The 60,948-nt window shown below is 35.2% G+C and overlaps 6 protein-coding genes across 8 annotated transcripts; 1 reads left to right on the top strand and 5 right to left on the bottom strand.

Annotated features, from left to right (window-relative positions):
* Positions 1-2,506: 2,506 nt before the first annotated feature.
* On the top strand, positions 2,507-10,187 carry LOC143917934 (uncharacterized). 2 transcript variants are annotated; one of them, XM_077439566.1, is made up of 11 exons: positions 2,507-2,809; positions 4,314-4,460; positions 4,542-4,988; positions 5,066-5,190; positions 5,266-5,376; positions 7,026-7,115; positions 7,187-7,363; positions 7,430-7,622; positions 7,701-7,856; positions 7,937-8,063; positions 9,020-10,187. In XM_077439566.1, exons 1-10 carry the CDS (start codon positions 2,663-2,665, stop codon positions 8,054-8,056), a joined length of 1,713 nt encoding a protein of 570 aa, XP_077295692.1. In that variant the 5' UTR covers positions 2,507-2,662; the 3' UTR covers positions 8,057-8,063; positions 9,020-10,187. The 2 variants fall into 2 exon arrangements, with proteins under 2 accessions (XP_077295692.1, XP_077295693.1); XM_077439567.1 differs by having other exon boundaries at positions 2,510-2,809; positions 7,937-8,072; positions 9,020-10,186.
* A 518-nt stretch (positions 10,188-10,705) lies between these two features.
* LOC143917935 (zinc finger protein 639-like) lies at positions 10,706-15,121 on the bottom strand. Of its 2 annotated transcripts, XM_077439568.1 has the most exons (11): positions 14,818-15,121; positions 14,401-14,547; positions 13,870-14,328; positions 13,671-13,795; positions 12,876-12,986; positions 12,717-12,809; positions 12,477-12,650; positions 12,037-12,226; positions 11,837-11,960; positions 11,346-11,722; positions 10,706-11,077 (listed from the first exon to the last, which is right to left on the bottom strand). In XM_077439568.1, the coding sequence occupies exons 1-10, from the start codon at positions 14,962-14,964 to the stop codon at positions 11,631-11,633; spliced, it is 1,662 nt and encodes a 553-aa protein (XP_077295694.1). In that variant the 5' UTR covers positions 14,965-15,121; the 3' UTR covers positions 10,706-11,077; positions 11,346-11,630. The 2 variants fall into 2 exon arrangements, with proteins under 2 accessions (XP_077295694.1, XP_077295696.1); XM_077439570.1 differs by lacking the exon at positions 11,346-11,722 and having other exon boundaries at positions 10,707-10,941.
* A 1,732-nt stretch (positions 15,122-16,853) lies between these two features.
* LOC143917740 (uncharacterized) lies at positions 16,854-21,064 on the bottom strand. The gene is made up of 10 exons (XM_077439321.1): positions 20,786-21,064; positions 20,533-20,697; positions 20,378-20,461; positions 19,832-20,305; positions 19,627-19,751; positions 19,446-19,556; positions 18,071-18,163; positions 17,826-17,999; positions 17,566-17,755; positions 16,854-17,494 (listed from the first exon to the last, which is right to left on the bottom strand). The coding sequence occupies exons 1-10, from the start codon at positions 21,062-21,064 to the stop codon at positions 17,339-17,341; spliced, it is 1,851 nt and encodes a 616-aa protein (XP_077295447.1). The 3' UTR covers positions 16,854-17,338.
* Positions 21,065-23,708: 2,644 nt separating this feature from the next.
* Positions 23,709-28,877, bottom strand: LOC143917775 (uncharacterized). The gene is made up of 9 exons (XM_077439356.1): positions 28,616-28,877; positions 27,737-27,901; positions 26,254-26,766; positions 26,052-26,176; positions 25,869-25,979; positions 24,779-24,871; positions 24,534-24,707; positions 24,273-24,462; positions 23,709-24,192 (listed from the first exon to the last, which is right to left on the bottom strand). Exons 1-9 carry the CDS (start codon positions 28,748-28,750, stop codon positions 24,031-24,033), a joined length of 1,668 nt encoding a protein of 555 aa, XP_077295482.1. The 5' UTR covers positions 28,751-28,877; the 3' UTR covers positions 23,709-24,030.
* Positions 28,878-32,098: 3,221 nt separating this feature from the next.
* Positions 32,099-32,827, bottom strand: LOC143917931 (general odorant-binding protein 83a-like). The gene is made up of 5 exons (XM_077439564.1): positions 32,752-32,827; positions 32,610-32,685; positions 32,432-32,520; positions 32,260-32,362; positions 32,099-32,187 (listed from the first exon to the last, which is right to left on the bottom strand). Exons 1-5 carry the CDS (start codon positions 32,809-32,811, stop codon positions 32,099-32,101), a joined length of 417 nt encoding a protein of 138 aa, XP_077295690.1. The 5' UTR covers positions 32,812-32,827.
* A 15,635-nt stretch (positions 32,828-48,462) lies between these two features.
* Positions 48,463-49,093, bottom strand: LOC143917739 (zinc finger BED domain-containing protein 5-like). The gene is made up of 3 exons (XM_077439320.1): positions 48,821-49,093; positions 48,685-48,738; positions 48,463-48,642 (listed from the first exon to the last, which is right to left on the bottom strand). Exons 1-3 carry the CDS (start codon positions 49,091-49,093, stop codon positions 48,463-48,465), a joined length of 507 nt encoding a protein of 168 aa, XP_077295446.1.
* Positions 49,094-60,948: the final 11,855 nt, after the last annotated feature.

The following is a 60,948-nucleotide window of genomic DNA, read 5'->3' as shown; positions in this document are numbered from 1 at the left end:
TTTTATCTTTCGACTTAACATCTTTCGATTTTCGATCTTTGCCTTCCGATATTTGGTTTTCGGGCGTTTCACATTCGGGCCCGTGAGGTAACCTCCTTCTCACCGATAAAACACATTTTGAAATTAAAAATAAGATCATCGATAATAGAATTCGACAAACTACTCAAATCCGCCATGCATATTTTGCACTCAAAAGGAATAAAATCTAAAGTAAGCAGTTAATGAGAATTGATTAATAGCCGAAAAATGTATTTTCTTCAAGATAATTTCAATGATAGTGGAAAACCGCACAAAAAAAACAACCGACTATTGAAAGTAGAAGAATGATTGTTGACACTGGTTTAACTCTTATCTTTAATATTATATTATATACCAAATGCAATGCTCCAATCTGCTCTTCTCTTTTTATTATAAGAACTCGTCCAGAAGTCACGTAAAGGCTGATCTTTGTATTTTTGTTTCAAATCGGAGTCACTAATTAAATCAATTAGATTTTCAGTCACTTGCGATTAAGGTTTTTCTGTCACGGAAAATAGATTCCGTTACAGAAAAACCATTCTCCCTATACATTGAAAAGTCTCATGTGTAAGAAAATAATTTAAAATTTATTATGTACAGCTTTATAAAATATTCATTGTCATAAATAATATTCATTACCTTGATCATACCAAAAGTTGGCAGTATTGTTTTGCTCATATTGTTTTGCCCATACCCATATTGTTTTGCTTCCACAATATATACCAATAGCTCACTGTACGTTTTTTTTGGTCCACTTCCACTTCCACTAAGATAAGGTGACCAGACGTCCTCCTAGAGAACTACTCCAGAGGATAGTCCTCTTTTTGGAAACCTTATCCTCCTCAAAATGTGTGTCCTCCTCTAGGGAAAAGTGTCCTCAATCGAATCAAATTTGATAATCAATGATATCTGGACAAACGAAAAATTTAGACTAGCAGTTGAAACATTGGCAGAAATGATTATAGTTAAATGAAATATAAATGTAGATTGCATATCGTTCCTGAATTTGTTGAAGAGAAATGAAGGTTTACTTAAAAAAAATACAAAGAAACAATATTTATATTGTTGATTTGAGTTAGTTACATCAAGTAACCAATTAAAATTTCAGTAGTTTTCAAAAGGTTTTTGAACTTTGAACTGTTTTTTTGGTAAAGTAACATCATTAACATTGTCATAAATCAACGATATGATCAATAAAGAATGTTACTAAACGATTTTATTTTATATCCATTTTTACCAGTGTCCTCCTTTGACATTTTCAAAACCTGGTCACCTTAACTAAGTGCTTCCGAATTTTTGGTATCATGGGAATGATTATTACGGCGAGAAGATTTTAATTAAAAATTATATTAAATCATGTTGATGAACTATTTTTACTTTATCTATGTACGTAGTAACAATAAATGAAGTTTTGTGAGCATGCGCTGACCCTATAGCTATAAAACACGCGCCCCGAAAACAGATCAACACACGTGTACCTAATGGACGTGCCTCGAAAACACACGGATAAGAACGTGTCCTGGAAACGAAGACAAAGCATCTGCACACGGCACACTTCAAGCCAGAACGTATATAAACCGACGCAGCAGCTCTAGACACTAGAGTGAACCTCTGGAGTTCAACCAGCTCACTTCTCCGAAGCTCAACCTCTTCGTACATACAATAACCATTGTAACAATTGAAAAAAAATAAACGATCCTCTTTCAAACTCAACTGAGTTTCCATAGGCCGGGAAACGGTCAAAACCTTTAACCCACCCTATAAGATAATCCTTGAAACCAATTATAATGGTCACACAGTCTCTGGGATGCTACTCGTCCCGATGCGGCGCAAGCGCCAGACAGACTGAACCACAGATTAACGACACGTGTACCTTATGCGTGCGCACTGCTCGCACTTGCACTAATCGAAATCTACCCGAAGTCCCGACATACCTACCCTGTATACGTTCTGTGCTTCTGATACTTTAGTTCCGAATTTTGCCTTATTAAACTCGCCAGAAAGATCCAACTCAATTTTAATAATTGCATCTGTGCACATCGAAAGGTTACTCGTCATCTGATGTGCAATCTATAATTCGTGAAGTCGAGAATTGCGTTTAAAGCAGCGATCCAGTTAATCTGTGGTTCAGTCTGTCTGGCGCTTGTCGATCGTTTGCACCAAACCCTACTCGGCCTAATCCGATTGCACTTACTCGGCGGTGTACGTAACAGTATGATAGTTATCGGCTGCCAGATGTTCCGTTATAGAGATTTTAGTAACTTTTGGGGGGAGCGCTTTGTGACCAATGATCACCGAACCAAAGTTATATTACAAATTAGCCGAGTGAAGTCGGGTAAAACCACTAGTATTAAATAAAATGTGGTTCAAAATTGTAGCCTTTTAATTCGCATACCGAATAACAAATAAATAAACATCCATCTTTGTACAATTGGTAAGTAGTGTCTGAATGTCAAGATTTATCCATAGTGAATATGGTCGCAAAATAGACTATTAAGATCTCTCAACTGTCAGTTACAGACGTAGGCTACAGCTGTTTGCTATTTATCACATTGATTAAAATTGGCATTGCTGACAAATTAGATGTTTGGAAATCTGGCAGACATCATTTGATGAGGCTTGTGATTGCAACAATTGCCACACGATGAGTGATGTCTCCGATCAAATCTGTAGAATGATATCCGGCGATGGAAAGACTCCATGCCGGCTATGTCTTCGTTGTCAGCCCCGTATTACAGACGCCTCTCATAATCATCTGCGTGTCATCATCCACACCCTCTTTTCATTTTGGGTTATTACCCTCTGCGTTTATATCTATAGTAATACCTCGCTATTCTTGTGAATTGTGTCCTTAAAAAACCACACTACCTCATTAATATATATATATTGAAGCGATGGCTTTTAAAGGGTAAACACCAAGAATAGGGTCGCTTGGAATTTATATATACAAAACGTTGAGTATGTAATTCACTATCATTTGGATCCATAAAGTAGTCTTGGTGAATCATAAACGAATGCACTTATTGCTAATAAATATTAGGTTCAAACATGATATTTCATTAAACATAAATATGCACTTGAATAGTTTATATTGAAAATACAACAGTTCAAACTCACAATGTTTAATACATTTGTTAGCATATATGAATAATTGCTTTTATATATAGAATATTTCTGATTTAGAAATATATATACGAGTGTACCAAAATGTATTTTGAATTATATATATATATATATATATATATAATTTTCCTCGCTTCTCATAGTCGTCTCTGTGTGATCATCCCCGTCCTCTTTTCGTTCTGGGTTATTTTCTGAGTAATATCTCGCCATTCTAGTGAATTGTTTCCTTAAAAAACTATGCTACCTGATAAATGTATATTGAAGAGATGGTTTTTTTTAAGTATTAAGTTCAAACATGAAATTTCATTAAATATAATAGGAAAATACAACAGTTATAGAAAGACAATATTGAACAATATTGTCACAATATTGAATACATTTGTTAGTTATATATGAAGAAATACATTTATTAGGGGGACCGAAAAGTAATCAAAAAAATATTCCCAAATTCCCTATCTGCAATTTTCCTATGTGACGAAGATGCTCCTGAACTATATAGACCATGGACAGCCAATCTTCAACGATAATTCCTCGATGGCTTCACGAGGATCTGATTCCACCATTGACGTCAGGATATCATCTTTTCGTGCAATCTCCTTGATGTCCCTATTACTATTTTTAAATTCTTTATACCACTGATGACACTTCTTAGGTTTCAGAATATCCCCCAAGTATCGTTGATTGTTTTCACTGCTTCGTTTGCTTTCATTACTTGGTCTAACATAAACGGGCATAAAATGACGCAAGTGCCCTTCCTCTATTATTGGTCTCAACATCCTTCCTCTAGGGAGGATGTTGGAAGGTAGAAATTCTTCTTTTTTAACAGAAACAATAAATTTACAACAATAACTTCAACATAATAACAAAACTTAAGTGTTTACTGGACCGTATCTCAACATAAATTTCCTACGAAAGAGCTCTCGTTGAAAAATTTTGATTACTTGTCGGTCCCCCTAATATAAATAGAATGGCTCTTTCCGATAATACTTCTGATTTTAAAAAAGATATATGAGTATACCAAATGTATTTTGATTTATATACATATTATTTTTCACGTGTAATTAGAATTTATAGGATTCAAACACTACTCTGAATAGCAAGGCATTACATTACTATAATAGTTTAGAAAGGTCATATAGTTTATGAAATGTTTTATTAAAAAATATTCACAGGTTGAATCCGACGACAAATATAAAGTCATCTGTGTTGAATGTTTAAACACTGTTTCGAGTTTTTATTCTTTCTATAAAAAAGTTCTAAGTATACAAAAAGAATTTGCAGAATCTATTATTGACAAAAATGATACAAATATTGCCGATGTATGTTTTCTCCATACTTATTTTACACATTTACGTACTGAATTTTTTTAAATTGTCATTATAATGCTTTTATATACCTAGGATAGTACATCTGTCTGTGAAATAAAACCGGCTAATGAGGTAAAAGTTGAACCTGTTGACTTTGAAAATAGCGATGCTGAAGTTGATAGCGAAATTCCATTCGATCCGATTACTCCGAAAGAAGAATGTATGTCATCAGATGAAATCGAAGACTTGCAAAAGCCGAATGTTTCAAACAGCGATAATGATCTATGCGACTCTAAAAATTCTCCACTCAATTTGAGTGAAGATAATTACAGACATGATAAACATGTTACGTCAACTACCACACAGGAAAGCGGCTTAGTAAGCAATCCGAAGAATCCCGATTGTAAATTCCCCACTGAATTAGTAAGAAATGGAAGATTGTTATTCAAAGGACAAACTCTAGATAATTATATCAACAAGTTCTACGACCTGGGGTGCGAAATTTGTAAACCCAAAGTGCAATTCACTGAATTGAAAGATGTAATTGAAATATATGTAGTGTGTTTAAAATAGATGTGAAGCTATTTACCATTGAGAATTTTATTTTTGATTTACAGCTATTCAATCATTACAAACTGGAGCACAAAACTAGGGGCTACGTTCATTGTTGTAATTCCAAATTGTTTAATAAGACACCAATCAGTATGCATATGGCACGACATTTACAACCCGCAGCTTTTGAGTAAGAAAATATATTACACATACATATGTTTATGTACATTTGTATTTATTTTAAATCATTTTCAATGCATTTTAGGTGTCACATTTGTAAAATGTCAGTCGCACGCCCGGGAACACTTAAGCTACATATCCAAACTCATTTTCCACACTCGGAAAAATTATTTCAATGTGATCAATGCGATAAAGGGTACATTTTTTTTTTGTTTTTATTTTAATTAAAAAAAATGTTTTTGAATATAGTTGATTTTAAATTGATGTAAAATTATATCAATCTGCAACGAGATATAAGTATATATGCGATTGCAAATTTCATATAAGTTTTCCTTGATTTTATTATTGATGAACGTCTAAACTACCCAGGACATGGAGCGTTTGAATGATGCAAATTACACATTGTGTGTGAATATACATACATCATCATTGCTAGTTTTAGGTGGGGGCTGGGTCGCTCATACATTTAAATATAAAAGTTAGGGCGCCGCTCGATGCGCCAAAGGCGCTTTAAAATTTAAAATTAGGGCGTCAAAGGATTTTTTTAAATCAGCATAATTTAGAAGTATTATCCGAACATTTCGGTTGCTATGCAAATTTGCTGACACTGCCTGAAACTGTAGCAAGTGGTGAACATAATTTTTCGAAACGAATCTCCGGTCTACATTGTCACAAAATACACTTTCCAGTTTTGGAACTCTATCTATTGAAGATGATATCGTTGAAAATCTCGATTTTTCAGTTTGAAATATCATTTTATTTATTTGTTTATTTGTCTATTTTTAACTTCACCTGGGGTTGGTTAACCACTTTTTTTTTGTTTTTTTTTTTTTATGACAACACATACCAGGAAAGCATTACAGGCAACCCCAATGCGCCTTCCTGGCCAATTACAAACATTGCAGAATTTTTCATTATATAAGCAACTGAATTGCGAGACACTGAAAAACTCGCAAATCAATGAGACATCTATCAAATCGTACACAAACTTATTTATTGCACATCAATCATACTTCAAATAGTGGTGACATAGTAGGTAGGAAGGATTTTGGCCAATTTTTACCGGGAACCGTTTCAACAATGAAATCAGAGAAAATTGGCAAACTCTGATAGGAAACGATCACGAATCCAGGTCTAATCAGCAGCACACTCGAGGCCCGGCCCTGGGATCGAACCCGGCACCTCACGACGCTAAGCAGCAGCTTAACAACCGAGCTATGCTGCTGGCTAAGTTCTTGCCAGTTCCAAGCCCGGAAAAGCGCCTAGAAAAAATTGCCTGAGGGCACCATAGGATGTAAGGCCGGGACTGTATATCACATATATATAATATCGCTATTATGTGTGTCTGTCTTTCTGAGATAACGCTCGCCATACTATAATAGTTGTTTTGATTCGACACACATATGTATGTCACAGCTAAACCACTGCCAAAACGTATACGAATATAATAACAAAAGAAAAAAACTTCTATATATACTGTTTGCTAACAATGTTTCCTCTAGACAAATAGACGGTGCTAAGTCTCTGAGCGTTTACCGTCATCTATTGAAAACTTATTTAATTAATTAATTTTTCCATTGGCTTTTTATAGTGTTTATATGTAGGTAGGTAGGTAGTTATTACTATATTTTTTTTATATGAAACATTTAAATATAAATATTAAATTAAATATATTTAAACCGTATTTGAAAAAAATACGACCGTGTGCGGATCAAACACAGGACTGATACATTTCATTTAATATTTTTTTAATTAATACCTTAATATGCCATAACCCATGCGATGATATTCCATCGGGCACAACACTATTATGTATTATATATAAATTTACCAATTATATTTCAGTTTCGGCAGCCACAGTATTTTGAAGCGGCACAAAGAGCAACATAGCGAATCTCCATTGGTGTCTCGCTATTGCGAAATTTGTGATAAGTCGTTAGTACAATCTCCACGATGTAATGTATATAAAATGAATCCTATATTTATTGAAATATAAAATCTTTCAGCTTCAAAAATAGTGCCTCATTAAATGTTCATAAATCGAATGAACATAAAAATAATTTACAATTTTTGTGCTCCGAATGCGGTAAAAAGTTCAAAACAAACTGTAATTACTTGCGACATTTGGAAACCCACGATCCCAGCGGTAAAAATAGAGTACCGTGTGATCAATGCAATTTTGTGTGAGTCATTTTTAAACTATATTTTCATTGGTTTGTCATCACTTTGTACTGATTATGTTTATTCAGGAGCAAGAACAAAGCATCACTGCGATATCATATGATGCAACATAATGGGAAACGCTACAGTTGCGATTTATGCGATTTCACCACTATTAAAAAGTTTTATGTTAAGCGACACATTGAAGTCAAACATACGGATAACAAACCTTATGCTTGTATTGTGTGTAGCAAAAGATTTAAGATAAATAAGAATTTACGTGTATGTTATACAATAGATTTTTCGTATGTATCACTGTTTTTATCGTCGTGCTTTAAACTATTTTAATGTATTATATAGGATCATATGTCACAACATACGGGTGAATATCGAAGTTGTCCATATTGTCCCAAGAAATTTTTATCGCCCGGAAACTGTTATTCGCACAAAAGGAGAATGCACGGCGATTTACTTGAAAAAGAACTGTTGAAAAAGGACTTGGAACGCGTACAATATGTAAATAAGTAATTTGCTTTGGACGTTCATTTGTGAATTGAATTTCAATAGTTTAATTTTTGATTTTATTATGTACATAGGTGGAGAAATGTAAACCAGACATGACAAAACGCAAAGAAATTGAAACTTTTATTCAAGAACGAACTAGAGAAGAACTTGAAAAATTTAAGAGTGGCCATTCAAATCTAAATCCTCAATAAAATCCATGTATAATATGTATATAATAATAAAAAATATGTATATAATATATAAAACATATGACGGGCTGAAAACCAGGCTGGTACAAGTGACATTTTTAAAAAAGCTGGTTTAAGTGCTAAAATTTCTTATTCAATAAAATTTTTAAGTGCATTTCATATTTGCTATTATTTTAGCACTTAAACCAGATTTTTTTAAAAATGTCACTTGTACCAGTCTGGTTTTCAGCCCGTCATATGTAGTTGAACATTTTGTGCCCTCGATCGTGATTCTGATGGATAGCAATATCAATTGGTATTAATGTATTATTTGAATCCAAGTTACCAATAACTAATGTATTCCTTATTACATATTCTTGATAATTGAATTAAATAATGCTGCAAGCACAATTTTTTTTGTTAGTATATAATTTTCTTTCAAAAACTCGTATTAAAATAACAAATTTAACCCTTTGTCAAAACGCCGATCGGCATTTTGCCAATAAGTCTATGAGCCTGAAATGCCTTTTTTAAGTATGTAAAAAATAAACAAGAATACTACCTGCCAGTGCCGGTTTTAGGGGGGGGGCTGGGTCGGGCCAAATAAGTTAGGGCGCCGAACGATGCGCCAAAAGCCATTCAAAATTTTAGATTAGAGCGCCAAAGGCGAAAGTTCTTTCTAAGGGTGTTTAGAAAAAATTGCCCGAGGGCGTCATTGGGTGTAAGGCCGGCTCTGCTACCCGCTAAGCCTTTCCAGGTAGCATTAAAAAATATATACGTCACAACATACGGGTGAATTTCGAAGTTGTCCGTATTGCCCTAAAGAATTTTTATCGCCCGAAAATTCGTATTCTCACAGAAAGAGAATGCACGGCGATTTACTTAAAAAAGGATTTGTAGCGCGCACAATTTGGGAATGAGCAGTTTGTATTTTAAGTTAATTTTTTTAATTAAGTTTTAATAAATTAAATTTTGATATTATCATAGGTGGAGAAATGTAAACCAGACTTACAACAGACGAAACGCAAAGAAATTGAAACTTCCATGCAAGAACGAGCTAGAGAAGAACTTGAAAGGTTTAACAGTGGTCAATCAATTCTAAATTGTTGATGAAACATCAGACAGTTGTAAAATCATGACTTATTATAAATTTACACGATGCATATAGAAAACTTTCTATATTCTTAGTGGTGTTTTTCTACACTAATAACTGCTAAGATTAAGCACTTATTCATAATTTATATATACATAATACGGCAACACTAAGAAAAGGTTCAAAAAGGCGTCTGACAAGGATGCATACTGTCTCCTGATCTTTTTAATGCATATGGGAAATACATAATGAGAAGAGTACTCTATGGATGGGAAGGTGGAATAACAATAGGCGGCAGGAAGTTTTCTAACATAAGATTCGCAGACGATACGACGTTAATGACCAGCAATGAGAATGAAATGGCTGAACTACTTTGTAGAATAAAGATAGAGAGTAGACATCTGGATCTAGAGATAAACGAAAATCCTATTCGTTGACAGATTTGAGACTCTCTTAAAGTCTAAGGCTCTAAAAGACTACTAAGAAGTCGACGAATTTATTTACCTAGGGCCTTGATCTCGAGGAAAGGAGGATGCCAATCAGAAATTCGCAGAAGAACAGGAATGGCGAAAACGGCTATGATAAATCTGGTAAAAATATGGAAGAACCGCTTTATTATGAAAAGAAAGAAAACCCAATCGAGACATGGACCACGAAAAAGAGAAAAAGGGATATTTTAGATGCATTTAAAATGTTGTGTTGGAAACGGATGCTGCGTATACCATGTATTGCAAGACTGGCAGTCTCACAATATGTAGGAAAAGGGTTCTTTCATACTATGGCCAGGAAGAATGTAGAGTCTGAAGAGGCTGGTAGTCACTGGAACGCTAGAAGGAAGGCGAGCGAGAGGCAGGTATCCCAAGAAATGGTCTGATCAAATAAAGGAACTGGCAGGATCATCCCTTAATGCTGCCTTTAACTTGGCACAGAACCTGGAAGAGTGGAGGCGGATCTTCAATCGTATCCAAGATGATATCAATGACCAGGACGCTCAGCTTTGAGGAAGCGAGAAAAAAGTAAATAAATCTGTATCAAAATAAAACATGTATATTCTAATTATCAAAAAGGACTTTTATTTCTGTAGTAAATAGTATGTGATGACCCTGATTCTAGTCCGTGCGTGTAGTAGTAGTGTTAACGTGTATGTTTAGTTATGGAAAGTGTAAGTGCATTAGTTTCTGACACAAGTAATTTGTTCAAGAAGGCACTTCTATTATTATTAAATTTCTCTGGGCAAACTTGTACATTGATACTAAACACGTTCTATGTCTGACAAAATCGAATTTGCGAAGAACTGAGGGATGCTAATTTTATAGGATCTGTCACAATTAAGTTAGATAATATAGTAAACTTAAACAGGAGACGCTTGGTCTGGTCTGAACAGCGTATATAAAACGAATTATTACTCAATTCCAGCCGGAATGCGAACCCTCAACCTCTATACTAGTAAACAATGGCTTAACCAGTGAGCTACGCTGTGGCCTAGCTCAGCTTTTGTTCAAGTGGCCAATAACTACACCCTGACTAACGATTTAAATGAATTTTGTTATTACCTATGAATAAATGAAAACCCTGTATTTAAGATTAACGATTTATTTTTAATCACGAAATACATATAAAACAAAATAATAACAGCAATATATCTAACTACAAACATCTTTTGAATGTAGGGCTGCCAGATTTATTGATATCCAAACCGGGACATTTTAATTGAAACCCTCCCCCCCCCCCCCATGTACCATCCGAAATCGTATTTGTGCTTGTATGAATCTTTTTTTATATTTTACAAAAGATTTGGGCGCTGTGGTCTTTTAGTCTTATGAAATAAATATAAAATAAAACAAGAATGAAAGAAAATACATATGCACAGATATTACAAGAATAATAAAAAACCTTGTTAACTTAACAGTGCAAACTTAACAAATTAAATTGGTTGTGGCTATTTGCAGGTACTATGTATATCTGCGACAGGCGCAGAGCCTTCTGCGCATGCGCGTGAACTTATAATCCGATTATGATTTCTTACATTTAATGTATACTAGACTTGTTTAATCAATCGTTCATTATACATAGGGCAAATAAATTTCGCACGTTATTATAATAGATTTATATCATTTAGCTAGTTCGCGGCTTGTAGGTATTATACGTTGTATTTGGCTTTGCTTATACAGGCTTTGCGCCTGTCGCAGATATAGTACCTGCAAATAGCCAATAATTTGCAGATATAGTACCTGCAAATAGCCACAACCAATTAAATTTAAGATCGTTCCTTTTATAAACTGGTATTTCTTTTTTTTTTTACCAGTTTATCTAGTTATTATTTTAATATTAGATGAAATTCATTATATGTATATTGCCGAAGAAGATTGAAAAAATCCTTGATTATTTCAATCTCGCTTTTTTTAACCATGGATGTGGATCCATGAGAGATTGAGATTCATGCATTCTTTTGTAGTTTCGTAACTGTCGGTATTTCTGAACAATGAGAGGTCAATAAGCAGCCATCTAAATCCGGGACATTTGACTGTCCCGAAAGGCACTTTCAGGATCAGAGGCGTGTAACCGGAACAATCCCGTAAAACCGGGATCTCTGGAAGCTTTATTTGAATGTAACACGCGATTCTCGATATTTACACAATTATCAAAGATTATATATAGCCATTGCTATTCATTAGTAATTGCGTCACTCATCTCATTATCTTTAGATCTACCTCGACTGATTTCTTCAGCGTGCATTCTTTTTCGATGCGTATAGAAATTACCCGACGAGGCAAACGTTCTCGGACAGTAAGAACACGCATATTTCCGTTCGCCGGTGTGTTGAGCCATATGCGTCTGCAACAAAACGACAAATTTTCACATGCAAATGTTAAATCAGAGTAAAATTTCATACATAAATACATAAACTTACATTCAAGCATTGTTTAACTTTAAACGACTTGCCACAAACGAGACAAACAAACGGTTTCAAATCGGAGTGCTTCATACGCATGTGCACGGAAAGAAACTTTGTAAGGGAAGTTGAATAGTCGCACAAAGAACACTGCACGAGGTTTGTATGGCGTTTCATATGCTGCGCTAAAGATGGTTTATTTTTACAACTAAAAAAAACAATCGATATATGTATGTACTAAATCAGAAGAAACTATACAGTATTTTACAGTGGCGGCTCGTGAGAATTCACAATTGAGAGGCTGCAGAGATGAATCGGGCTATAGTAGCTCGTTGACTCCACCGGTGACCGAATGTTAACAAAAATAGTATGCATATGTACTATACTGGGAGGGCTGCAGCCCCCGGAGCCTATATAGACGAGCCGCCACTGGTATTTTGTTTTTTTTTTTGTATTACGTTACACCGCAGTATGAGCATTTGACTTTGTGCTTATCTGGTGGATCGTGCTGTTGCATGTGCAATGAGTATCTGGTTTTGGTTAAGAAACTGCTGCCGCACTCGGAACACAAATATTTAACATCACCGTGTGCCGTAGATAAGTGGACGGAATAAGAAGTAGACAGCGTGAATCTAAAGTAATAACTATTTAAATTTTATGTACATTAAATATAATAAATAAATAAAAGTTTATATTACGATCTTCCACAAATTTTACACGTGTAAGTGTCTCTTTCGGAAATAGGCACATGTCCTAATTTATGTTTTTTTAAGCTGTCCATAGAGCCGAATCTATAAAAAAAATAATAAATTCAAAATAATATTATTGAAAAAAAAATTTTTTTGTTTCAAATGTACCCTTTATCGCATTGATCACATTGGAAAAGTTTTTCTGAATGTGGAAAATGAGTTTGGACATGCTGTTTAAGTGTTTCCAGGCGTGTCACAGACATTTTACAAATTCGGCACCTAAAAATAAATAGAAAATGATAAAATAAACTTTCTAAATATGAATTATAACAATGTAGGGGCTTTACGACACAGTTAAGTTTGGGTAATCATCTTGCGAGTTGGGACCGATTCGATCATGTTGGTGGCTACAGCTTTACATCCTTCCCGGCTGACATTAAATAGGATATGGGGGCCAAAGGAATGAAACTACGGTATTATAAACACGCTGTTTAATATAACGGGCGGGAAGGAAGTGTAGGAATATAGAAAATCGCGTACTAACTCTTATCGAGTTCAATGAATTCGTATAATATATTCAATATATATTCAAGCGGAACATACTCAGAATGCAGACACACTACGACCCCTAGACAAAGACAACTGCACACGACCACGTATCCAACTGAAACAGATAAACCGGCGCACCAGCACCTAACGCCAGTGAGCTTCAGCAGCTCAGCCTGCTCACTCCTTCGATGTCGAGCAATTCTCTCCTTCGCTGTAGATACAAACACAACTGTATTAACTGAGCAATAAATATCCTCTTCCAAACACAACACGTGTTCCTATAAGCCGGGACATGGTCAACTATTCCCGCGTCCTAAAGAAGTAAAGTAGTAGCCACCAACAATCAGTCACAACTCACAAAATGACGACCCTAACTCGACCTGTCGTCCTCTACAGCAGCATAAGTTTCATTACTCAAAAGCTGAAGGTTGTAAATGTCGTGCCATATGCATACTGATAGATCTCTTATTAAATAATTTAGAATTGCAGCAAGTGACATAACCTCTAGTCGTGTGTTCCAGTTTATAATGATTAAATAACTGCAAATAAATAAAAATTAAAATTAAAGAGTAAAAAGACTTGTTTATATACACATATACTTTATTCTAATTACTTCGTTCAATTCGGTGAATTGCACTTTGTATTTACAAATTTCGCATCCCAAATCGTAGAACTTGTTGATAGACGTGTCGAGCGTAGGTCCTTTTAGAAACAATTTTCCATTTCTGACTATTTCAGTCGGGAATTTATAGTCCGGATCCTTCGAATTGCTCACAAAGCTGCTTTCCAGTGTGGAGTTTTTAGTCTCACATTTCAATAATTCCATTTCATTCGAATCGGGTAAAGAACTCTGAGAGTCGTATTGATCGTTATCGCTGTTTGGAATAGTCGGCTTTTGCACATGTTCACAATCGTCGATTTCATCCGATGATGACATGTACTCTTCTTTCAGAGTAACAGATTCGATTGGAATTTCGCTATCGATTGTATCATCGTCATTTTCGAAATCAACGGATACTACTTCGACTTTTACCTCGTTGAATGGTTTTGTTTCACCGTCTGATATATCGTCCTATATAAAAAATATAGAATTAAAATTAAACTACACAAGTAAATATGTAAAATAAATATGCAGAAAACATACATTAGCAATGTTTGTATTAATTTTGTCAATATTCGTGTCTGAAAATTCTTTTTGGATGATTTGAACGTTTTTGTAAAATGAATAAAAAGTCAATACAGTATTTAGACACTCGACACAAATGAGCTTAAATTTGTCTTCAGAATTGACCTGTTGATATTTATTGATATAAAAGTAAAATAAATATAGTTTTTTACGTTATTATAATAATGTAATGCCTCCCTATTCAGAGTAGTATATTTCAAATATTTATTGAAAACTTTTGGATATTCAAAAATTCTTTAACTAATTGCTGTTTGTATTGTGTTATTTTCAATGGAATTTATTATTTGAATTCAACACCTCAAAAATATTGCTCCAATTCAATACAACTCACAATAATAGCGAGGCATTACTATAAAAGTAAACGCATAAAGTAACCCAGAATGAAAAAAGAGTGTGAAGAATCAGACGCAGACGATCTTGTGAAGCATCTATGGAACGTGATTGACGACGAAGACATAGTCGACATGGAGTCTTTTTATCATTGGATATTAAACTACAGGTTCGCTCGGAAACCTTACTCATTGTGTAACTATCACAATCCTCATCACATTAAGAATGGCATTTATCAAATTTTCATGCACTTCTAATATATTAGTAATCTCTATTTCAAACACAGTGAAAGATTCACATTCAAATTCAGCCGTAGCTTATGCCAACAACTGACAGTTGTTCTAACAGTGTAATTTCGAACCATGTACATTATGAATAAATGGTTCGGTGATTACTAGTCAAATGTGAACCGGTCGCTCTAGATCGGTCACACGTGATCATCCATCACGAGAAAACTTGACCCATTTTAGGGTTTGACCAGTTTTCTCGTGACCAGTTTTAGGGTGTGACCAGTTTTCTCGTAACCAGTTTTAGTGTGACGGGTGATAACGTGTGACCATAGATCTAGAATATACTAGATATGGCATTTCATACAAATTTCGTTGGAGATCTTGTCGCCACTAACTGAGGGCCACGACGCAGCGGTCGGTGTTTTTTTCACTTCCCCACGCTAGTTAAACCCCCCGCACCCCTCAGTTAGTGACGAAAAGATCTCCGCATATCTATCGACAAGATCTCCGCAATCGACCTTTCCTACTTAGAAGCTACTAACCTACTGAAAGAAAAGTGTGCATGCGCCATGTATTTTGCATGCGCCAAAAGGGAGACCAGTATAAACCGTGAGGGCGGATCTATGTATTATACATCTATGCGTGTGACCGATCTAGAGCGACTGGTTATCCTGTGACTGGTTCACATATGACTAGTAGTCCGTTTACCGAATAAATCTTGGCTTTCTGGAATATTATTCTCTTATACATTTCTTGGGCTCAACAAATGTGCTGCAATGATACGCCCTATGTATCACGATTACGATTTTTTTTCTTTATTTAAATTTTAAATATTATTATTATATGCCGCGTCTCTTTTCACGATTCCAAGGGGGAAAGAGAGACGGAGCATGGTGAGTGAGTACTTCGTACAGTGTCATGCGCAATGCTCACATTGTGCTGCGTCTCATTCTACAGGGTCTACATCACGGCATCGAAAATCGAAAGATCTTAAGTCGAAAGATTGAAAATAATGTATGCATGGTAAACGATACTATGTATATATAATATATATCAGTGGCATGCGGTGAAATTATCTCTCTTTTTGTCGTACAGCCTTGCTTAATGTGCGCGGGCAGGATACGGGAGGAAAAGCTTGTTCCTCTTATATCCTGCTCGCGCAAATTAAGTGAGGCTGTACGACGGGGGGAGAGAGTTTTACCGCACGCCACTGATATATATATACTACCCACTTTTCATATTGTTACGTACAACGCCGAGTAAGTGCAATTGGATTAGGCCGAGTAGCATCCCAGAGACCGTGTGACCGTTATAATTGGTTTCAAGGATTATCTCTAGGCTAAGTGCATGTAGGCTAAACAATGTCCACCAAATTGGCCACTGTTGGTCCCTTCTCAGAAGTGACCGATACCGTGGGAATACATATCCAGGTACATGCCTAACCAATAGGGAAGTAACCGGACGTCGAAGATGCCCTGAGCGACTGATCCGTTATAAGGCGGTACTTAGGCGATATCAAGACATTCTGGACGGAGCACTGCCAGTGCGTGTATCTACTTAATCACCAATAAATGCTGTGACACGACTCTGGCCTTTTACTTGGATCCTCCACCCACCTCTACACAACAATATGTATCCATGGTAAATGAACATTTTCGATTTTTCGATGCGGTGACGGTCACCGCTTTCCACAATATACGATTCCAAGGGGAGAAAGAGAGACGGAGCGTGGTGTTAACAGCGAGTACTTCGTACACACTTGTGATTGTAATTCATTGCATACTTTTGAATGGAATTCTTATTTAGAAAAATTAGGGTAAAGGTAGAGGAAATTTTCAAAAAAAGAAAGTGTAAGTTGTTTTCCACTGTAATTTGCTGAATTCTATCATAGATTTAATTTAATTTATTTTATACATTCAATATATTTTCTAACACTTTACACTTATTTAATCCTAATGTTTTCTTAAGAAGTACTTTTCATCGTTGATAAATTTTTTGAATAAATAAAAATCTATGATCCTCTTGTTATTTTCCAATTTGCTTTAAGCTGTGGTTCCATGTCCAAATAAATTTCTAAAAATCGTCAGTTCAAAAGATATATATGTTCAGTTGTATATTCACCGACTACCTTTTGATTTTATAAACATATGTATGTAAATAAATACTCCTCTTGGTCGAAAAAAATTCATTTATATTTATTAACAGGCTTTTTAGCCAGTATTGTAGATAATTTGAGACATCTACTATAGTTTTCCGATCTATATTCAGTTTTGAATATTCCTCCATTAGGACTATCACCTTCTACTATCTCCACTATTAAATTTAAATATAATCAATTACAAAGAATTAATTTCTATTGCTTTTATGCGATTTTTAAGTTCCTCCGAGTGCATTCTCTTCCGATGAGTATAGTAATTCCCCGACGAAGCGAAAGTTTTCGGACAAAAGGGACATATAAATTTGCGTTCACCAGTATGTTGAGCCATATGCGTCTGAAATTAAATCCCAAATTGGTACAATATCATCATCAAACTAATTGACAACTTTAAAATTAAAATCTTACAGTCAAACCGCATTTCCTTTTGAACGTTTTGCCACAAATTTTACAAGAGTGCGGCTTCGAGTCTGAATGTTTCATATGCATGTGCAGTCGCAGTTCTCTAGGAAGGGGAGCAGCAAAACTACACAAAGAACACTGCAAAAGATCAGTGTGGCGTTTCATATGCCTCCGCAAAGCGTAAACATTTGCACATCTGAAAGCAATATACGTATAAAGTATATGACATCAATGAACTGTTAAGCGAAAATTGCGTCGATTATTACATGAGCCCGCATTGTGGACATTTAGCTTTGTTTTTTTCTAGAGGATCGTGCGTCAGCATATGCACCGTCAGATTAGTTTTGGTTTGGAAACTGCGACCGCATTCAGAACACAAATGTTTTACTCCTCCGTGAATGCAGGTCATGTGAGTACGTAACGATGCCGATAGGGTAAATCTAAAATTGTACGTACATTATAAAACAGTCTAGAATTTGTATAGATAAATTCATTGGAAAATAAATATTACACTTTTCCACAAATATTGCAATAGTACGTATCTCTTTGACTAATGGGAATGTGTATTTTTTTATGATGATTTAAAGCTGCTATGTTGCCAAATCTGTAATATACAAAACTTGTATATATTTCATTGATAATAATAGGGGTACCAGGAAATTCGCCATTATTTTCAGAGAGTCAACTTTGAACCAGTCTGCTTCCATCCGTGGTCAAAGAAACATCTTGGTGACTGTTTGTTTTGTAGAGAGGTTCGTTGTCTTTATATTTTGAGCATAAAATATATAATTTTTTAAAGGTAAAAATGTCTAAGCCCGAAATTGACGACGAACATATGCGCTCACATCATGTTGTTGTTTTTCGACAAAGGATTGAACGTAACCAAAGCCACGGAAGCCATCGATGAAATTTATGGCAATGTCCTTACAAAGAATAGATATTAATCCTGGTTTTGAAAATTGAATTTGGGTAATTGGAGTATGCAGGACCTCCCTCGAAGCGGAAGACGTCCAAAGTTTGATGAAGATAAATTAAAAGCACTAGTTGAGTCTAATCCATGTTAAACCATTGAAGAATTACGCCAGACACTTGGAGCTTCATGGTCATCAGTGCAATTTTATTTGAAAAAGATCGGAAAAGTAAATAGAACGGGTATTTGGCTGCTGCATGAACTCTCCCCGGCTAACAAAGAAGTGGCTTGAACACGTGAAGCTCTTTGCTTTCGTGACAACGAACCTGTTCTTTTTTGCATCAACTTGTAACCGGAGACGAAAAATGGGTCTGCTACAACTTGACAAAAAAAAACCAATGGGTTTCGAAAAATTAAACACCGAAACTAGGATTGACATTACGCAAGGTTCTGTTATGTGTATGGTGGGATATTTATGGGATCATCCACTTCGAATTATTAAAGCCGGGTGAAATAATACTGGCTGAAGTCTACTGTCAACATTTACATGGATTAACCAGAAATTAAAATCATAACGTTCGAGTTTAGCTCGCGGCAAAGCTGTAGTTCTTCTGTAACTCTTGTAGTTAAATTGGGAGGCTTTATCCCACCCACCATACTCACCAGATATTGCTCTATCGGATTATCACATTTTACGGTCACTGGAACACTCCTTACGAGATAAAAAGTTCGAGAATCTGAGCGAAGTGAAAACACATCTGACTCACTAATTCGATTCAAAACCACAAAGTTTTTATAAAAGAGGTATTGAAAATTTACAAAAAAGATGGGAAGAAGTCGTTTACAACGATGGTAATTATATTTTGTAATTTTATGTTAGTTTTTTTTTTTAATAAATTTTATTGCAAAATTTTTCAAATAATGGTTTAATTCCTGGTACCCCTAATATTTACGTATGATTTTTATCTAAGTATACCTTTTATCACATTGATCACATTTACAAGGTTTTTCTGAATCAGGTAAATGAGATTGAATGTGTGTATCTAAAACGTATGGACGAGATACTAGTTTTTTGCATATAGGACACCTGGAAATACAAGATAATTAGTATTATGTATGAAGTTTCATTTAACTGAACAATTTCAAAGTTTTCTTACTCGAATGCCGAAGGCTGTAAATGACGACCCATATGCATACAGATTGCTTTGCGATTGTATAGTTTAGAATTACAACAAACGACATAGCCTTTAGTATGATGTTCCGATTCATAATGTCTGAACAACTGTAGGTGGAAAATATAAATATGAATGTTCATATATGATATAAAGACATAGCATAATTAGATAAATATGATTTTTTTACATAATTTAATTCTGTGAATTTCCTATTGACTTTGCAAATGTTGCAATCTAGATCGTAGAATTTTCCTATGACGCTTTCAAGAGCATTTCCTTTTAATACCAGTTTGCCGTTTTTATAGATTTCGGATGGAAAACTATATGCAATGCTTTTCGAGACATTGTCTTCTTGATAAGTATTGACGCTATCTGATTTCAATGGACTGGAACCCCTTGAATGTTTATTACTTTTTGGCGAATCTGATATTGAACTATTAGAACCGCAATGACTAGTTTTATCAGATGGAGAGTGGCATTTTTCTGAATTTGCAATATCATCAGCATCATCTGACGACATGTACTCTTCTTTGAGTGAAACTGAATGAAAGTCAGAATTATTTCCGATGCCTTCATCATAAAAATCAACAGGTTCTTCTTTTACAGCACTTAAATTTTTGTTTTGATTTTTAGAATTTGTACTCGTTTCACTGTTAGACGTCTAAAATAATCAATAATTAAAGTACAGAAACCAAAAATATTACTGTTAAAAAATTTCGATTAAAATACGAACTTCATCCATTTTATCACATGAAATAAATAATGAATTGTATTCGGTCCAGTCTTCTTTTTTACAAATTGGAACTTCCAACTTATTCTGAAATTAAATATTTGAGTTTGACACATTGAATGCTAAAAGATGCATGTTTTGATTTGATGATGCCATACCTCTTTACGATCGGGATTTTCCATTTCACTATCAGAAATATCATCAATACTAGTATTGCAAAATTTTTCTTGAACCCTTTGCACTTTTTTATAAAAATCATAAAAAGTCATCACTGTATTCAAACATTCGATACAAACAACCTTAGATTTGTCGTGCGGATTTATCTGAAAAAAAAAAATAGAATAAATGTGAAAGTGACATTAAATGAGCAGCTTTTGTTTTTATAAATATTGAAGTGGATAAGAAAATTACCCAGAAAGAGAAAAGTGTATGCAAGAGTGCCCGCAGACGACCCTGAGAGGCGTCGGTGTTGTGGAGACGAAGACGAAGACACAGTCGACAGGGGAACGAATTCAAACCGGAAGTTGCGTCACCTTCTGCACCTGAAGCTGTACTCATTGCGTCCGTCCCAAGTCCATTTATCTGTTCGCGACCATTATATACAATCAACAACAATTGACAGATCGAATCAAGCTGCCACCTCAACGGTGCAAACGAATCAGAACTAAAGCAGAGAGAATTCGTCCACATATTTCAAATGTCATTTGAACTTTTCAAAATTTACCTCAACTTGATAACGATAAAATAAAATTAATAATAATAAAACAATATCTTTTTGAATGTGCACATTTTGAAAATGAAGATGAGGATTTTTATGAATTTTTATTTAAATATTTATTTTATTTATGTTAAAAATTAAAAATATGTTTATCGAACCCCCCCTCCCCGATATAGTCAATAGTGTATTGTTACAATGCCTTTAGAGCAGTGGTTCTTAACCTGGGTTCGATCTAACCCTAGGTGTTCGGTAAGTCAGTCTCAGGGGTTCGGCGGAGGTCAAGACACACACCCGACTCATATGATTCGGGTGGCAATTAAGAAGGATTCCAATTAAGGTCTGTTCATACTTAACAGCACTGCACGACTCCGTTTCAAATATGTCATTTTATTACATTTCTATTCATATCTACCTACAAATCGCGGTCACGTCACGTTTACAGCAATTTGGCCGAGTGCAAGGCAAAATCGGCTTACTTATACATTACAGGCCATGACGATACGGCGCAATATTGCTTACGTCGTATTGTCGAGTACCTACAATATGAATGCATACACGTGCATTCGTAGCTACGCGTCAGCAAAAATGTTTCGGCGTTTATCGAACGAAAAAATATGTATAATCGCGTTTTTGTTGGAAGAAGAAGCTCAAGAAGGCAATAAAAAAGCACGGAGGCGTTTTGATGTGCATCCCATGTTAAAAAATAGAAAAACGTATAAGGTGCTTGTGGATGATGGACAAAATTTTTTTAAATATTTGCGCCAAAACCATGTCGAAAGATTGAACAGCTGTCAACTGTCACTATCAATAATTGGTCCAAAACAGCAAAGCGGCAGACTCATGGTACGTAATTCACGTGTATATTTCCACGATGGCCAAAAAAACGGATACGATACGTTGACGGATGATGCTGTAAGGTATGAACAGGAAATGTCGGGTACTGCTGTAAGCCTGCCGTGGCGTAAACGTGACGGTTGGTATGAATATACCCATACAAAATGTACCAAAGAATACTTTTCGTACGGCCGGATACCTGCTAAAGTCGGTACGAGCTGACTAGGTATGAACAGACCAATAGTCAATAGTGTATTGTTAAAATGCCTTTAGAGACAGAGCAATTTTTTTAATTTTTTATTTTCCGCTACTTTTACAATCTGATATTTAAAACATTAATTAATATGTTTTTTAATTTTTATGTTTCGGTTTAATATGGATCAATTACCCCGTAGTAATGTCCAATGTAGGTTTTTAATACCATTTTTTTTAAATGAATTAAATCTGTCTGGCTACGTCCACACTACCGATATCAACACTCGATATTTAGGAATTTTTCAATATCCAGTTCCCATATTGCAACCTGTGGTTGCTATTTAGGAACTGGTTACTAAATATCGGTAGTGTGGACGTAGCCTCTGGATCATCTGTTGGTAATTGGACTATTCGTCACATTGGGGTGGTCACAAAGACAATTTTTGCCATGAAAATCGCGAATACACAATATTTGGCACTCAAGTTCTCGTTACTATGATAGTTATCGTTAGTATGATGGACTTTTCGGCTGCCAGATGTTCCGTTATAGAGATTTTAGTGACTTTGTGACGAGTAATTTGTGACCAGTAATCACCGAACCCATCTGTTGGTCTGAACCATCCATCTGTTCGCCAGCATATTCAGATGTTTACTTAGCCCTTCAATGTACGTGAGGTTTTCATTTTTAGGTCCTTTCTTATTCCTTCGTTTATACACCACTCATTCAAAATATGTTACATCGAGTTCTAGATTAAGAGATCAAAACCAGAATAAAGCGATTTTTTTTAAATATAAAAAGTTGTTTAGTATCAAATCAAACAAATTTTACTCATAAAATAATTTATTTTAAAATATATTATATAATGATCATATATAACACATAAAATCAAAATTAACAATTTTTGTGTTCCAAATACATAAATAAATATCCAAAAGTCAAACAGTCAAACAGTAGCTAAATTTTTTAAAATATGAGATTATTAAATTATTTTATTTCCATAAAATCATCATATCTTTTGGATTTTAATTTGCACTCCTTATGAACAGGATCCCATAGACGCGGTTTTTCTTTATACAAATCGATCAATAAAATCAGGTCTTCGTTTGTTCATTCTTTTATTTTAACGACCGAGCCAGCAGCGTGGCTCGGTCGTTAAGCTTCTGCTTAACACCGAGAGGCGCCGAGTTCGATCCCTTGAGCTGACCTCGATTGAAAAAGAATTTTTCTGAGTATATCTGTAATGCTGCTGGTCAGACCAGGATTTGTGACTCCTGGTTGATCGTTTCCTATCAGAGTTTGCCAATTTTCTCTGATTTCATTGTTGAAACGATTCCCGATTAAAAATTGGCTAAAAATCCTTCCTACCCACTATGTCACCACTATTTGAGTATGATTAATGTAAATATTACAATAAAAATGTATGTACAATTCATAGATGTCTCGTTAATTGTCGAGTTTGTCAGTGTCTCGTAATTTAGCGACTTATGTATATAATAAAAAATGCTGTATTGTTTGTAATTTGGCCAGGAAGGCGCATTGGGGTTTACCTGTAATGCCTTCCTGGTATGAAATAAAATAAAATAAATAAATAAATATTTTATTTTTATTTTGACTTTTTTCCATGTCCTTTCTTCCACGTACTAAAGTATATACCTATGTATATACACCATAAATAACAACGACCACGTCATACGGTCAGCGTCCGATTTCTTCGATGTTACTGACAAGCTTATGGATTAAAACGAACGCAGTCGAATCCACGCATACACTCTCGCCAATAAAATCTAAATATGTATAATATATAAAATAAGTCCATTGATTTGTCGTCGAATCGTTCTAAGAAACGACATCAATATCTATGTTTTTCAAAGCACAGAAAATGGCGGTTTTAAATAATAAAAACTTTTATTACTGATCAGTAATATCACGCAATCGTATTTTCTTAGTTTGATTGATTTCCTCCGAGTGCATTCTTTTGCGATGTGTATAATAGTTCCCCGACGAGACAAAAGTCTTCGGACAGAAGGGACACGTATATTTCCGTTCTCCGGTATGTTGAGCCATATGAGTCTACAAAAATATGTAAAACAAAACAGGTTCAAATAATTGTACTACTGAAATATAATCCAACTGCAAATAAAGAAACTAACATTCAAGCCTTGTTTAAATTTAAACCGTTTATCACACACAACACAAGAATACGGCTTGGAGTCTGAATGTTTGACAATCATGTGCACTTTTAATTTTTGCTGAAGTGGTGTGGAGAATTCGCATAGAGTGCACTGTAACAAATCGGCATGCCGTTTCATATGCTGTTTCAGAGAAGGCTTATTTTTGAATCTACGGGAAAAAGTGATGTTTAATAAAGCTGTTCGATATCGACGGAACATAAGTGTGATTGTGATACTTACACAAGTCCACATTTCGAGCATGTAGCTTTGTGTTTCTCAGTGGGATCGTGTGTTAGCATGTGCATCGATAGATTTGTCTTAGTCTGGAAACTTCTACCACATTCGGCACACAAATATTTCACGTTTCCATGGACAGTGGCCAGGTGTCCGACGAAAGATGTGTGTAATGTGAATCTGGAATATTATTTTTGTAGATGAAGTATTTAATATACAGTAAATATACGATGGGCATTGAAATGCATTACGTTTTTTCACAAATTTTGCAATCATAAGTATCTCTTTCATTGGCGGGAAGATGTGACAGTTTGTGGTTGTTTAATCCTACTATTCTTCTGAATCTAAAACATATGTATATCTTACATTAATTACATATATATATAACGTAATTGCTCAATTGAACTACTATTATTAGTATGAGTGATTAAGAGTGGAACTTTTTTCAACCAGTTAAGCAATTATTAGGGGGACTGAAAAGTAATCAAGATTTTTCGACGAGCTCTTTTGCAGTCAGTTTGTGTCGAGACACGGTCCAGTAAACACCTAAGTTTTGTTATTATGTTGAAGTTATTGTTTCTGTTTAAAAAAAAAGGTTCTACCTGAGGAAGGATGTCGAGACCAATAATAGAGGACGGGCACTTGCGTTATTTTAAGCTGTTTATGTTAGACCAAGTAATGAAGGCTAACAGAGAAATGTAATAATAATAGAAGAATAGAATACAATCGGATCAATTTACTTATAAAAATGTATCTCATGTTGTTTATTGTGTGTTTTTTAATGCACTGTGCAATTTTTACCGATGCTTGCCCATCTTGCGAATAATATAAACAAACAGAGAAGTTTTTATCGGACATACGTCGAGCACCAAGCATCAAATACGACTGATGCTAAAATTATTTAGGATTGTCTGTGGACAGTCGTCACTTGACAACAATATGACGCCTAAAGCCACTTCTATTAATATAACATTTCTCTGAAGCAGTGGAAAAAATCACCGATACTTACGGGAATATTCTGAAACTAAATAAGTGTCATCGGTGGAATAAACAATTTAAAAATGGGAATAGGGACATCAAGGAGATCGCACGAAAAGAAGAGCTCAAAAATTAGATGATGATATCCTGACGTCAATGGTCGAATCAGATCCTCGTCAAACCATCGAGGAATTAACGTTGAAGATTGGCTATCCATGGTCTATAGTTCAGGATCATCTTCGTCGCATTAGAAAATTGCACATACAGGGAATTTGTGAGTATTTTTTTGATTACTTTTCAATCCCTTTAAATAGATTAAGTATAAAAAGGTTCACTCTTTTTATGATTTTACTTATGCGATACCTTTTATCACACTGGTCGCATTTGTGAGGCTTTTCCGACTCCGGCAAATGAGTTTGCATATGAAGTTTGACTGTGTTTGGACGGGACATCGATTTTTCACAAATGGGACACCTAAAAGACACAAGTGAATTGAATAAAACTGTCTATAACTACACGATGATGCAAGATCTTGTATATTTTTACTCAAAAGCGGACGGTTGTAAATGACGAGCCATGTGTACACAAATCGCTCTTCTATAATATAATTTCGAATTGCAGCACATCACATAGCCTTTAGTCTCGTGTACCGATTCATAATGTTTAAATAACTAAAAATCACAAATTAACAGTCAATCAATTGTGTTTTAATCTACATATGTATGTACGACGAGCTCAGTTTACTTACGCCGTTTAAATTCGTAAATTGAACTTTATCCTTACACATATTGCAATCTAAATTATAAAATTTATTCATGGCGTTTTCAAGGGTGGGTCCTTTTAATAATAGTTTACCATTTCTGTATATTTCAGATGGAAAGCTATGATCGATGTCATGTGAATCGTCTTCTAATTTGTTTTCTTCGTTGATATTTATAGGGTTGCAGTTCGTGTTTGTTTTTAATTTCGTATTCTTTTTATGCTTTGATGTATTTGCTATGAAACTTTCGGAGTTGTGATTTCCGCCGTCTTCGTTTAAAGAGTCGCACTTTTCCGAATCTGAAATATCATCGCCGTCTTCTGAAGACATGCATTCTTCTTTGGGCGAAATCGAATCCGTGGGAAACCCGGCGTTACGTTTGATATCTACTGCATAAAAGTCCATGGGTTCTTTTTTGATTGTATTGAAATTTTCGCAATCGTTGCACTCTTCTATTTTGCAAATTGGAATCTCGTACGATTTCAGTTTATTTGCTGTATCCTGCAACAGAATTATATTTTATTATATTTTACATAGATATACACCAGGAAGGCCTAACAGGTAAACCTCAATGCGCCTTCCTGGACAATTAATTATAAACATTGCAGCATTTTTTATTACATAAACAATTAATTAACTAATGAATTAATCCATAGAGACATCTATGGATTTAGACTTGTACATAAATCAAATTCATATATTTGTGACATAACGAGTAGGATGGTTTTTGCCACTTTGATGGAGGAACCGTTTCAACAATGAAATCAGATAAATTGGCAAACTCTGATAGGAAACGATCGATTTGGAATCACATATATACAAGTCTGACCAGCAGTATTAAAGATTAGCACGGAATCAAACCCGGTGACCTCTTGGTGCTAAAAATAAAGGTTGTGGCTATTTGCAGGTACCATATCTGCAAATTATTGGCTATTTGCAGGTACTTTATCTGCGACAGGCGCAAAGCCTTCTGCGCATGCGCGTGAACTGTCACTGTCAGCGTGTTTACTGTTAAAATTTTGTTTTAAACCTCTTAAAATTTAGTCCGAACTCATAAAGTGACGTAGAGTAAAAAATATAATCCAAATTAGTTAATATTATTAATTGTTAGAAAATTATTATCATATACAACGTATAATACCTATATACAAGTACAAGCCGCGAACTAGCTAAATGATATAAATTCATTATAATAACGTGCGAAATTTATTTGCCTCATGTATAATGAACGATTGATTAAACAAGTCTAGCATACATTAAATGTAAGAAATTATAATCGGATTATAAGTTAATGCGCAGAAGGCTTTGCGCCTGTCGCAGATATATGTAGTACCTGCAAATAGCCAATAATTTGCAGATATAGTACCTGCAAATAGCCACAACCAAAAATAAAATCAACCATTGATCCAAACTGCTAGCTATATAATTTAAACAGAATTTTATCTTAATTTAGAATGAAATGTAAAAATACCTGGATGAAATCACAGCTTTCCATTTCGTCAGACGAGATATCGGTTAAATCTGCATTCAACAGCCTTTTTTGTGCTTTTTGAACTTTTTTATAAAATTCGTAAAAAGTCATCACCTTCTTTAAACATTCCATACAAACAAACTTTGATCTATCGTCTGATTTCACCTACATAACATAATATAATTAAATACACATATATTCGTTGTTCATACTAATATTATATGTACATAAAAATTAAAATATTGTATTAAATGCAAATTCCTCATCTTGAGAGCTACTTTGCATATAAATATAACGTAACCATACGTCCCGTTTTCAGGTGGTCAATCCCATTGTCCCAAAGCACAGCTTCGGGATGTCGAAATGTCCCGTTTTCAAAAAGAGAACAACACATAGTAACAATTTTTAAGCCTGCCCGGAACCAATGCACCCGTAGAAATTAATCTTTTTTTTTATGAATAAGTTGCGGACAAGCGAATCACAGTTGCAAGTAGCAGTTCTTAAATCAATGCTAATTTCCAAAGTAAATTTTAAGAAATCATTATTATTAATTTCATTATCATTTGAAATCAATACCAAAACTACTTGAGCAAATTTTTTCCTCGGAGAAATATAAGACCACATAAATTATTTATTTTCATGTGTTCATTACTGTTCTTTTTTTTATTAATAAATAAAAACTATGAAAAAATATAATAGGAAAAAAAATAAATGGTCACGTTATGTAAATATCATTTAAAAGGGTTTTAGTTGCTAGTATGTTGATTTTAGTCAGTTGTTTAATTTCAACGAAATGCATGAATAAAACAATAATTGTTGATTGTAGTACGAGCCGAAAAGAGTGTCTGTATGTTAGTATAATAAATCAGATATATTAACCCAGATGGAAAAGAGTGTGTGCAGAAGAGAGCGAAGGCGACCCCGAGAAACGTCAGTTGTGAGGGGGCGGCGGCGCAGGCAGAGTCGGCAAGGGGGTAACCGGATAACGGAAGCTGTACCGGAAACAGCACTCATCTCAAATCCTCTGCCACCAGCTTCCGATTCCGAGCATTTACCACTAATATAAATAAACAATCAACAAAAGTGACAGTTCGTACCGTGGGCCAGTGCTGCCAGTGCGAGGAAAATTTCGACCATGTCTACTCAGAGAAATATTATTTTTATTTTATTTTTATATATATACCAGGAAGGCCTTACGGGTAAATCCCAATGCGCCTTCCTGGCCAATTACAAATGCAGCATTTTTATTACAAGTCGTTGAATTACGAGACACTGAAAAACTCGCAAATTAACGAGACATCTATGAATTGTACATAAATTTTATTGTACATCAATCATACTTCAAATAGTGGTGACATAGCAGGTAGGAAGGATTTTTAGCCAATTTTTTTTCCGGGAACCGTTTCAACAATGAAACCAGAGACAATTGGCAAACTCTGATAGGAAACTATCAACCTAGAGTCACAAATCCAGGTCTGACCAACAGCATACTCTGAAAAATTGATTTTCATTCGAGGCCCGGGCCCAGGAATCAAACCCGGCGCCTCTCGACGCTAAGCAGAAGCTTAACGACCGAGCTATGCTGCTGGCTAGTTATAATTAATATTATAACATTTCTTTGTGTTGTGGCGGCTCGCTTATACGACATGGTCGAGTTTGGTTGCCTTCCTGCGAGTGGGGACCAACTCGGCTGGGTTCGGAGAGCCGCTACTCACTCTGCCTTCAGCTGTCATAAATAAAACACGTGCATTCAACATGCCAGTCGTCTCATTCGTTCATCCCCCATAGTGTTTACTATTCGGTAAACGGGTCACACTTACATCCCAAATGTGAATCGCTAACAGGATAACCGCCGCTATGAAAATCGGAAAATTGCTGTACAGTAAACTGCCCAAATATTGGTTACCAATTGCTTTTTTTTTTACGAGATTTGGGCAATTTTGAGCAATACTTCTACAGCAATTTTCCTGTGCGAAGAATTTTCGTGCGACAGGAGATCCGCGCGCTCGATTTTCGTAGCGGCGGTTATCCTGTTAGCGATTCACATTTGGTATGTGATCACCGAACCATAAATAATATAAAACACCAATAGAAAAATTAATTTTCAGTAGACAGCGCTTAATGCTCGTGGTACTATTTTCCAAGAGGAAATATTGATAGCAAACAATATAAATATGTATATATGTATACAGGTTTTTTCTTGATTCTACCACCGAAACCTTGCATTAAAGCTTATACACATACTATAAACCGTACATACATACATTAAATCTTACAAAGTCTCTTTCTAAATTATATATTAGATGCAATGTCATACGAAGAAGAATTATAATGGAGGGAAGAAGAAATATTACAGCTCTAACAAACTAACAAGTGAAGCTAAAAACATAAAATATTATTTTTTTTCGCACAATAATTGATCAGATATGACTGCCCAGCTGATTAATTGTTAATGAAAATACGCTTTGACTTTTTTATTGTATGATTTTTCGGTTCAGTGATTATTCCGCAAAAAGCAATCTCACGCACGTCACTAAAATCTCGATCACGGAACATCTGGCACCCGAAAATTCCATTCATCGAAAGTTATTCACGCGAACTATCATACTAACGAGAACTCGAGTGCCAGATATTCCGTATTCGCGATTTTCGTGGCAATAATTCTCGTGTGCGCAATCGCTATGTGCGAAATAATCCGTTTACCGATTTATTCATAACTTTAATAATGCAATACGATTTAATTGTAATGCATTATTAATTGATTTGTTTTGTACAGTCCAGTTAATCTAGGCAATTTGTATAGTGCTTTATACCGGGTTGACACTATGCTAGTAGGTTGAACCAAGTAGCTTGGTCTTGTAACTAAAAAAACGGTTGGATCACCCGTTGTCACACTTCGAGTAAAGTTACCCGATAAAGTTACTTGGTCCAAGCTACTCGGACAGTATCAACTCGGTATAAACAGTGGCGTAACTACTATGTAGCGAAAGTAAGCAATGCTTACGGACCCACGGAGATAGAGGGCCATAAATCGACAAAATAACTGTTCAAATTAAGACACGTTTTGTGGGAATGCAGGTAGTGAAAAACTATTTCGGTTTTCTTGAACTTAGGAAGAATATTAATATGTCGGAAAAAGATATTCCAGACCATTGTTTGAATCTCAGAAAAAAATATCCAGAAATTTTCTCAGATCAATTCGAATCTCAATTTACACATGTACTTTTATTAATAAAGAAAGATCTTTCTGAAACAATAAGCATAAGGCAATTTTTAGAATTACTTATTACCAAGTACAGTTGTTAGGAGAGAGTTGTTAGTGATTTTTCAGAAGTACATACATATACCATATTCATGTTATATTTACTCTTCCGGTAACTGTGGCTAATGTAGAAAGAGGATTCAATAAATTAAAAATAATTAAAGATTACAAAATAAATTCAATCGGTTAAACCAGCCTCAATGAACCATCTTTGCTTACAATTGAGCACAAAAAAGCAGCCAAAATGGACCTCAAATAATCAATTCATGATTTTGCATTTCGAACAGTAAGGTTCGAAAGAAGAAATTTTAAAATAGGTGAGTTCAATTAAGAAAATTATATTATGTATCTATGTACATATTAACAATAATTATATTTACATTAATACTGCGTTGCAAAAATTTGGTATTTCGATTTAAAAATTCGAAGGGGGGGTCTTTGATTTTTTGCTTACGGGCCCAAAAATTTAATTACGCCACTGGGTATAAAGCTAAAAGTAAATTCATACACATACATATTGTTATTTAAATAATTTATAGTTCACATATTTATTTTCGATGCGGTGCAAACGATCGACAAGCGCCAGACAGACAGAAGCACAGATTAACGACACGTGTACCTTATGCGTGCGCACTGCTCGTACTTACACTGAGCGAAATCTACCCGAAGTCCCGACATACCTATCCTGTATACGTTCTGTGCTTATGAAACTTAAGTTCCGAATTTTGCCTTATTAAACTCGCCAGAAAGATCCAACTCAATTTTAATAATTGCATCTGTGCACATCGAAAGGTTACTCGTCATCTGATGTGCAATCTATCATTCGTGAAGTCGAGAATTGCGTTTAAAGCAGCCATCCAGTTAATCTGTGGCTCAGTCTGTCTGGCGCTTGTCGATCGTTTGCACCAAACCCATTTATTTTATCTTTTGTTTTTATAGCAAACTTTGTTCAAATGAAATACAAACTGTGGTACAATGATTTATTGAAAATATAATATCAAATATAATAACACTAGCTCTTAGAAAAGAAAATATATCTGAAAATAAAAATAAATAATTTAGTATCTTTTATAATATAATATTTGATAAAATGCAATACATTATAAAATAATACATACATCAGGAGCTGTTTTATAAAGGCATTTATGTACATCGAATGCTCGTACACACCCATCTTTACCAGCTACATCTACAAGTTCAATATATGTAATTTAATTATTTATTTAATTTTAATATCATTTGATTAAACAATAAAAAATACCGTGATGCCTGCAAGCCGTTATCATCTCTGATACTTTTTCCTTCCATTCCTCAGGTATCATACTGATCAGCATATCGAAATCAATTAGACCACCATCGTCAACCTTTTTCCAATTAAAAATATAATAATCAACCGTTTGATTTTAAGGAGAATGAAACATTTTAATACTTACGAAACTGGCTTCTTCCATCAAGCAAAACATGTAACATTTCAGTTCGTTGCGATCGGAAAATTTTCCGTGTTCGCAATCTGAAATTTCACCTGGAAATATTACAATAGTATAATATATGTATGTTATGTTTCATGTACAAATTTAAAGAATGGTAATATATTTCAAATCTGTAAATTACTTTCAGTGACTCCAGTTTTTTTCACACATACGTTGTGTATATGTATGATGATGTCTTTCAAATCTTCAGGAAATTCCTTAAAAAATATTAATTATTTTTTTTTATTTATTAAATCTTAGCTTTCAAGCAAGCAAATACTCACAACTCTGCATGCACAACTGACGAAAAATAGTGGCAACAGAATGAAATAATTTCGACGCATCGTTTGGTGACTAAAACACAAAAACGATACTGTGGTAATGTTAGACGAAGACTCACCGTAATTAGTTTGGTAACGAGTTTATATACCGTAGATCTACAACGTGTAATTGCCTGTATATATTGTCTCATCATTTCAGATGATTACTCTCTCTGGTGCACTCTCGTGTCCTATATCATTTAAGTCAACTCATGCATCAACTATAATTGATGCTCATACCAAACTACTATTTAAGGCAATTAAATCAACTGATCTTCTATTTGATTGACATTCATTTGAGTATGACTGAATCATAGGTCATCAGAATGTGACACAAACTTAACATACATTAATCCACGTGGTAAAAAATCAAGGAATCAATTTTTTTTCATTTTATTTTATTTTTACATAGATATATACCAGGAAAGCCTGACAAATAGACCCCAATGCGCTTTCCTAGACAATTAATTACAAACATTACAGCATTTTTATTACATAAATCAATGTATTTCGAGAGGCTGAAGAACACAAAATTAACAATTAATTGATCAATTAATTAATCTATTGAGACATCTATGGAATTAGACTTGTACAAAAATTGTTACATATTGTACATAAAAAAATTCGGATATTTGTGACAAAACGGGTAGGATGATTTTTTGCCAATTTGATGGAGGAACCGTTTCAACAATGAAAAGCAGATAAATTGGCAAACTCTGATAATAAAAGATCGACTTAGAGTCACAATTATCCAAGTCTAACCAGCAGTATGATTAGCACGGGATCAAACCCAGTAATCTCTCGGTGCTAAACATAAACGCAACCACCGAGCCATACTGCTGGTCAATGGGTAAGGGTTGTCAATTTTTTGGAACCGTTTCAATAAAAATCAGATAAATTGACAAACTCTGATAAGAAAAGATCGACTTGGAGTCACAATTATCCAAGTCTAACCAGCAGTATTAAAGATTAGCACGGGACCGAACCCAGTAATCCCTCGGTGCTTAACATAAATCCAACCACCGAGCCATACTGCTGGTCAATGGGTAAGGGTTGTCAATTTTTTGGAACCTTTTCAATGAAAATCAGATAAATTGACAAACTCTGATAAGAAAAGATCGACTTGAAGTCACGATTATCCAAATCTAATCAGCAGTATTAAAGATTAGCACGGGACCAAACCCAGTAATCTCTCGGTGCTTAACATAAATGCAACCACCGATCCATACTGCTGGCCAATGGGTAAGGGTTGTCAATTTGTTGGAACCATTTCAATGAAAATCAGATAAATTGACAAACTCTGATAGGAAATTATCGACCTAGAGTCATATGTACATATACATATATCCAATGTATGACCAACAGCAACCGGTGGAATTTGAACCCGTGACCACTTTCTTCGAAAGTACTATGTGGTAACCGCTAGTCTATTCTGCTTGTTAAATTCTGATAATAATATCATCATTGTACTCTGAAGACTGGATATGTAGCAACTAGGGATCCCAAATATTCGTCGACTTCAACTATTCGAATATCGAATAGTAAATCAAGAGCTATTCGAATATTAGAATATATTCGAAAATTAAAAAAAAGGTAATTACATATGTACTACGCATAAATTACATTATATTTATATATGTAATATATTATAAATAATTAAAAAAATATATAAAACTAAAATACACACACATAAAATGTAAGATAGTTTGTAAAATTTATAAAATTGCAATTAAAAATAAATTTACAAAATATAATACGGAAAAATCTTAATTTAATTTCAGAAAATGATATTTTAGAAATAATAATGCGTTGAATGTTTCATTGTCGAGTATATTTCTAATTTTCGTTTTTGTCCACCCTGCAGTTGAAAATACTCGTTCACAATTTGAATAGTTCCTGTATTTAGGTAAATTAATAATGTTATAACTAGAGGTAGGATAGCCAAGGGGCCACTCATTGCTCCATTGTTGTAAATTCTTTGTAAAAAAGGTTCGGCAAACCATTAACAATGGATTTACAACATTTGAACAATACGCGGCACCTTCTGTTATAACCGACGGTTATAACTAGTCACCGGAGTCTGAGGGGGCCGTGTATTATTCAAAGGTTGTAAATGCATTGTTAAAGATTTGCCGAACAATGGATAGCACTGTGACTATCCTACCTCTAGTTATAACCGTCTTTTTTCATTCATTCTGTTTTCTAAAATTTGTGAAAACTTTTTGGTTGTTTGAGACCCTATTTCTTCTAACTTCTTAAATAAAAATTTATAAACTCCTTCTGCTGTTATTAAAGATGTAGAGATTATTATCGATCGAAAAGTGATTTTCTTCAAACATATCTGTATTTAATGAATAAAAATCCGTTTCTTCACATGTAGACATTTCTTCTTCTTCATTATCTTCATTTTCATCACAATTATTACCATTACTATGTCCAGTTGACTTTCCTCATTCAATCAACGGACATAGACTCACAAGGGTATCGGAAATTAGGGATTTGGGAGTCTTTTTAAACTCTGATCTATCCACATATTGACAATGTTGTAGCTCGAGCGTCGAAGGCCCTCGGGTTCGTCATCCGGTCATCCAAATGCTTTACTTCTATAAAATCATACAAAATACTATATTGTGCATACGTAAGAAGTATTGTTGAGTTTGCATCCCAAGTTTGGAACCCAGAGTACTCTGGTGCAAGAGACAGATTGGAGCGCATTCAGAAGAGATTCTTGAGGTACATCAGTAGCCGTTTTGGATTATCCTATACTTCCTATGAAGATGCTTGTAGGTGTCAGCATCTACTTCCACTTGTCAAAAGAAGGGAGATAGCTGACATCTCAACAATTTTGAACATCCTTAACGGCTCGATCGACTGTCCTCAATTATTGAGCAGACTATCATTGCGTGTGCCAAATAGAATGACTTGATGTAATGAGCTCCTTTACATACCTAATACTTTTTCTAATTATGGAAGAAGCTCATTCATCTGGCGTGCAAGCTCCACCGTCAACACACTAATTTCAACAATTTCTATGTTTGACTTATTTAATATTAATGCTATACAAGCTAGAGTGATTATTGCAAATTTGTTTTTCGATGATTAATTTTATTGAAAATTTACGATTGTGATTATGAATTTTTATTTTGATGTATTTATTTTGTCTTTTTGTTTTTTGTTATATATTATATTATTTTTATTATTTCATAATTTTTATCATATTATTATTCTTATTATTTTGATATTTTTATTATACTGTTATTTCTATTTTTTTCTTTTTGTTTTCTTTAACTATCTTACTCTATTATCATTTTTGTTTCTTATTTTAAATGTTTGAGCTTTTTTCTTTTTTTTACCTATATGTGAAAATTATTAATGGTTTACTTAACATAATTATGTTTTTTTTACTATCAATCTATGTAACTTAATAAACTGTAAATTTTCCAAATGAATAAATAAATAAAATAAAAAAAAATTACATATTTCATTTTCTTCATAATCGTCGGCTTCTTCGTCATCACTCTTTTCATGTTGATTTTGTGTATTTATTTTATAAAAAAATATATACACGAATAGTTGATGAAATATTCGAATAACGAATGGCTGTATAATTCGAATACTTGAATGTTTGAATATTCGATTGGGATCCTTAGTAGCAACGTGACGCTTGTGAGCTTCTGTATTAAACCTCTTGCACTTGGAATGCTTTTTCAGCTTTGTCATATTTTTTCAATCTCTTTAATTGGAACAAATTCACAATTTTAATCCCAAGCTCAAAGGATTCAAAGTTGTGACGAGCTTTTTTGTCCATATCATTAGTATTCGGCTGTGTAAAGTCTGCGGTAAAAAGCCGTAGTGGCAAATTAGAAGGGAGTGGTGTAGGATTTGACGCCGTTTTGGAATTGGAAATCCGCGTGGATGTAACTTAATCACCATTTTCGTCAGATAAAAATCGCCTGTCACGTTGCGGATTTGCCAGCGGGGGCTGCTTCTGCCGAGCCATTGTTATCGCGTTAGCGCGGGGGCCTCCGGGGGCGCAGCCCCCTGCTCCGGCGCCGACAGATGCTATCGTCGCTTTCTCCTCCAAATGATTACCTTAAAAGCGTTTATCATAGCTGCTCCTCGGCTACATCCAGCTGATCTGACTCAGAGCTAGGGTTGTGTCAAAATAACATTAAAAAAATTGGACGCAACGCAGGGTGGTTATACGGCGGGTGAGATTTAATTCATTGCAATTTTATTTTATTACATACTAGCTGAACCCGAGATGCGTTGCAACCATTGATGTATGTATAATACACATAGATGGGCCCTGACCATTGATGTATAATACACTAGATCTGCCCTCACGTGTTATACTGTTATACTCTATGTGTATTATACATCAATGGCCCTGACGTGTGATTTTGGTCGGAGATCTTGTCTTCACTAACTGAGGGGTGCGGGGGGTTCAACTAGCGGGGAAGTTGGGAAAAAAATGTTTTTTTTCGCTACGACGCAGCGGTACATACCTACCTACTAAAAGAAACTGTGCATGCGCCATGTATTTTGCATGCGCCAAAATGGAGACCAGTATAAGACGTGAGGGCGGATCTAGTGTATTATACATCAATGGTTGCAACGCCACAATAACGCATGAAATTCCCGTTCCCGTTCCTGTTCCAATTTGTCGGAAAAACGCAGACAGCGAGCACGAAAATATTTGAAAATATAGCGTTGCAATGACACCCATTCCCGTTTTTCCCGTTTCCGTTCCCATTTTTTCCCGTTTTTTCTTCACAGTAATCTTTCCGGACATGCATACAACAAATCCTGAAAGTTCCATCGTAATCGGTTCAGTGGTTTAGGAGCCTTTTTGAGACACACACAGACATTCATTTTTATATACATATATACATCAGTTGGGCCAAGATCAATTTTAGGTGAAAACAAATTATAACCTTGTGCGATTTTTTATTATTATAAGAATTTTATTAATTTTACTTGGCTAGTTGGGTGAAAGTATTATCCGGTCGAAATTTGTGACCTGATTTTGAACCACTTCCACTATTCCGATCGCTTTGATACTTTACCGACATACGGTGATATCGGATGTCAATAAAATTGGCTGACGTCTCCAACATGACGCTAGAGGAATTTAATCATTAACAATACTGTTGCGTAGGGGTGGGTTCAGGACCCAAGTGAAAGTCACTTTACAGCATTTATTCAACGATTTAGGACGTCCATACGTAACCACTGCTCACTCCAGAATATACTGATCTACCTTTTGTACCTCATTATAAAGGAAAAGTTGCCCATCATAGCTTCCCCGATCCATCCTATTGTCTAAGTACTTGGATCTTAGACAATAGGGTAGTCTAAGCCAGGGTCTATCGTGACGAGTCCATTGTTTACGTATGCACTCGCCCAGGTCTCTTACTGAGTCCCGTTAGCCTAATCCGGGGTCTCTATTGTTCACCCACGAATGCACTTAGCCAGTGGATACTCTCTATCTCTCTCTCTCTCTCTCTCTCTCTCTCTCACTTTCCTACGTTACAATACCATATACAATATCAGAATCATCTGTTAGATCAACGGGATGACAGTTGGAGTTTTCGCCACCCCCTCACAATTTCAAATATTACGTAGTTGAACAATTAACACAGTTACATACTTTTTTACATCATCTTTTAAATTTTAACTTAACCCAAGATTTCTTCAGATCATTTATTTCTTTTCATTCTTGTTTATTTGTGTTGACACATACCTACATACATACATATATATAAAATGTGAATTTAAGTTGCTTATTATATGAAACCACATATTTTCACATATATAGAGATTCGTTGCAGCCGAGAAGATTTTGACTTATTGATAATAATCCAAATTAAGGTTATTGAAATTCACAAAAACAATCTGCAGTTTTGTGCAATAAATTTATTTTATAACCAGCAACATATATCAATGATTGGCATGTAATGTTTTCAATTGTGTGGGCACGGGTTCTATTCCTGGCTTTGTTGCTAGCCAGAACTTGGATATGTGACTTCAAGGTCGATCGTTTCCTTTCAGAGTTTGTCAATTTATTTGATTTAATTGGAAACGGTTCCTTAAAGTTGGCAATCCTGTCCTATTTCTCACAGAATTTGAGTTTACAGGAACTCAAAATTTGTTACTATTTAAATTGCTGCAAAAATTTGTTCATAGATGTCTCTATGATCGTTAATCGATGTTTGTAATTTACAAAGTTTTTGATCATAGATGTCGTGTAAAATAAAAATGGGTGTATGCCTGTATATATATTATATAAATATAAATTCAACCGACTCGATTGAAAATGTTATTTTTAATCTCGCTCGTAATGAACGCTGTGCATATTTGGCTGCAGGTGGAAACATACGCTATTTGCACACGCTGCACCCCCGACGATGCAAATTAGAAGATTATGCACGGTCAAACGGAGTCAACAACTGCATATTCGAAAAAGTTAATGGATTTTTCGTGTTTATGTGAAAATCCTCTTTCGCTACGGCGAACTCTCGATGGTCTGATCCCTCTCAAACCGGGCAGGTTTGCTGAAAAACTTCACTTAAAATACGAAAACTAGCCAACGGTAAAATGGAACGTTGCTCATAAATTATCAAAATTAAAAAGTGCATAGGAAAAGAAGCGAGAAAACAAATTTTCATTCACGTGATGCTGAGAATAACTGTTATCAAATGATTCGATAGATAGCATCGATGTGGACGTGAAGTTTTAATAATTGAAGGTGATTAAAGCTTGAGTTCTGAGAATAATTTCATGTTATTATTAATTGTAAGAGAATTATAGCTTATAATTAATCTTCCACATCGCATAATTGATGACTTTCAACACGTGTATGTGTCGACAAAGTAGAAGGTAATGTAATTAATTTAACCTTGATCAATACCTTTTCAGTATATAATCAACTACCTTACTATGTATTTATTAAAAACTAGTAGTTTTACCCGGGTTCGCTCGGTATTTGTATAATATACCGCTTAAGCATGGCTGATTTAATAGTAAAAAAACATTTGTAAATACATTTATTTGAATGGAAAAATAATGTTTAACGACAGCCAATTAGATATGAATGGTTTTTTTTATATACTAGCTGAATCTGGCATGCGTTGCAATGCCACAATAACGCATGCAATTCCCGTTCCCGTTACCGCTGCGTTCCCGTTCCCGTTCTCGTTCCCGTTCCCATTTTTCGGAAAAATGCAGGCAGTGAACACATTTGAAATTATTCAATTGTTTGTTTATTTTACCCTAACAACGCAGGTCGCGACGCGAAAACATTTGAAACTATTGCGTTGCAATGCCACTTATTCCCGTTTTTTTTACAGTAAGCTTTCCGGACATGCATACAACAAATCCTGAAAGTTCCATCGTAATCGGTTGAGTGGTTTAGGAGCCTATACAAGACAGACAGACAAACAGACATTCATTTTTACATACCTCCTTTACGTTTCACATGGCTTTCGTGTTAGTGGTCATTTTTATCTCTTATCCAATCGTTTTCATACTTTGCCATATTGCTCATTTTGGTCATCAATATACGTTAATGTATCGCCTGCCATTACGTTGGAGATAAAATATCGTATACAAAGCGTTTTAAAAACGGGGCACGTAGACTTTATTGACGTTTAACAAGCGTTCGTCCCGTGTCTTCCAACTTTTTCGCCTTGATATGGCCATATCACATTTTAATTGTTTAAACGCCCATAATTCACTCTATATTTTATAAAATTTGCTCTATAGGTTCTCGTTATCTCTAATATATAAATATTTATAGTTTTAACTCTCATATGTATATATAAATTTCAAATTTGGCGTGTAGCTTCTTGTAAGGTAATACACGATATATATTGATTTATGGCCAAATATGTCAAATCTGACATTTCACGGCTAAAAGTATATCTCTTCACGGAGTTTTATCTGCGAGATAAGTATTCAATATGAAGTTATGTTGTATCTAATTGTTAATATGATTTACAATAAGCTTACATACATTTAGTTTTTTACAATAAGCTTATTATATACATATGTATATAGATAAGGAAATCGAAACTGAAAAAGGAATCGGTATCCGGAATGGTATTTTTTATATTGTATAAGGGAATCGGAACAGGAACTGGAAAGGGAATCCGTATCCGGAATTGAAAAAGGCATCCGGATCTGGAGATGAAGAAAGAATCCGGAAACGGAACTGAATAAGAAATTCGAAATTGGAATTTAAATCAGAACCGGGAATCGGAACTGAAATCGGAATCGGAAATTAATTCGAAATGTCGAATTAGTTCAAAAGTCGATTTATGTATTTTTTGATTTTTAAATGCTTTTTATTATTACGAAATTATGTTCACAATACATCTTATATCTATTTTAATAGCTACTGATCTACTGATCATTTTCTATTTTACAATTTTAATTTAATTTGGTTAGTAATCACAGTATTATATTATTCTAATGTTAATCTAAAGCATAATAGGAAAAAGAGCTCAAAAACCTATTTACAATCCTTATAAATGTTCATAATACATCTAATACATAATATTAATTAAAGACTATCTAAAGTCGATGACCTAAAGCAGATTGTGTTTAGGTAATCTGTGTTTATACCTGAAGGGTATAGACATTTTGTTGTAATCACCGAGACTCTTCACAAGTGTGTTAGTATGGTTATTAGTGATTCTTTCATAGAATCTACTGGTTAGTTTGTTAGTAATGTCTGTAACAAACGGAATATTATATATAGCATGCAGTTTTTTCAGGTTAGTATATATGGGTGTATTATAAATTATTTTAAGGGATTTATTTTGTATTACTTGGAGCTTGGAAAGGTTAGTATTCGAGGCGTTATTCCATACAGGTGAAGCATAGGTTAATAATGGTAATATGAGCGCGCGATATAATTTTATTTTATTTAGCGTTGATAAAGAACTATGGCGATTAAATATTGGATATATTGAGGATATACCCCGCATCGCCTTGCATTTCGCTGCCTCAATGTGAGGTGCCCATCTCATTCTTTTATCAAACGTTACTCCTAAATATTTTATTACTGACTGCCATTTCAGACTTTCTCCAGAGGGGATTTTCAGATCTGAACTTGGCTTATGTTTTCTAACACTAAAGAATATGGCGTCTGTTTTGGTTTGATTAATTTGAATTTTCCACTTAGTGAAGTGTTCAGTCATTGTTTTAATTGCAAATTCAAGATTTTTAAGAATAGTGTCTGGTTTTTTGCTACTTGTGAAGCAAGCTGTATCATCTGCAAATAGGGCTATGTGACAGTTTTTTGGAATAGGTATGTCATTTATATATATATGGAGAACAAGAGTGGGCCAAGCAAGCTCCCCTGCGGAACGCCAGCTGCGATTATTTTTGGAGACGATAATTCATTATTTACGCTAACCACTAGCTTTCTACGAGTTAAGTACGATTTGATGATGAGAATTAGGTAGTTTGGTATTTTGTTAATAAGGAGCTTATGAATGAGTCCATCGTGCCAAACCGTGTCGAAGGCCTTTTCTATGTCGAGACATACCATTCCGGTACTTCTCTTCATATTAAAGTTCTTCGTCACGTGTTCAGTTAGTCTTGTTAGTTGTTGGGTCGTGGAATGTCCAGTGCGAAATCCAAATTGTTCATTTATTAATTTCTTATTTACGACTTTAAGTAAACGTGTGTAGATTATTTTTTCCAGAATTTTTGAAAGCGTGCAAAGTAAACTAATGGGTCGATAATTGGCCGGGTTTTTTGAGCTTTTATCGGGCTTAAGTATGGGAATTACGTTGGCTGTTTTCCAGTATTCTGGGAAATACCCGGTGAGTAAACATGCGTTGAATATTTTAGATAGTGAGACTAAAGCTTTAAATGGAAGTTGTTTGATTGTGATGTTATCTATTGAATCTCGCCCAGGTGCCTTTTTATTTTTTAAATTACGTATTATATTTTGGATTTCACACGGATACACCAATTTTATATTTTTAGTACTGTTAGTGGGAATTTTTGTGATGATTTTAATGGACCGGTTGACTTTATTATGCGTTGGTATGTGATTGTAATGTTGTGTGAGTGTGTGATGTTTTTGGAAGGATTTTGATAATAGTTCTGCTTTGTCGCAATCACGCGTCACTGAGATTCCTGCATCATCTAATGGAGGAATCGAGTTTTTTGTCCTGCGAATCGCTTTAGCTAATTTCCATAGAGAGCCATCAACTGAGCTCAATTTTTCTAATTTTTTAGACCAAGCTTCATTTTTGATTTCTTTGATTCTAATTTTAATTTGATATGTGAGCTTATTAATTAATGTTTTCAATGCTGGATTTTTTGATGTTTGCCAAATTTTACGGAGTTTATTTTTACTTTTAATTAGATTTGCAACAAAGTCAGTTATCTCTAATTTGTGTTCAATGTATTGTGTCTTAGGTATGTGAAGGTGTTTGGATCGAGTTATTGATTCCGTTAGGTGTATTATGGAGCTGTCGATTTCGGTTTTGTTTGTGAGTGTGGTAGAAGTTAGAATGGTTTGGTCATTTATGTACGACTTGAACTCTCGCCAGTTAGCTCTCCCGTAATCCCAACTATGCTTGATGATTTCCTCGGGTTTCCCGTCGATTGAGAAGATTATCGGGAGATGATCAGACGACAGGGTTTGAAGGGCATTTGGTGTCGATATTTTTGGGCAGTTCTTGACGAGGACAAGATCTAGTGTGGATGGTTGTGAGTTATTTGTGGGATAGTGTGTGTATGTATCCGGATGAAGTAAGATTGTAAGAGTTGTGCCTTGTTGGTCAGTGTTTACGCAACTCCATAACGGATGTTTAGCATTAAAGTCACCAGCTACCACTACCGAACTACCAATGTTAAATATTTTGTTAAGATCGGATGCCAATAATCGTTTTTGGGGAGGATTGTAAGCGGATGCTACTATGTGACGGGTGTTGTTAATTGTTAGTTCGATGGCGGTTAGTTCTAAATTTTTTAGTGGCGGAGTTATTACGCGACAATGTTTAATTGACGATTTTATAAAAATGGTAACTCCCCCTCCATGCTGTTCTCGGTCTTCGCGATAGCAGTTAAAGTTAGGTAGGTTAATACGGATATGAGGTTTTAAGAAGGTCTCGGAGATTAAAACTATGTCAACACAGTACTCACCGATCGCCGACTCTAGTTCGTCAATCTTATTCTTAAGTCCACGAGCATTCCAAGCTAGAATGTTCAGGCGCCTCCCGTTAATCAAAGACATCGAGATATTCGACAAGCATGAGTGCCAGCTCTAGTTTGTCGGTGCAACCGCTGGCCTTGGCACGAATCTCCTGGAGGATCTTCAACATCTTCGTCATAGACGCCATGGAAGTTAGGTCTGTTGTTGGTTGAATGTTGGGATTGGTTGGTTGGTGGGGTTTTTTAGGGATATTTGGGATATTTGGTGAAGGAGTTTTAATGGTCGGTAGCTTTGGGAAGTTATGATCGTTAACGACCGGGATATTTTGTGGCTGCGCCACTGGGAGTTTCCAAGGGTTGGCTTTGACAATTGATGCTCGATTCTTCCTCGATTCCAGCATTTTCAGATAGCTCTGTCTTTTTGGACAGTCTTTGAAGTTAGCGGGGTGAGATCCTGAACAGCCTGAGCAGACAGCAGGGGTAACTATTCCTTGATTGCATTGTGCGGTGAGGTGAGTGCCGGCACATTTGACGCACTTGGCCTGCCGATTGCAGTTTTTCGCAGCGTGTCCATATTCTTGGCATCTGAAACATTGAGTAATATTTTGTGATTTACTAGTATATTTAACGACACTGACCTTTGTGTAACAGATGTACCGGATTTCTTTAATCTTCTTTGCCGATACCGATGGCTCGAAGAACACCAAGTATAGCTCGGTGGCGTTGCTCCTAGGCTCCTTCGTCTTCATCTGTATGACTTTGGTTACAGGGAATCCCTGTCTGATGATGTCATCTTTAATATCAGCTTCCGGCAATTTCGGCAAGCCACGTACGACACTTTTTATTTCCTTTTCCTCCTTCCTGGAAAAGGTATGGAATTGTCGGTCTGGTGTCAATCCATCCCGAAGTTTTTTAAAGTCTTCAAGACTTTTACATTGTATCTTGACATTATTTTGACCAATGTAAGTCATTGTGAAGTCTTTTATAAACTTCTTGATCGACTCGATCATGCTGCCGTGAGTGCCAGTAGCTGTCATGATGATGGGCGGGATTCTTCCACCGCTTCTGGGGACATCGGAAACTTCCAAGAGCCCTTCAAATTTGTTTTTCTCCTGAATTTTAAATTCAGGAGCAACATCTTTCACGTTCTTTGCCGTATGTTTTGGAAACTGCCACTCGGTCTCCATCTGAGCGGTCTGAGAGCAGCCTGGTTGAGGAGCTTCGGTTGTAGTTATCAGTGTCTTCTTAATTCGCTTTTTCAGGTTGGATCCTCGCATGGTGCCAACATGTGTTCGTTTGGTGTTCGTTTTGTGGGGGGTGTTTGTGGTGTATGTTAAAAGGTGTGGGTTTTTTGACGGTATGGCGTATCGCTGTATTATGAGCGCTCGCACAGAGAGTACGTCTTCGGCACGTCCGTTCTCACGGAGCGTCGAGAGACGAGTTTTCCGATTTATGTATGATGATTCTCTATATGTCGCAAAGGTGGTTGCACATATGTATATACATATGTATGTATGTTAAAATATAAAGTATATGCACGTATGCAGAGATCGTAAAATTTTGTAAAAAATATTTTGAAAAAATATATTTGCAGCAAATAAAAGATACATATTTTTATTTAAAAATATACATTTTACATTTAAAAGCAGAGGGGTGTACATCGGCTCGAAAAATAAGTACCAGCCGCACCCGCCCCACTACACCACTGTTTGTCATACTTCTATGTCTCCTCGTTATAATTCTTTGAGTTCCATACTTTTTAAGCAGCATCTTGGTGTTCAATTCCCAAGTTTCGCATCCATGCGTCATCAGTCATCACTGGCAAGACCTGGTATAGATCAAAGATCTTTTTCTTCAGGCAAAGTGGCGTTTTAATTTTGAATACGGCATTCATTTTCCCAAATGCACTCCATCCCAATTTAATACGTCTCCTTATTTTTGCTTCTTTATTATCGGACATGTCAATGATTTTGTCCATATATACATAATTTTTAACTACTTTTACTGTCCTATAGTCTAATATAATACAACCGGGAAATTTGTTTTACTCAATTAAAGTTGGTCGTGCCAATTTGCACGTAGCTCAATTTTAAAACGGTTGACAGTATAAACTTATTCACACGTATCAGTCTCCAATACGCCAAATAACCATGCAATGTACCCCGTTTGATATTATGCAGTTGAGGGGTGGTTTTCTTTGGGGATGGAAGGGGGGGAGGTGGGGCGATCGAGGGTGGATGGCAGGTCGTTGTCGCCGAACTTCCTCGGCCACTTCTTTTCCATAATGGCAAACTGATTTTCAATGGATACCAAATCGTTTGTCAAGCGGCAGAATACTTTTGTAAATCCCTTTTGTATCCCCGGGACGGGGGATGATTTATATCCAGGATATTGGTCAACTGTGCGAGATATTCGACAGGATCTTCCCTTTTCCATCTTTTTCCCCCGTGCACTAGACAAAACGTATTTCTAACTTTTCCGCAACGAAGATCCCTCTTGCACTGCGAAACTATTGCGATTTAAATGTTGCACTTTTGATACTTTTGCCCTCCCTCTACTGTATTTTGAAACTTTCTACATATATTATTTAGATATGTATGAATATACGGTTTCAATATCATATGAGAAAAAAAATCGGGGTTGAGTTTAAGGATGTCTATGAAATACATATATGTATAATATATATGTATACACCTGCATATACATACATTGATGGTCAATTTGGGATATTCATAGTATGTATAGCGTACAATTTACGCCATGAACCGTGAATCACCCTGTGTAATTGTATCGTATAACTTTCGTAATAAAATTCGTAATCAAAAGCAGTTGACGGCAAACCCAATTTGTAATATTCTCAATCAAAGGCTACGCATACAGAAACTCAAATATTTTGTTTAATATTTACTTTTGATTAATATGTTTTTATTTTTAAGCCCAAAATAATTTTAATTGATTTTTGAATACTTTTGAATTCGATTTTTGAATTTTTAAGATAAAATGATAAATATTAATGTATGAAAATCCATTTCGATTGTTTTACTATATAGCAGCGGTTTCCAAACTTTTTTTTTTGCCGCGCCTCCCCACCTTTTATTTTTTAATAGATATAATAATATAGACACGTTTTAAATAATAAAACTTTATTTAAAAAAAAAAAATACTTAACCCTACAATAGACAGAATAATAAAAAGGTTTTGCTATAACATAAATTTATACAAACACGTACATATTTTTATTTTTATAATAAACTACATCTAACACATCAAAATTTAATGCGACGGATGTTGTTGTTTGTTGGCACAAAGTTTATCAAATCTTGGGGGCAATATGGAGAGGGCCGCTCGTAACTCCTTTTCGACTATTAACCTGGCTCGATATTTGGTTTTCATTGCAGCTAGTGCCGAAAAGCCCATTTCGCATAAATAAGATGTTACAAACGGTAGAAGCACTTGCATTGCTTTGCAATACAAAGATTCATACTCTCCACTTAGATTCATCCAAAATTTAATTATGGTTTCATTTTGAAACTTTTGTTTTAGTGAGCTATCGCATGATAATTCTATCAATTTTTATTTTTCGATGGTTATCAGCTCGAATTCGTCTTCTTCATTGTAATTAAATGGATTCTGTATCCACAAAAACTTTTAGAAATCAAGGTCTTTGAAATAATTGGAAAAATGCAGCACTAAACCATCCAAGTGGTCAATAAAAAGATTTTTACTTGCTTCAATATTGGCTGTGGCCCAGAAATCTTTGGAAAGTGAAAACATATCCCACTCATTCTTTTGTAAATTTGATTTCCATAACTTCAACTTTTTAATGAAAACTTTTACTTTGTCTTTTTGAACAAATGGATGTATTTGTGATCCCTGCATTGATTTATTTAAACCACTCAATTTTCCAAAAATTTCAACCAAATAGGCAAGTTTAACAATAAAATTGTCGTTCATCCACAAATGTGCCTCTTCATGTTGGTTTTCTTCAAGAAAGGTTGCTATTTCTTCTTTGAGTTCAAACACCCTTTGAATCATTTTTGCACGAGATAGCCAGCGAACTTCACAATAATACAAAAGTGAGGTATAATTAGCTTCCATATCAGCACACAGCTTTGCGAACAGCCTTGCTCTCAAAGGACTGTTCTTAATGTAGTTTATAATTTTTATAACTTTTGTAAAAATGCTGTTCAGTTCCTCGCTCATATTTTTTGACACTAGAGCTGCTCTGTGAAGCATACAGTGCGTCCAGATAGCATGTGGTGCTTTCTTTTTGACCAATGCTTGAAGACCTGCTTTGTGTCCGGACATTGAGTGAGCTCCGTCGGTACAAAGTCCAACGCAATTATTCAACTTTATGTCGTTTTCTTCAAAAAACCTGTCTATTATATTAAAAATTTCAATGGATGTGGTCTTCCCAAGAATGGGTTTGCAAAATAATATATCTTCTAATATATTATTATCCGCGACATATCGAACATATGCAATTAAATGGGCATCTTAAGCTATATCAGTTGCCTCATCTACTTGTATTGCGAATTTTGAAGTACAAAGCCGAGAAACTAATTGATCGCAAATATCTTCAGATATATCATTGATTCTCCTTCCGACTGTATTATCAGCTAGTGGAATTTGTCTCAACTGTTTTGCATACGATTCGCCGAACTGCTGATTCAGCTGCTGGTAAAAGTAGGGTTTCTCCTATTATATGTGCTTTCTTACGTTTTGCGATTCGGTAAGAGACATGGTACGAAGCCAATAATGCGTTTGGTGTAACTGAAAGTATTTTTTTGAACGTTTGCTTCTGAATATTTTTCTCATCCAATTTTCTTTGAAAAAATTCTATGGGCTTTTCAACGTATTCAGAATGTAGAGTTTCTAGGTGCCGTTTTAATTTGACTGGTCTCATACTATCTGAAGCCAAAACTTTCGAACACAACAAACACATTGGTTTTTCCCAACCATCTATAATAACACTTGTGAATCCTAATGATAAATACGATGAACTGTATAGTCTTTTCTTCGAAGCTTTATCTCCTTGTCCTTTTTTGATTTTATTTCCACTTGTATAAGCATCAGTATCTTCATTATTGTCGACTTTTCTCTTGTAACCACTCAAAAATTGATCCATTCGGCTAAAAAATATTTTTTTGATATAATTTAAAATAAATAATAATGAAATGTAATTATAAAAATATATTAACTATTATTTCGATGAACTGTATCGTCTTTTCTTCAAAGCTTTATCTCTTTGTTCTTTTTTGCTTTTATTCCCACTTATATAAGCATCAGTATCTTCATTATTGTCGACTTTTCTCTTGTAATCACTCAAAAATTTATCCATTCAGCTAAAAAATATTTTATTGATATAATTTAAACAAATAATAATGAAATGTAATTATAAAAATATACTAACTATTATTTTCAGAATGAAATCACGATAAAAACAATCACATCCCGACAATACGCTTCAGTTGACACTTCAGCCACGAGTGACTTTTAAATTTGAGGTTATTGTTTCATGCAACTAGCGGTCGTTTTGTGCATTACCGAAAAAGAGCGTTTGCAAAGGCGCAATTTTTAAAATCTTCCCCTCCGGATATTTTTTTATAGGAATTAAATGTAGATATAAAAATGAAAGAAAAATAAAAACAAACATTCATGCATTGAATTTTTACTGTTAAGCTACGATATGAAGTTTTATTTATTTGTAGATATTATGGTATGAAAATTATTTTTTTATAAAAGTTTTGGCGCCTCCCCTGGCAATAGTCCGCGCCTCCCCAGGGAGGCGCGCCTCCCAGTTTGGAAACCGCTGCTATATAGGATAGTTTTTAGTTTTAATTTTTTTGGCATAAAGTTAAAAGTTTAAAGCATAAAGTTTACATGTATGAACACTCGCCTTTACAGATCGATCCAAAGCGACGAGTGTACTAATACATATACAACTATGATAAAGAAACGATCGACTAAATATAATAAGTCTAACCAGCAGTATTAAAGATTAGCACGGGATCAAACCCAGTAATCTCTCGGTGCTAAACATAAACGCATAAATATTCTGTCATGTCACTGTGGTTAAAAAAAAACACCTTTAATGTACAAGCCAGCAGCATGGCTCTGTGGTTGCGTTAATACTAAGCACCAAAAGGTCGCCAGGTTCGATCCCGTGAGCTGACCTCGATTGAAAACAATTTATTATGAGTATACTCTCTAATGCTGCTGGTCAGACTTTGTGACTCCAAATCGATCGCTCAGAGTTTGCCAATTTATCTGATTTCATTGTTGAAGCGCACACTAAATGCTATTTTAAAACCCGAGAACAAAAAAGTTTGCTCGTGTGGTCGCAGCATCGTCCATTGCTGGACGAAATACTGCTTCCGTTTTTGTCTGTTCTGGGACTGGACAATCTTCACATTGTTATGGTCGCTCCCCACCAGATATTTAGTATACATATATGTATAAATAGAGGGCTACCGACGGTGTACTGTATTCATTTAATATTAGTATCAATTTAACATTGATAGGTGATGTGCCAATCACCACCCACCAGCCGGCAGTCCCTCTTCTGCAATATCAATAAAGGAAAGTAAAAGTAAAAGGAAAGGAGTTATTATTGACAACACTAAATACACATTTTTCCAGGGACTTCTAAAATCTTTTGGTTCGATTCCTGTCTGATTGATGAGAACTTGTTCATTTCAATTTTGATCTCATATCTGATTCTAATATGTATCTATGTCTGCTGCCTTATGTAGGTAGCAGTATCGCTCAGTGGTTACCGGGTTCGATTTCATGCTAATCTTTAATGTTGCTGGTCAGACTCGGATATTTGTGACCCCAAGAAGATCATTTCCTATCGAAGTTTGCCAATTTATCTGATTTCATTGTTGTAACCGTTCCTCCATCAAATTGGCAAAAATCATTTTCCCCACTATGTATCGGTAAAAGTCGGAATTCTCGACAGGGCGGACCCTTTAAGCTCGGAAGCGAAGCTCGATCGACGGATTCGCAATATGTGGAATATTTCCATACGCTGCCCAACCGTCCGAAATTATATGCGAACCAGGCAGTATATGTCGGAGTATTTCATCAGGTAAAAGTCGAATTAATTCAGAGCACGGCAATACTATTGCCATCGCAAAGAGTAGCCAATCACAGGAAGGAGCGGGTCGACTGAGCCTCGTTTCCGGGCCTAAAGGGTCCGCCCAGTCGAGAATTCCGACTTTTGCCAGTATTTGTATTATGCTTATATGTCTGGTCACAGAGACGCGAGTATTCTGGAGGATGCGGTGCATCCGCTCTAAAATCGCCAGACAAATTGAACGACAGATTAACGGATGGCCGCTTTAAACGCAATTCTCGTCTTCTCGAATGATAGATTGCACATCAGATGACGGGTAACCGTTCGATGTGCACAGATGCAATTATTAAAATGGTAATTATTAAAATTGAGTTGGATCTTTCAGGCGAGTTTAATAAGGCAAGATTCGATAAGTTCTGAATCTTGCCTTATTAAACTCGCCAGAAAGATCCAACTCAATTTTAATAATTACCATTTTAATTAAAGGTTACTCGTCATCTGATGTGCAATCTATCATTCGAGAAAACGAGAATTACGTTTAAAGCTGCCCTTCTGTTAATCTGTCGTTCGTTTGTCTGGCGATTTTAGAGCGGATGCACCAAACCCATTCTGGGATATCACTGTGGCTAATATGTAAATAAATAAATACCGAAGGATTTTAAAAGGCTGGTGATCACTCGTGAAGAATACCTGCCTTTCAAAATATATTATACTATTTAATGTACATAACAAGTAATTAAAATGTTTCGAAAATTCAGCCGTGTTAGGAGAAGGCAGCCGCCTCCGTTTCCAGCCGACCGGAAGTTGTCCGGAGCGAGCGCCAGCTAGTGTTAAATTGTTATAAATAGTGAGGGGTGGTGGCTCTTCCGGCGTAGTAATGGCGGCCGCTAAACATCATCATTCACCGGGGCGCGAGCGTTTAACGCGATTATGACGTAGCCCAACCGCACAAATTACATCATCAATTTTAATTTGCGGACCCGGCCGTGGAACAAACGCGCTTCCGATGGAAAATAGACGAATCGTTACACCGCTAATGGATCACAATCATTCCCGAATTTCGTTCAATTCTCCGCTCGATCCTTGCTCAATTGACCGCAAGGTGGCGCTCCGATCGCCGCTTATCGTGTGACACTTAAACTTGACGAAACCTCAACATTTTATTTTGCCTCAGACATCCTAGTGCATTCCTATTAGGAGCGTTAGGGCGCGAACACACAGCGCGGGATACGGGATGTTGTACGTGGGATATTTTTTTTAGATAGTTTTAAACATACAGAAAAAAACATGTTAGACGGCGGTCATATACGCGGTATCGTGTGGTATATATGTACATGGGACCGTCTATTCATTGGAGCGGTCTCGTTGAAATTCTATAGTATTGTTTATACTTGCTTGACGGTGATGTGTACCAATTAATTAATCCCTAAAAATAATTTATAATACACCCATATATACTAACTTGAAAAAACTGCATGCCATATATAATATTCCGTTTGTTACAGACATTACTAACAAACTAACCAGTAGATTCTATGACAGAATCACTAATAACCATACTAACACAGAAGAGTCTCGGTGATCATAACAAAATGTCTATACCCTTCAGGTATAAACACAGATTACCTAAACACAATCTGCTTTAGGTCATCGACTTTAGAGAGTCTTTAATTAATATTATGTATTAGATGTATTATGAACATTTATAAGGATTGTATATAGGTTTTTGAGCTCTTTTTCCTATTATGCTGTAGATTAACATTAGAATAATATAATACTATGATTACTAACCAAATTAAATTAAATTGTAAAATAGAAAATGATCAGTAGATCAGTATCTATTAAAATAGATATAAGATGTATTGTGAACATAATTTCGTAATAATAAAAAGCATTTAAAAATCAAAGAAATATATACCAATTCGACCCTTCGGACTATTGCTTGACAGTGATCGATAACGGTGTATCCCATATTTGCAAAAAATATATAGCAGAACTTGTCGAAACAATAAGATCATAGGAAATAAAAATTACATTAAGGATTTCAAGCTTTTATTGTTTAATAATTCAGTTTTAAACTTAATTAGTAAACAATTAACAAAAATAGACAAACAAGTGTCCGGTTTATACAAAAAAAGCGCGCGATCTCATGATTTGCTTTCTCCTCCTGTGGCTAGCACAAATATGTTGGCAACGTCTCCAATATCTTGAGCGATATATCTGCTCAACCGGGTTGCTGGTGAAATTGACCTATTTAATGTAAGGTGTGCTGAACTGGTTGAATGGTTGTGGAATGAAATAGAAAAATTCAATAGCTTTCCTAACGAACAAAAGTCTGTACATGTAATCTTCACAATGAGGAGGAAGACTTGTCCTCCAATAAAGCTGAACAACGCAGTGATCCCACAGGCAGAGGAGGCAAGATACCTAGACCTCAGGTTGACTTGGAGGAAGCACATTTGGACAAAAAGGAAGCAATTAAACTTCAAGCTCAGGAAGCACTACTGGCTAATTGGAAGGAGTTCAAAACTGACCACGATGAACAAACTCTTGGTTTATAAGGCCACCCTCAAACCAATATGGATGTACGGGATACAGCTATGGGGGTCAGCGAGCAAAACAAAAGTGGAAATAATCTAAAGGTTCCAGAACAAACTCCTGAGAATTATACTGGACGCCTCTTGGTTTGTCCTGAACAATGTAATCCACCGAGATGCGAGAGTGGCAACGGTCATTGAAGAGTCGAGCTCTGCGGGCTCCAAATATAAAGAAAGGCTTACGAACCACCCCAACAGTCTGGCTAGGGAGTTATTATAACAAGCCAATAAAAGACTCAAGAGAGGTGATCCCTTGGACCTCTAACAGAGAGTGAATTGCCAAAGGGAATTTCACCCACAAGCTAGGGAATAAGGAACAAGAAATGCGCAGAATGTCCCGAGGAGGACTGAAATTAAAAAGATTGAAGATATAGTTCATTTAAAAAAGAAATTAAATAAATACTTAATGAAATAACTGATTATTTAATTAGTTTTTGAAATAAATATGACTGATATTTAAAAAAATGTTTTTTCGATATGTACATATGTATGTAACTGTGTAAGCCTCTTTCCAATCACAAGAGCTAGTCTCTTTTTTGGAGAGGCACAGCGATAACGCATTTTATTTTTACATATATGAAATATATTTGCAACGAAGAAAATACTTTTAATTTTATTTATATTTTTTTCATCACCACCATTCCAGCCATTCGCCATTCACTATTGATAAGAAATAAATTGAAGCAATTAAATATTTTAATCCACCAAATGTCTGTTCGCCAAGCGTCCGGCGGCCTAGTGGCCTTTCGATCAAATGTTTGTTCAGCCAAAAGTCCGTCGGCCTAATAATGTTCATTCGGTCAAATGTTCATCTTTATGGTGAACCTTTTTTTTTGCTCTCTAGCTTTGTAGTTTTCCCTCTTTCCTCGAAAATAGCCTCAAAACTCCCATTTTTTGTTCCAAAAGCACGCTCTACCGTAGAAGACTAGTTATGACTAGTCACCGGAGCCTGAGGGGGCCGTGTATTGTTCAAAGATTGTAAATGCATTGTTAAAGGTTTGCCGAACAATGGATAGCACTGTGACTATCCTACCTCTAGTTATGACAGTACAACAAATAAACAATCAAACAAATAAACAAGCAGACTGATTTAGGTTATTATGTATGTATGTACATATATATAAATATTCTGTAGTTTATTTGAACACTGGAATTATTCCGTTGATTTTTGTTAGCTTCTAGCGTACTTGTCAGTTGTTTTCGTACTTTCAATTCTGTCAATTTAAATGATATTCTAAATTTAACCCTTTTTAATGAATGTACGCAATTCTACGGTAATCATATTATATTACATTTTCCCTGAAATCTAGTTTTGTAGAGTGAAATTGCAAATTATAACAACATTCACTATATTTATTTAAACATTTTAAATAAAACTCGGAATGAAATATGAGCTGGTGGTATTTAAAAAGCTTAATTTCTCTCCCTGTTTTATATGCATGTATAAACATTGCGGTATATACATTTTCGTTGACGAGAAAACCCCAGGCAACAGAGAAAAGTGGTAGCAGAAGAAGAGGCAATTTGAAAAATTGGCCTAAGGGCCAAACTGGGCTAGGGGAACCTTCAGCTAATATTATATTATATATATGTTTATACATATGTATAAATTGTGCTACAGAATATTATGCATTATTCAGAAGTGTGCCACCTGCTTTTTAATTATTCTTTAATTTCATTTATGTAGTCATTATAAGTATAATGAAATTGATACCTTACAACATCATATGAATGTCAGTATTCAATATCAGGCGTGTATTAAACAGGAGTTGCTGAAAAATGTAAAAAAAAATTGGTCGGTTGCAATTAATGGTTGGTCGGAATGCAGTTGGTTTCATTGAAAGTCGGAAAAGTTGTAAGTGGCCAATTTGGCTGCAACTTATGCATGTTTATGCGGCTGGTCGCGACATTCGTTCCGGCATAACATTTAACTTCCGGGCAAACTCTTTTTCCGCGGAGGAAATTTCATCCGGAGAGTTGAAAGTATTGCCTTCAATTTTTCCTTTTTTCAAATTCTCTCGGTATATAAAAATGTATGAACTGTATATTTACATTATCATCGTCGGGTTGACCGAGCGCTGGAAAACCGAAAAATGGCCGTTCGAAAACGAGGACAAGTTTCTTACACCATTACTGATATGTTTATAATTGCTGTTGGTTTTTTATGATTATGTATAAATATATTTTTGTCTGTGTATATACATATGTCTATATTTATTTTTCTTTCACTTTTTTCTTTTATAAGACATTCCCTTATTTTATAATTTGTAATTATTATTATTATTATCTGCTATTATATAGCTTATTATTTTTATGATTGTGTTAAATGTGTTGTTTGTGTATACATATTTTATTTATTTTATTGTTACAAATCAATATACACTCGCCATTACAGATTTGCTCCAATGCGACGGGTGTACGTTAACGAAATACAGAATACATAAACAATCAGAAATACAGTAATACATACATATACAATCAGAATATATAGCATATAACAATTAATCAGAAATAGTAATCATAGAGACATCTATGGATTATTTTTAGATTTTTTTTGTATACAATTTTTATACATATAATAAATACGAAATTATAGAGATGTCTATAGAGATATCTATAGATTTCAGATTACTGTGTATAATTATTACAAATTATACACAGGCAGATTTTGTGACAACAGGATTAGATCTAATACCAATTTTCAGGAACCGTTTCAGCAATGATCAGATAAAATTGGCAAACTCTGATAGAGAAACGATCGATTTGGAGTCACAAAACCCCCAAATCTAACCAGCAGTGGCGAGGACTCGAACCTTTGACCTCGGTGGTGCTAAATATATACGCTACCACTAAGCCAAACTGCTGGCTAAAACATATATGTATATGTTTTTGTTTTTGTCCATTTTGACCATTGTGACGCATTAGGAATTCCTGTAATGCTACAATAGTTCAAACTTTAAATAAATAATATATATACCTATATGTATATGTATTTTTATTTTATTTTATTTTCACATAGATATATATACCAGGAATGCTTGACAGGAAGTTTCCAATGCATCTTCGTGGATAATTAATTACAAACAATGCAGCATTTTTATTACATAAATCACTGTATTTCGAGAAGCTGAAGAATAAGAAATTAACAATTAATTAATTAATCCATTGAGACATCTATGGATTTTTAGACTTGTACATAAATTATTACAAATTGTACATACATTAATACAAAAGATCTGTGACAGCAGGTAGGATGATTTCTTTGCCAATTTTAAGGAACCTTTTCAACAATGATCAGACAATTGATAAGATCAGATAATAAAGTACCTCTACTTTTATGATATTTGAACATATGTATATGACTCAAATTTTGTTTGATAATTTATTTACATAGCCACAGCCATTGTTTACCAGTAGAGAGGACGAGGGTTCAAACCACGACTGTCTAGATCTGGATAGTTATTAAATTCAGATCGATCATATTCTGTTAAAGTTTGCCATTTTATCAAGTTTCACTTACAATGAATATGATGGAAAACTAATAAGGCTTTTATTGAATACACCAACACAATTTCTATCGATAAACTATATAATGCATAAAGTGGTTGGAGAAAATTGGTTAAGAAATATTGTTGCAGCAGCAGTGCCTTGGGGCTAGCGGCAATCAACGGCGCTTGTATCGCCGATTAATGAAACTTCATTCTTGAAGTTCGACTGGGGGGGCGGAAGCCCCGGGGGCGCAGGACCCCCCTGACACCCTCAACAACCGCACCGGGCTTATACACCCCCCCCCCTAGCAACTGGCAGTTTTACCATCTGCCATATTTACCAGCATTCGACCGATTTTATTTTATAAGTACCATTCTATTCCATTAACGGAGACAAGTTCAAATAGAAAAATCTTCAAAAATGATTCCTCATAAAAATTTATTAATTACGGTTGTACTTAAAGTCGCTTCTAGTTTAGATGAGGCGATCACGAACAAACACTTACAAACTAGACGAACATGACACACATCAACTATGTAGTTCGCTAGTCTGTGTCTAATTTGGCTAGTCTTAATTTGGACGCAGCTTCAGTACTAACAAAATATCATCATCATCATCATTCATAGCCATTCGCCATACAATGCTGGATGAAAACCTCTTCAACTCAATTCCGTTCGTCTGGGTTTTGATCAACTCATCATCTATCTCATTCCACACATTTTTCTGATATCAACCACTCATCTCTCATGTAGCCTTTCTTGCGGATGCGGTGCATCCGCTCTAAAATCGCCAGATGAATTGAACGACAGATTAACGGACGGCTGCTTTAAATGCAATTCTCTAAGTGATGTGCACAGATGCAATCATTAAAATGGTAATTATTAAAATTGAGTTGGACCTTTCAGGCGAGTTTAATACGGCAAGATTCGATAAGTTCCGAATCTTGCCTTATTAAACTCGCCAGAAAGATCCAACTCAATTTTAATAATTGCATCTGTGCACATCGAAAGATTATTCATCATCTGATGTGCAATCTATCATTCGAGAAAACGAGAATTACGTTTAAAGCTGCCGTTCTGTTAATTTGGCGATTTTAGAGCGGATGCACCAAACCCCTTTCTTGCACCTTTTTACCTTCTCTTGGATACCAATCGAGCACTTATTTTGTCCATCTATCATTCGTTCTTCTATCTATGTGACCATTTCAGTCTCTCACCATCACATCAGCCATTTTCTTCATACTTCTAATCCACGTATTGCTTTTTGTAACTTTTTTCTTTGTGCCAAGCATACAGCGTTCCATACTTCTTTGAGTGCACTACAACTTATATTGGTGTTCATTGCCCAAGTTTCACATTAATACGTCATCACAGGCAAGACACATTGGTTGAAGATCATTTTCTTTAGGCACAATAGATTAAGACTATTCGGGACTAAAATTGTAGTGTGAAAAATTATATTTCATTTGTCCTGAAAATTTGAATTTGTGAATTATATCTTATATGGGAGTTTAAACTGAAAAGAGAATGTATTAAAATTTTAACACATTCAATGCAGATGGTCGTGGTGGGAGTCGGCGCAAATGCAAAAGTGCGCGTCAATTGACGCACTATATCGTATACAGACAAATACGTAGGTATTCAGACATAAATTGAGACTTTCAGGCGCAAATGAAGCCGAAACCGCAAAAACTCGAGTGAGAATCTCTTTACCGAGGGGAGGGTACGTACAAACGAGCAAAACAGTCGCTGAAACTTGAACGGGTTAGTTCCCCTCGGTGGATGGGTGCAGGAGACCCCATCGCTCTGGTTAAAAAGGAGTCGGTCGCTGAAACTTTAACCTCTACGCGAATAAATATGTCCGTGTCACCGGTTTGCGGCGGCCATTTATAAAAGCAGGAGGGTGACTGTCGCGGCGAGCTTCCACACTCTTCTCATATGCGATTAATGCAAGGATATGGGGTAGGGAAGTAGATGTTGTGAAGGCACCGGGAGGGTGGAGGGGGTGGAGGAAATTAAGTTATGGTGCTTGGGATTACCTGTGTGTGAGGTCAGGTAGTATCTGGCGATATTTCATTGTCTTCGGAAGGTTTCAAATGGTGACCTTTAATATGGAGGGATATTTTTAATTTTTTGCTGTCAATGAAAAGTTATATTTCTAATTTGAAATTGCTTCGTGTTTTCTGTTTTCTGTTGGTAAAAAACAAAATTGAATGTTTTTTTTATATATTAAACTAGTAGTTTGGTGCACGCATTCGTGCACTTTTAACTGATAAATACATACATTATATGTACATATACATATACCTACATTAACGCTTAACATTTGTCTTAAGGTTTTGTCTTATATTAGTATTAACATAGTAGTAATCATCATACATATATATATGTATATAATAGCGCTATTCTGTCTGTCTGTGTGTTTTTATAAGATAACGCTCGCCGTACTATAAAAGTCGTTTTGATTCGACAAACATATGTATGTCACAGCTAAAACACTTCCAACAAAATGTACGATATAAAAACAAAAGAAAAAAACTTCTATATACATATATGTACTGTTTGGTACCAATGTTGGAGTCATAGTCATAGCCAGCAGCATAGCTCGGACGTTAAGCTTCTGCTTACCGTCAAGAAGGTGCCGGGTTCTATCCCTGAATGAAAATGAATTTTTCAGAGTATGCTGTTGGTCAGACCTGGATTTGTGACTCCAGGTTGATCGTTTCCTATCAGAGTTTGCCAATTTTCTCTGATTTCATTGTTGAAACGGTTCCCGGAAAAAAAAATGGCTAAAAATCCTTCCTACCTACTATGTCACCACTATTTGAAATTTGATGGATGTACAATAAAAATTTATGTACAATTCATAGATGTCTCGTTAATTTGCGAGTTTTTTCAGTGTCTCGCAATTCAACGACTTATAATAAAAAAATGCTGCATTTGTATTTGTAATTGGCCAGGAAGGCGCATTGGGATTTTCCTGTAAGGCCTTCCTGGTATATATGTAAAAATAAAAAAATAAAAAAAAAATAAAAAATATATCATTGAACCTGGGATCAAACTCGTGACCCCTCAGTTTTTGTCATTATACGCTAACCATTTAGTTACGTGCTGGTTTATTATAATACTAGCTGAACCCGGCGTGCAATGTCCGTTCCCGTTCTCGTTCCACAGACATTCAATTTTCTAGGGTACAGCCCTGAATGGTCAATACATTCGAATGCGAGGTAGGCGTGGCGCGATTATTGTCACACTCGCGGCGTGATAGCTTTATTTTCGCGTCAGTAAAATCGAAAATCGAATATCATTATTAAGAGGTTTTATACAATAAAAATGCTGCAATGTTTGTAATTAATTATCTAGGATGGCGCATTGTGGTCTACCTGCCAGACCTTCCTGGTATAATATCTATGTAAAATAAAATAAATAAAAATATATTGTCTTTTCCAGAACATAACAGATTATAGAGAAAAAAAGCATTTTCCAAGAAAACCTTTTTACTTGGTAGTGAAAATGTATGATATGCTGAAATTGTATTACAATTGTATTACAATTGTAATACAATTGGTTGTAAGTTGGCATGGCATATCTTTTCATCTAGTTTCTACATTGAACATATACATATGAATATATATTTACATTGAATCTAGAAAGTGTATGGTTTTTTTTTCATGAATTGGACGTATTCGTGTTAAGGCGTGGTTTCTTTTGACCGTTTCTTCCGATCGTTTCTAGTTTTTGTTCGATATAAGTAGAGATGGAGCTCGTCTTCCATATATGTACATATACGTATATATATATTAGAAGCTGGTTAATT

The sequence above is a fragment of the Arctopsyche grandis genome, chromosome 10 (genome assembly GCF_051622035.1).
Source record: "Arctopsyche grandis isolate Sample6627 chromosome 10, ASM5162203v2, whole genome shotgun sequence".
Classification (NCBI taxonomy): Eukaryota; Metazoa; Arthropoda; class Insecta; order Trichoptera; family Hydropsychidae; genus Arctopsyche; species Arctopsyche grandis.
Note: the sequence above shows the minus strand (reverse complement) of the source record. Positions and strands in the feature narration are given on the sequence as shown.

Bases quoted from the DNA above. Each gene is read 5' to 3' on its own strand.
- LOC143917931 (XM_077439564.1), bottom strand. From the start codon at position 32,811: ATGCGTCGAAATTATTTCATTCTGTTGCCACTATTTTTCGTCAGTTGT. The intron at 32,686-32,751 runs GTGAGTATTTGC...ATATTTTTTAAG, and splicing joins TCAGTTGTGCATGCAGAGTT to GAATTTCCTGAAGATTTGAA. The intron at 32,188-32,259 runs GTATTTTTTATT...TTGAACTTGTAG, and splicing joins AACGGCTTGCAGGCATCACG to ATGTAGCTGGTAAAGATGGG.
- LOC143917740 (XM_077439321.1), bottom strand. From the start codon at position 21,064: ATGTGGACGAATTCTCTCTGCTTTAGTTCTGATTCGTTTGCACCGTTG. The intron at 19,752-19,831 runs GTAAAAAAATCA...TTCCACCTACAG, and splicing joins AATTCACAGAATTAAATTAT to TTGTTCAGACATTATGAATC. The intron at 18,000-18,070 runs GTAATATTTATT...GTACAATTTTAG, and splicing joins TGCAATATTTGTGGAAAAGT to ATTTACCCTATCGGCATCGT.
- LOC143917934 (XM_077439566.1), top strand. From the start codon at position 2,663: ATGAGTGATGTCTCCGATCAAATCTGTAGAATGATATCCGGCGATGGA. The intron at 7,116-7,186 runs GTTAGTACAATC...AAAATCTTTCAG, and splicing joins TGCGAAATTTGTGATAAGTC to CTTCAAAAATAGTGCCTCAT. The intron at 7,364-7,429 runs GTGAGTCATTTT...ATGTTTATTCAG, and splicing joins TGTGATCAATGCAATTTTGT to GAGCAAGAACAAAGCATCAC.
- LOC143917935 (XM_077439568.1), bottom strand. From the start codon at position 14,964: ATGAGTAAGGTTTCCGAGCGAACCTGTAGTTTAATATCCAATGATAAA. The intron at 14,548-14,817 runs GTTACTTTATGC...AAATATCAACAG, and splicing joins ACACTCTTTTTTCATTCTGG to GTCAATTCTGAAGACAAATT. The intron at 13,796-13,869 runs GTAATTAGAATA...ATTTATTTGCAG, and splicing joins AATTCACCGAATTGAACGAA to TTATTTAATCATTATAAACT.
- LOC143917775 (XM_077439356.1), bottom strand. From the start codon at position 28,750: ATGAGTGCTGTTTCCGGTACAGCTTCCGTTATCCGGTTACCCCCTTGC. The intron at 26,767-27,736 runs GTATTTTTACAT...ATTCTGTTGCAG, and splicing joins AAAGCTGTGATTTCATCCAG to GATACAGCAAATAAACTGAA. The intron at 25,980-26,051 runs GTAAAAATATAC...TGTGTCTTTTAG, and splicing joins TTACAACCGTCCGCTTTTGA to GTGTCCCATTTGTGAAAAAT.
- LOC143917739 (XM_077439320.1), bottom strand. From the start codon at position 49,093: ATGGATCAATTTTTGAGTGGTTACAAGAGAAAAGTCGACAATAATGAA. The intron at 48,739-48,820 runs GTTGAAAAGCCC...AAATACTTTCAG, and splicing joins AAACTCTACATTCTGAATAC to TTACACCAAACGCATTATTG. The intron at 48,643-48,684 runs GTAAGAAAGCAC...TACTTTTACCAG, and splicing joins CTCTTACCGAATCGCAAAAC to CAGCTGAATCAGCAGTTCGG.